The sequence below is a fragment of the Stylophora pistillata genome, chromosome 10 (assembly GCF_964205215.1).
Source record: "Stylophora pistillata chromosome 10, jaStyPist1.2, whole genome shotgun sequence".
Lineage (NCBI taxonomy): Eukaryota > Metazoa > Cnidaria > Anthozoa > Scleractinia > Pocilloporidae > Stylophora > Stylophora pistillata.
Window position 1 is genome coordinate 9,550,846 of NC_142528.1, and position 68,020 is coordinate 9,618,865.

Here is a 68,020-nt window from a genome sequence, read left to right on the forward strand (position 1 = left end):
ACAGTTTCTATAAAAATTTTATCAAGAGAATATTTTTTAAGTTTCTCATCGCATCTGTGACCTTTTCACAATTTGAACTTCAAGTCATTTGATTTTTTGTTAGCTTTGCGGTGGATTGTATATTCTGAAAATGAGCAAAGTATGGTCAAGACATTTCTTTACTTCTACTGTAGCTGGAGCTGATATTAAAGAGATGCAGAATTTAACATATCAGAAGTGCCTGTTGGGAGATTTTCTCGGTCACTGGACTCGAGTGGCTTGTTGTAAGAAGCCTGTCATTGCTGCAGTCAATGGATTTGCGGTGAGACTAAGACACTGAATTTGGTATGAGTGGGTGCCAGTGGTGTCATTTATTGTTGCAATTTAATCACCAGTTTTGACCTCACTAAGCAGAGTGCCCAGATTGTCCAGTAATCAAGATATTTTTAGCTGTCACAGTGTAGTGAAGGGTTACACATAGCATATTTTTGTGGGTAAATTGAAGTCTGCTGGAGAAAATTTCTTATTAATGGCTTTATTTATTCATTTCATTCTTTCCTTTGCTCATTTATTTACTAACATGAGTTTTTTATTTAACAAATGGTAAACACCACAGCGTACACTATTGAGTTATGGATGCACGCAGGAGGTTGCTAAGCATGAAAGAAGCATAAGAGTCACTCGAGGCGATAGCTGAGAGCGACTTTAGCTTCTTGAGTGCTAAGCAAACCTCCCAAGTGCATCCATAACTCAATAGTGTACGCTGTGGTGTTTACCATTTGTTTTATAACATAACATCGATACATTGTAGCCAAGGAGTTCCCTTTTATTTTACAAACCTTACGTGACCAGAAAAAAACAAGCGCATGTGGAAAAGATTAATAGTCTTTGCATGTGCTCATGTCAGCAGCGTACACCCATGGGCAAATGGGGGACGCTAAATTGACCAATCAGAGTATGCACTTTACTTTGGTTATGTTATAAATATTTTTTGGTCACTGTTTAATTTGTTTTGTAAAATGCTGCCTTCACAGCTTGGAGGAGGCTGTGAATTAGCCATGATGTGTGATATCATTTATGCTGGAAACAAAGCCAAGTTTGGTCAACCAGAGATTTTGCTTGGAACTCTTCCAGGTGTGACACACATATAACTCAACTGTAGAAACAGCTTTATCAGTTTGCATAATAAGAAAGTATATTCCGCAGATCTCGATTTAAAATGTTAGAGAGCAGAGTCTAACTACGGGATACCAGATGAAGAAAATGAAAATCAGGTCTTTTCCTTTACAAGACTTTTGAAATATTTTACTTTTTAAGCGTATTGATCACTAGCCCTTTACACTCCAACATCAGTATGCGTGTTCTCCATACTGTTTTCAACACATTTTGTAAGGTGCTGACAAGGAGAATTTGTTTAACAATCAAGAGTGTCTTTAGTTGGTGATCATTTCCTTTATTCTCCTGACCTTAATGTGTGATTCAGGGGTGATATTGTGAGGAGTAATTAGGTGCTAATCACTCTTGGGGGGTCACAGAGTTAAAGTGCCGTTATTGAGGGTGTTAAAGACTTCAAATCAGGAGAGATCATAGAAGAAAGAGTCCCTTTTAGTCTTCAAATGGGTATCCTTCCATTTTAGACTCTCTTGTGTTGCTGCTTTTATGTTCTTTTACTTTTTCGAACTTAGGTATGTACTCAAAACTGCAAAAAACTCAAAGATTGCTGTCGTTGTTAGGTGCTGGTGGTACACAGCGACTCCCAAGAGCTGTTGGGAAGTCTCTCGCTATGGAAATGATACTAACTGGAGATCCCATTTCAGCAGATGATGCACAGAAATCAGGTCCATGTTACTTTTAACTTAGCCCCTATTTTAACCAGTTATTCACCATTAACCTTTTACCTTCCAGAATTGATTAACTTGTAACTTCTCCTTGTAATACCCATACATTATTCAGCAAACAGGTAATGAGAATATTCAAACTTATCACTGAGGTAAAAGTTTTTATCTTCATCTAACACATCTTGGGAGAGTGATTTTTTGTGTCAAATAAGTCTAGTAGAGCATTGCACATTTATTTTTTAGAGGTTTCTTCTGCCTTGATTAAAATTAAAAGTACGTTAATCAACTGTTTCATTTCATTTTTTCTTAGGCCTGGTTAGTAAAGTCTTCCCTGCAGACGAGCTTGTAGATGAAGCCATCAAGACGGCTGCTAAAATATCATCCTTGTCGAAGATCGCTGTACAGATCGCCAAAGAAGCTGTCAACACAGGTATTTCCACGGCAGTAATAACCTATCAATCAGTGGCTGCTTTCCGCTCTGAATTATGCTACGATTATTCGAAAGATTTCATGTCAATTGCAATTGGCGTTAATCTTGTTCATAGTTAATTGGTTCTTGCTGGTTTACTCATTCTCGTGGGCTATTTCCCAATATCGAAGCAATTATCTGTTCTATTTAATTGTTGTATGTAATTGTTCTATTTAATTGTTCTTTTGTGAGACTGTCGTTTTTTCTGGTGACCGAAAAATCTCAAAACGTCATGACGTATTTCTTTTCACACGAGTTAAAAGAATGTTTCGAAGCCATCATTTTCACTGAAACAAACTGAGGAAAAGAGGTAGCCTTTTGCCAAAGTTAAGCAAAAACAGAACTTGAACTCGTGTAGGGTTTGGTTGCTTCAAGATATAAATCATTCTGACTTGCAAGCAAAAACAATTTACTGTTGTTGGAGAGTTTCGTAGACTGTTGAATTTCCCAAATGACTTTTTGCCATGTTTCAACGTCTCCAATCCTGTTAATCCTCTTTTATTTATAAGGTTACGAGATGTCACTGGCAGAGGGACTACATTTTGAGAAAAGAATGTTTCACTCAACTTTTTCAACAGTAAGTTAAATGATCGGTGTTTACACTTGAACGAATACGACATTTACAATACAAAGTGGTAAACCCAGTTAACCATTTCTCGAAGATATATTATCTACTCTCTCTGATTTCGAGCAATCCACTGAATGCTTCAAGTCTTCTACGCAACCGAGGAAAGTTTGGTCATTAACATGAAACACGTTCCCACGTTCCCACGTTCCCACGTTCCCACGTTTCCACGTTTCCACGTTCACACGTTCCCACGTTCCCACCAATAGCGTAGCTCCATCTCTCTATATAGAAACCACACACAATCCACAATTCCTCTCCGCTCTAACTATAATTCACACGCCATTGCTTATTTTATATCGGCTATTATTATATGGCTGTGTCTCACAAGGACTGGGAACTACCGAATTCACGAATTTGATTGACTGAAATCAATATTAAAAGCGGTCTAGATTTTCTAGGTACAAGGAATATAAAAAATCGGCGTATAAGACACAGCCATATAATAAACATCTTATTAACCGAGCTAGGTCGGTCTGTATGGGAGAATCTTGACCTCGGTCGCTGGTACAGACCTCGGTCAAGATTCTTCCATACAGACCGCCCGCTCGGTTAATAAGAACTAAATATTATGCCAATTAATATGCTTAACGTTAAACTCTCTTCTCTCTTAATGCATGATGTCCATAGCAATTTAACACCCCCCCCCCCCCCAATCTTTCTGGTTTGCTCACTCTTTTCCACCAAATACACAATCATAATACCCGATCTTCATCTGCTGGTAACTATTACATAAACTGTTCTAGGCTAAATCAACATAAAAACTCATTCTCAAGGATTGGTTGTAAAATTTGGAATAGCATCCCAGGAAACTTAAGGAAGCTTCCAAAACATATTTTCAAGAAAAAGATAACAACAATATTATTTCAAAATCTTCAAGTTCAGGATAGTTATGTCGACGTAGAACGAATAATCAATGATGTAACGAAAGTTAAATCCAGTTAATAGTAGTGTGTAACTTATGTATTCTTCTATTTATTGTCATGTGTTTCTGTTTCTGTATTTTTATCTCGTAATGTCATTTCTGCTTTACTGATTTAATATTTAAATTTCTGTTTCTTGTATATTTATTGAATCTTTTGTTGAGCCGAAATTTATTTAAGGTGTTTTAGCGTCCACACACTGGCCGCCGAGACTAGCTCTGCGATTTGTGGGTAGTGCGTCATTATGTTAAGTGTCATGTCATGTCTGATTACAATAGTTGTTGAGCTGAGTTATTGTTGTTGGCTAACGCCAGGAACGTTAGCCTCAAAAACTCTTTACCGAGGCCAATGTACTTTGTCAACCCAGTTGATAAAGCCGTATTATCTTTTAATACCCCTTCCCCACCCCCCCTCCCCACCACCGCAGCACCACAGTTTCTTTAGAAACTTAACTTCTTTATTTAATCATTACCATGGTGATAAATAAAATAACAATACACTGGATTTGTAAAGACTTGCGCTAAATCTTTCTCCAAGAAAAATTTTCTCCTTTTTCTTTCAATTCGCAGGACGATCGAAAGGAAGGGATGACAGCATTTGTGGAGAAACGAAAAGCCGACTTTACGGACAATTAGTCTGTTAGTTTTCGGGAAAATCGTAGCTTGCGAGAACTGTGGAATGTTGGGGGGGGGGAAGTTTAGACAGGTGAAAGAATAGTAACAGCTTATGCACAGTGACATGTGAAGCGCAACGAAAATATTTAGCGTGAATTTTCTAAAAAAAAACAAAAAGACGATATTAAATAAAATTGAACGAAAAAATAAAATAAATAAAGTGGTATCATGGTCATTTTTAGTTCGTTCGCTCATGTAATACACGGATACCGCGGAGTACGGGAAGAGGATAATTAAGTGACGCACTCTAATTGAGAGCTCTCCAGTAATTATTAACCCAATGCAAACCAAGTTTTTTGGTAGTCATTCTATTTTTGAGTTTGAATGTAGCACAAAACATTTAATGACTTGCCCCACAGAAAACAGTACTTTTTGTTTCCTCTCAGTGCTGAATGGAAAGAAAACTCACTATTCCGCCAGGGGTCTTTCGTTAAGTGCTTATCATCTTAAACGTGTTAGGTTAATAAAAGATGAAACATTTTTGGAGCATTGAAACTTATATTACTTATTTTGTTTTCCTTCAATTATATTTTACTTACACAGATAAGAAATAGGAACATATACATGTACAGTAGAGCAGATAAACTTGCAAATTGTGACTCGTAAATGTATGAATTAGCGCGTCGGAAGAAATGCTGTTGGTTTACTTCTCTGAACAGAAAACACTAGAACTTTGGATATTTATATTTATGTTCTGAAAGTAGTTGAAGTTTTCTTTTGTTTGAGTAATCTGCTGCCACCTGCGCTTTGCTGGAATATTGTCAAAAAAACCGAGTCAATGTATTATTTCAATACGAGGCATTACTAATGTATGAGTTTCAAGCCGTTCCTATTCAGTATCTTAATTTTTTTCTTAAGTTCATTCATACTTTATGAAAAGTTGATAAAAGATGTTTGCATTATAAACAAATACGAGAAGAGCTTGTGGAAAAAATAATCGAAGATGAGAGTACCTTAGTCGTTTTAAAGAGTAGGCAAAGTTTCTCGATTTGGCGAAATTTGACTTAGTTACACTTCAAAAGAAGATTACCGCCTAACTTTGTTAAGAGTGGGTATAAATCTTGAATAGTTCCGCTCCGATAATAAGTTTGAGTAAAAGTCGTAAAAACAAAAGACCTTAATAGAAGAAAAGTCGAGAAAAAATCGGAAACTGAAGGTAAGCGTGAGTGAGAAGCTCGCTGTATTTACTTAAGGTACATACAAAAAATCGGAAACTGAAGGTAAGCGTGAGTGAGAAGCTCGCTGTATTTACTTAAGGTACATACACTGGCTTCACATAAGGTACTCTCGAGTGAGTACCTTATGTGAGCTAGTGGGCAAGTAGGGAATTAAGATCCCATTTTATGGTTCGGTAGTTTAAAAGCCGTTGTATTCTTTCGTCAGGTTTAGAAAAATGTTACTAAAAAATTGTAAGCTATTTGTTGCTTTAAGAAAAGGGCGTCATTTGTCAACGATGTTTTTTTTTTCTTTTATAAATTACAGGATGAGAGGGCATCTTGTTGGTTTCCTGTTCTGTCCTGTTCTGTTGAGTGGTGTTGCTGTATTTCTGGTGGCATTCAGTTCGTCGCTGAGCACTGACTTGAGCAAGGACGAGGTTTTCGAGAGAGTTGAAGGTAATGCGAGAATACGTTATAGTTCCCAACACAAAAATTAGGCTCTACAACATAAGGCTGTATAACATATTATGATGCCCCTCATTGACGATCAATTTTCTATACTTTCCTCGTTATACTCTGTTTTTGACGACTGTCCGCCTCTCCGTTCCCCTCAAAGACCATGTGATTCCTCCAAAATCCCCCCTCCTTCCCATCCCAGGTGATATATAACGACTGGTCTCTAATTCCTTAGGGTAATAACTACGGGAACTTTAGATTTATGCCCGGAACGTAAATTTGCAACTCTTATATCTTTTAAGGCTACTTCACCTTTTTACAGTATCAGAAATCAAGATAGCTTCTCAGAACTGGTTAAACAACTACACACAAGCTGTTTCCGTACTTTATCGCCGTCCTTTTCACTTTGTTCTCGATTAAAGTATTTACAAATGAATACTCTGTATGAAGATAACTGATGAAACTAACTGAACTTCTAGCTTTCACGATTTTTGTTGTTTTACCAGGATTTGAGCTCATTGGTCACATCACCAAGACATTATACACTGACGAAATTAACTGTGGATTAAAATGCCTTCAGGATAAAAAATGCCGATCATACAACAGCAAATCCGATGCTAATGATGCAATGAAGGAATGTCAAATGAGTAACCAAACCAAACAATCAAGTCCGGAAAACCTGAGGCAAAACCCACGTTCTACTTATTATGGAACAGGTACTGTTAAGTAAGGTACTTAGGGCTATTTTAACATATGGGTTACCAACCAAGCGCGAGGCCAAGAGGCTGGATATTGGCCGAGTTTGTTTTTTCGCATTGCTATGGACCGAGACGAAGTTGAGTTCCACAAAAATGCGAAAAAAGAACAAGGCTAATATCCGCCCGTCTTGGCCGAACAAGGTTAGTTAATTAAGTATTTTTATATCGCAAAAAGAATTCGCTTTAAAGAATTGAGAATGACTTGTTTATTTCGAGAGCTGGGAAAGAAAGCCAACTGTGTTTGCAGCACAACAAACTCACGAGTGTCGTTTCTGTTTTCTTTGTTTTGACTATCTTCTGCCGCTTTTTGCGTTTCCATCGCCGACATTATTCAAGAATTACAAACGTAGTTCTAATTCTATTGTATTTCATGCGCGGGATCAATGCGGGCAATCCCGACCGGGCAAGATGGGCTCAGGTTGAACACAGGATTCGTTTCATCTTACTCACGAGCGCTATGAGCGATGTAACAAATTATTATATTACTTGGGTGGAGGTTGGGGGGGGAGAGAAGAGAGAATTTTGGGGGGAGGAGAAGAGAGGATTTTGGGGGGGGGGGAAGAGAAGAGAGGATTTTGGGGGGGGGAGAGAGGATTTTGGTTGTGTCAAAAAAAAAAATTAACCTATCCCCGAATTCCCCCTCATTGGTATTCAATTTCTTTGGTCTTCCGTTCAACCGTCTCTGTTAGCGACGAATGATCCCCTATCCGTTCCCCTTGAATACTATGTGATTCCCCCAAAGATCCTTTCATGCCCCTCCCCCCCCCCCTCCGGTAAATGATGACTGACTCTTATGGTCAGAGCTTTCCGAAGCTCTCTCGTGTTACGTGTTAATTTTTCCTTCAGTTTTCTTTGAGATTGAAGGGTGCAGTGGATCCTACAAAGATTTTCAAAATCTAGAGTGATCTAATAATTAAGCAAAATGAATCACCAGTGGAATAAGACCACATGGGGTGTTTTGTTTCTAAGTTTGATCCTCGTCTGGTTCCAAAGATTATTCTTTCCTCTTCTAATACAGATCAACGAGGTCTTGATTCTGCTTATCCGGCTCATTCCTGCAAGGAAATTCGGGACTCTGGACACTCCGAAGGTGACGGGGAGTACTGGATCGACCCTGAGAAGAATGGAAACCCTTTGAAGGTCTATTGTGACATGTCAACATATGGTGGTGGGTGGATAAATTTTTGTTTTTGAGACACGAGGACTTTAACTGGAGTGCACTGAACTTTGAGCAGTTTTTATTGAAACATTCTGTGGTCTGGGGTGTTAGTGATTTCTCTACAAAGGTGTTTGTTGTGGTTTTCTAATATGTCACAAATTCTAGTTACATGGGGAGCACTAGATCATTTAGAGTTTGTTTTATCTTAGGGGGTTGGCTTCTGGTATCAAACGTTGAGTTCGGAAGCCCCTCTCCTAAAGTGTCAGTTGAGACAACGTACCGCGGAATCAGCAGTTCACATATGGTTCTGCAGAAAGGTGCCATGAAAGAGCTCAGAAAACACTTGTTATTCACCCACCTGAGATTTCACTGCCGTAAGAAACTGGGGCGCACGTTCCACGTGGTCACAGCTTCCAATGGCTCTGGTGAAGCTGTGGTCCAGTACTTTAGCGGTCAGACAGATGAGCAGCCTGACGCGTGTGGTTCGTTTGTGAGATTAAAGTGGGATGACAGTTCCAATTTAGCTGGCATTTGCAAAGACTGGGGTCGACTGAAAAATGGAACTTACTTTGTTGGAAAGTGGGGACATGGTGAAGATCAAAACAAGTTATATCGGTACCCTGCCTTCAGAAAAAATAAGTATCACTTGAAGATCTCTTTGAATGACGGTGGTAACCTCACCTCCCTGCAATGCGATGATAGCGGTCAGGTCGCCACCTCAAATGGAGATTTTTGGAGAGCCTTTGTCCGATAATGCCAAATATCTTTTAAAACCTTAGAGGTTTCTGTTCATAGAGCGACCCTTGGTTCTGCGAAAAACAATCATGACCACCAATAGTCCATTTTACAGCTGTATGCTTGGTTCCCAAGCCTTTGAACAGGAGTGATGCTAAGGGTGATCTTGTTATGATACAGATGTTGTTGCTTTTCAAATGTAAAATACTTTGTACTGAGTAATCATGCTAACTAGATACTGGTCTCTATCACAACAAGGTCACCTTCAGCCTCACTCTAAATCAAAGACTTGGGAACTAAGTACACAACTGTAACATGGCTTATTAGACAAGGCAAATCAAATACTAATGCAATATTTATATGCCCTTACCGGGTTTTAAAGCTGTTATATGTAAGACACCCCTTTCCCTTGTAGTAGGCTGATTAATGCTGCTCCACTGTTGTTACTATGAAGTTGTAATGTTACATACACCGCACATTGAAGTATTCAATGAGACAACCCGCGGTAGAAGTTCAGCTATGCTTATTTCCAAGGACAATAAAAGCTCGAAGGGTAAGTTTTTCCCTTTAATTGGCGACAAAATTTGTAAATATAAGAAATATACTATAAAAAGGATTGAAGAAAAGGCACTCATAACCAATAAGTTGAAAAAGTAAGGGAATAAAACACATTGTTGAATTATTCACTTCATGGGTAGACTTCTAAATAAAAGTAATGTGGGTGATCACGTAAATTTTTCTCAGAAACTTGTCTCGAAAAAGGAGCGCTTTAAGCGGGTTATAGGGGACAAAAAATTTTGTCTTCTTCGCAAAGTTTTTCTGAATAGGCTAGTAACTCATTGAAGGAAATCCCCAGGACTAAATAATTATGTTACTAATACTCCAGTAATGTAGTAAATCTCCTGAAAGGCACATTTGCATCTGCCAGCTTCATTGCAACTGTGCTAACTTAAAGGCAGGTTTGTGCTATGGATACTATACACCGCTTGTTTTTCACATGTATCAAATGCAAAACATGGCAGAGAAATAACGCTGAATACTTAACGAATAATATGTTTCTGTTATGCCTCCTGTTTTCCTCCTCAAATCAATTTTTCAAAACTAAACTAGTCCTCAGAACTCTGCTAACAGTATATATAGTTGTAAAACTTCTCTTTATCAGTCGGACGCGTTTCAGCTCGTTTCGTCTAAAATATTGTAGGCATGCAAGATACATATCTTATTAGCCGTTTTGTTGTGTAGTATCGCTGAGTATTTTTACGAGTTTTATCGTATTTTGACTCGCCCTACGGGCTCGTCAAAATACGGTAAAACTCGTAAAAATATTAGTCTAGGTGTAGTTGGATAATAAGAGTAAAAATACTCAGCGATACTACACAACAAAACGTCTAAAAAGTTATTTATTATCCAACACGCCAAACTGTTATTTCAGTGCGGGCGAATTTCGCGGATATTTATTTTCGGGGAGTGCGTGACAGAAGTACGCGAAGCGGAACGGAATTGGCGCGTTGTCAATAATAATAATAATAAGTAAGATCTTTTGACAGGGAGCCCACGTCACAAAGTGTGGTTTTCAGTGAGGCCCTGCATAAATCTAACGTAAGGATAACAGAAAATATAAATATGGTTATCAAGAAAAGGATAAAAAGGCATAATCAATAGAAGAGACTACATATTTTTAACAAGACGTCTAAAAACTGAAAAATCGGAAATGTTCCTAATGCCGTCTGGGAGAGCGTTCCAGTCATCTACTGCATGACAAACAAACCGATGCTGACCCCATGTACGCTTTGATTGTGGTTTACAAATGTTGTTATTAAAACGAGTGTTATAATCATGCATGTCTTTAAAATGATTAAAATTAAAATTCCAATCAATTAGTTCATTCAAGGACTTAAAAACCAAAAATAGACGATGAGATCTTCGTCTTTTTTCCAATGTATCCCAACCAAGTAGATCAAGAGCTTCTGTTGCTGATGAATGCTTTGGCATATCTAAAATTAATTTAGCTGCTTTATTCTGGAGTAATTGGATCTTGTTCATCAGAGTGGTGTTGGATTTATCCCCCCAAGTCACATTAGCATAGTCAAGGATTGGCAGCACCATGGCTTTTACAAAGAGTTCCCTTGTATTTCTTGGCATAAGATGTTTTATTCTCTGTAAAACGCCAAGCCTCTGAGACACTTTGGTCTTAATGTAATCCACGTGATCAGTCCAAGTCAGATTCTCATTGATAATTACGCCCAGATACTTGAACGAATTGACCCTGTCTAACTCCTTCTCCTTGATTATTAATGTGAATTCTCCGATCGATCTGTTGTGTTGCTGTTTCTGTTGTGTTGCTGTTTCTATTTTCTTCATTAAATGAAGAAATTTTCTGGTCGTCAAGCTGTTTTTCTTCGTTCGATTCATCTAATGAAATTGGATCTATATTTGCCAGCCATTCTGACTCTTCGTGGTCCGCCATTTTTTTTTTCCTAACTACAATCCAATTCTTCGCTTGCGCGATGCGAGAAAACCTGTTTAACCGGTACTCTAAAATGGACGAGTACAAATACAGCGTGATATTTGTACTCGTCTATGGCGTTATTTGTACTCGTCTAGGTGTAGTTGGATAATAAGAGGAAAATATTTTGGGACCGAGCATTTTATTCACCTTGCCTAAAAAATTTTTCAAATAATGTAGTAAATCTATTATTAAGCATAACTCTAGGGTTCTTTGTAGCTGTGTTAGATGTGTTGTAGTCCAATTTTATCCTTGGTTCAAATTTTATTTTCCTTTGTTTCAAACTCACTATCATACATTAACATGACCGAGAACAAAGGAAAATAAAATTTGAACCAAGTATAAAATTGAACTACAGCAGATTTATAAGAATAACATGATTAGAGTACAGAAGAGAAAAAGGATCGATCAACTGATGCATGGTTGAAAGATCTGTACTACTTTAAACAGCTAGATATTTCCATGGCTTTGATAAGAAGTTCCCATTATAATTTTTTCGCTCAGCAGCAACGCTGAATTCTTAATGAACTATTGTATTTCTGTTACACGCCTCTTGTTTTTACCCTAACAAGTAAGGATTATAACAAATTAAAGGTTGCATAACTTAATCCGCTCTTAAGACCGTTCTTAATTATTTTGATCCGTTAAACCTCCAAGCCATGTAAAGCAGTCAGTTTCTCATAAGTAGCTCTGGAGCTTTCAACTCCTTTAAAGTACTACGGCAAGTTTCAGGATTTTTTCTCGCGGTGGCTTTACCAAATTTTTGCATGTCAGAACAAATATTTCTCCAGGCCCTTTTTCTTTCCGTAGCGCTTGGGTTGTTTAAAGTCACTCAAGGAAGCGGTAAGCTATTTATTTCATATTTTACATTTATATTCCTTCAAGAGAGGATGAAAAACATCATCCCTTCTTGGTTCCCTTATTTGATCCTCTCATAAATCCCTCTACGGCTTAAAACCCTGAAACAGTGTGTTAGTGAGAATATCTCTTTGACGATGTATGTAGACCAGGCCATATGTAAAGTTAAGCTCTCGTGCATGCGGTGAGACAAATCTGACATATTTTCGTGGTTCTGTAAATGAAAAAGTAAGCGTAAACTACTATAATAGTCACAAATATCATTAACTCTGACTACTCTCAAAATGTATGTTTTTTTTGATGGCAGCCAAAAATTGGTCTGTACTGACTATAGTTTGAAAGCCGTTCGTGAAAGCTTGGATTGGGTTTTAGGAATTTCTCAAAGTTTCCGTGTTTCCATTTTACTTTCGTCTAATTTATTGCCGCTTTTAGTTAATTAGGTAAAGCCGAATTATCCGTGTTTAGGGATCGAATGTGACAAGGGATCTTGAGATCAAAGATTGCGAAGAATGAAAAAAATCAGCGTAAATCTTGGGTATTTTTATGATGAATCAGAGATCGAGGATATCATTTAATAAAAATCACGTTTGTAAGCACAGGACACGGGGGATGAGAATGACGAAAGTCGACCAATGAATGTTTCATTTGACACTATTTGGAGTAACACGCAGAAAAGTAACATATCGTTGAAATAATTAGGGTTTAAGGCTTAACATTTTAACTTCGTTTCTTTCATATTTATTATCACTAGATGAATGTCGCACGCTATTGTTTGAATCCTCAATCGAAGGAGGCTCCTTGTCTATTGATCACGTGATCAGCTTTCATACGACGGAATCGTCTGAGGATTGTGAATTGAAGTGTTACTTTGAGGACGATTGTATGTCAATCAACATTAGAGCCCTGGGTGATGGAACATATTATTGTGAATTAAATGACTCAGACCATGTCATACATCCTCGAGATCTCGAAAATAAGACAGGCATTATTTACAGATCAGTAAAGGTATGAATTTCTCGATTCAAATTGATGGCGAATCAGTGTTAGGCTGCGTTCAAGCTTGGTGCTCGAGCACGAGGCCCGAGTACGATTCTTGGTGGGCACTTCTATGAAAGCACCCTTTTTTTCAAGGGCATGCGACAGAATTTTTGCACCGTGCCTGTGCCCGAGTACAAGGTCGGTTACCCAGTGTCTGAACATAGCACCCATTTTGTGCCGAAGTCTGGGTAGTAATGCTCGTTTATCAAGTGTGAACGCACCCTTAGAGTTTGAGTACACAATTAGGCCCTTATTCCATAAGGGGAGGCATTCAACCTAGTAATAGACTGCTATTCTGTTGTGGAAGATCCCATAAGTATTAAGTTAAACAGCGAAAAAAAAAAAAAAAAACGTAACTTTCGTGTGATTTTTTTTTCTATTCTATTCTTCCCTGCCTTTAGTTTACTTCCTTCGCGCGCGCGGGGCTCCGACATCTCGTCTCATTTTCTATGCTTTTTTTGCCTTCCTCCCCTTTCATTTTAGTGTAGTCGTCATCCATCCAGTTCTTGTAGTGACAGTATGTTCATCAACAGAACGTTTGCATCAACCATCCTTGCACACCGAACGGCCGCTGCCAAACAGGATTTGGCGCTAAAGGATACCGCTGTAAATGTTCTGCGGGATTTAAAGGAGAACATTGCTCTAATGGTAAAGGAAAAAAATATTATAAAATATCTATAGGTTATGGATCATTGAAATATCAACCATTACTAATTTCTCTCGATCGGGTGTAGAATCGAAGCATGCGGATCTTCTGAAACACAATTTAGTGTCGATTGGTTATTACAAGAGAAAATAATAGTTCTATTATTTCCTCTTGGTGATTATCAATCAAAAAAGTATGAGCGATGCAAGTCAAGACATTGTGTTGACGAAATGGGGTACTTTGCGATGGATTAGCCTTCTAGAGGAGAGATAGCTGTGGTAACATTATGTTTTAATGAGCAGGACCAAACCCTCAGAACTATGCGAGTCAGTCTCACACGTAACTTTTCTCCTTCTCTTCTTCATAGCCTCGGAATCCGACGACTCTTCTTATTTCAAAGTTATTTCTGTTTTCATTAAAATGTAGAGATCATTGGTCACGATAAATTGAAACCTGGAATTTCTTGTGGACACATACTGAACAGTGGGTCATCTGAAGGTGACGGGGAGTACTGGATCGACCCTGAGAACAGCGGTGTTCCCATTAGGGTTTATTGTGATATGACAACTGCTGGGGGTAAGGCTACTTTAATATTTATTTTTGGTAAATTGTTCTCGACGGGCGATAATACCATAGAGGTATTAACAATTGAGCTCAATTGGTTAGAGCGCCGGATTGTGTTGTGCGGGAGGTCGAGGGTTCGAGTCCCAGCCGGACCAATATTCATGGTCTTAAAATAACTGAGGAGAATTTGCTACCTTTCTATAATAACAAGAAATTGATAGATTTCTAGTCTTCTCGGATAAGGCCCCGTCTCTTGCAGGGTTAGGGGTAGGAGACATTAATTTCTCACGCACGAGATTACTGTGTGGTGGATGTCCTCCCCTGGGGTGGGATGGGTGGGGTTACTGGGCTCGCAGTAATTCGCCTTTCGGCGAAGCGAATAAACTAAAGCTGCGCGCACTCTCATTAGTCGACGATGAAGTCGTATCGTTTTAGTCACCCCCAAAGAGATGATTTTAATGCTAAACATTAATTTTGAATCTGGCCATCGATCGGTTTTACTTCTTATTAACTAACATTTTGATTGGTCGAGAGCATTCAGTTATTAAATAATAGCGTGTGAAGGTAACATATCTGCAGCAGTTATTAGATTATCATGTCGAGTTCAAAGTCTGTCTAGTTTCCGAGCCCCTCACCCGTTAAGCGTTCTCAAACTTTAGCAAATACACAGAGAAAATTGTTTAAACATGTATAATAAAACAGTTATTGTATTCGAATTATTTCATGATATCATGAGTTATTAACCCTCCGTATCTGTGTTATCAGCCTCAGCGTTCGGCTACGGTAGATACCTCAGACCTTGGCAGTGATAATTGATGATATGAAGCTCAAAGCTCAACCTCATCCTAAAATTGCTTATCGTTGGAAGAAGTGACTGGCGTTTTGATAACCTGAGAGGAAGTCATCATCACTTGAAAAATTGATATATATAATACGTTAAAAGGCCTCGAGCCAACAGTGATGAAGGTCTCGGACCGAAACGTTTTTTATTAAACTTTGTAGACTTTTTATTGAGTATATGTCTTCCTTCGCTCGAAGTTGTCCGTCCTCGTGTGCCACACTACTTCTATATATATATATATATAAGCGAAATAGGCAACGTAGGATCCATGACAGTGCTCGGCAATGAAGGAGCGATTACAGTAACAAATGGACTACTCAAGTTACGCACATATGGATTTTAATACAGCCTGTTTCGTAGACCAACAAAAGTTGATCCACTCATCAGTTAAACTCCATAGACACTGAGGCATCGTGACGGTTAACTCTTATATATATCGGAGTTTATTCGAGACGCTAAAAATGTCTAAAAAGGGTTGAAATAACGGATTAGTCCCGTCAAAGGGTTGTTCTTAAATAATTCCATCATTACTTGGTTTGAAGAATCCCAGTCTATTAATTACATAGAGCCGAGCTTTACATGTTTGTTAATTACTTCCGTGGGGATGATCAGTAAGATTTGCTTCATTTCAGGAGGCTGGGTGTTGGTCACAAACATTGAGATCTCTAGCTCGACCTTAATTGCTGGTTTAACCGTCCACAATTCGTACCGAGGAATAGAGAACTACAAGAACAACGTCATGGCTCTGACAAATAGCGCCATAAATGAACTGTGCAAGATTCTTCTTGTTACTGAATTCAGATTCCACTGCAGAAAACAAATGAAACGAACCTTCCACGTGACCACGGCCTTCAACAAAACTGGCCAGGCTGTAGTCCAATACTTTTGTGGCCAGACCGACGAACTTCCCTTATCGTGCGACTCTTTCAAAGTAATGAGAGATGATAATTCAATTTTAGCAAGACGTTGCAATGACTGGGGAGATGACGGTGCGCAGACACAAGTCGGGACGTGGGGGCATTACCTCACCGCCACTGACCCTGACGATGGAAGGTTGTACAGTTTCGCGGCATTTATTGGGAACACCTCTTATTGGCACTTAAACCCGATCGAACAACTGTTATTATGTGATGATAACGGATTAGAATTACCCGGGCTATATTCTGGCGATTTCTGGAAAATATATGCGCGCTAAGCTATGCTTTAAAGATACTTTGGCGTCTTTTTCATTTGACAAATAGATTCCATTTTGACGAGTGTCTGTTCAGTAGATCACAGTGTTAAAATTGTTTGGTATCGCCACTACAGTTGAATCTCGATTATTCGGACCTCGGTTATCCGGATTTCTCGATTGTCCGGACTTTTTCTCTGGTCCCATTTTTTTCATGAATATTCAATAATATTAGTCGTGTTCAAGATCCGTAGCCATATTATTTTCAAAACTACAACGTTGAAAAGTGAAGTAAAGGCGATGTTCTTCTTTAAGGCAAACTGACTTACTTCAACATTTTAGGCCGATGTATAAATATTTCATTGATTTTAATTATTAATACATACGTTTAGAGGTATTCACTTAGGACAGTAAAGATGTAGACCACGTCTCAGTTTTAAAACGATTCGTAGATTTTTTGTTTCAGGATTAAATTTCGCTTTCTTATTTAATCAGTTTTTTGTTCCTCATTAATATTCATATTCTCGATTATCCAGACTATTTCGTCCAGTCCAAATAAGTTCGGACAATCAAAGTTCGACTGTATCAACATCACATATCATTTATTATTAATCCTTCCATTTTGAGTGTTTTAATCATTTTAGAGAGCTAGAACCCCTCAATTACTTGGAAAATGTTTTGGATATGATAAAGTGTGTGTCAGTCTTTGTATCAGTCGGAGCGGCTGTTGGTAGCTTGAGCGTTTCGCAGCAAACCTGAAACAACTGCGAACCGACTTAGAAATTGACTGTGATGATAGATAGTGCAAGGAACGAGATTTCAGTTTATTTAACTAAAGACTCACAGCACGAGTTGTAAAAATTATAATGCAATACCCACTGTAATCAGGGACGATGCACAATGGAAAAAATTAAACAGTGATAATAAGCGCCTAAAATATTAAAGTTGACGACACTATTTGTCGAGACATGAGCGTGCGTTGTAGGCGTTCTGACTGCCTTACATTGGGGGTGGGCATAGATTTCACTTCGTCCATGTGATCTCGTCGCAGCCTCCAACATAACACGGCTTAACTGTTAACTTTCATGCACTAATATACATGCTCTGGTTTATGCAGTCCACAATGACCTATCAACAGCTAGAGGTACATGTACCAAGTATAATCTCGTTCCCATGGACTTTTTTCCCTCCCACCCCACCCCCAAGTAAGGGAAAAGGCCATGGGAACGAGGTTGGTGCTGAGTAAACTGTTTATAATTAACACTCGTGGATAAGAGTAAAAATTCTCCGACTCATAAACTTACTCTTAAAAAAAGAGTACTCAAACAGTTGTAATGTATCAAGGAGGTGCAGATTCTGTTTCTTTGAATTTAAATCAACCCTCTCAAGTAATTCTTGATAGTCACGAATAAAACAGATACTGATCCAGAGATCAAACACGAGTGTACGAATACTATTTCTGAAAATTAATGAAAATAATTTTTAAGCGTAAAAATCATATACAAGTTCACGAATAAGATGAGCCGAGATGATATGCCGGGGGCTCGGTGTGTGAGATATGAAACACTTTTTTTTCGAAACTTACCTTTTTTAGTCTCGTTCTTGCTCTGAATATGCTTTACTCAGGACTAGAAGAATTAGGTCTGCAAATTTCTGCTAATGTTGAATGTTTCGCTAGGAACCAGTTGCAAGGTACTCTGGAACTAGCTATAAATTAATGTTAGATATCTTCCAATTACGTTTAGTAACTTCATTTCGTCACAGAAAGACAACGCAGATCTGAAAAATTACTCATCACTCAAATAAACACACACACGCAAAACAAAACAAACAGAAAAAAAGGTTAACATTTATTTCAAATTATAGAAAACTATCTTGCCTATAAACGTCCACGGTCAAAGGCTGTCGGCATTCTGAAGCCAACTCGACATTTCTATCCCCTAAGTAAACAAAAATGAAATTCTGGAACTAGAACCCGGTGCAGCTGGATTTACTAAAAATTATTATTATTTGTAACATTTTTATCAGGCACCTCAGAATGTTTTATTATTAATGGAGTCACCCTTACGTGTTTGCAAATTTAATTCTTCTGTTTAGACTTTACGTCTTTCGAGTAATTAATATTTTCCGTTCTCGAAGCGTCACTCAGTTAAGTGCTCCTTGTGGTGTGGTGTCGTTAGTTATTCTCCAACGACCAGGTGTCGAACTTTGATCTGATGGCTCAGTCAAAGCTGTATTTCAAGTTCAAGCAAACGACTCTTTTTCCTTTCATGGTTCTCATTCTGTCTGAAATCGTACAAGGAAACAGTGAGTCATAAATCATTTGATAATCCTAGGGTTTACGGTCAATTTACCATCACAACAAACTCTTCACCACAAACCTCGCCACCACTTAAAGTGAAATCGCCACAGGTGGCGATTGACTAAAACTTTATGTGGGAAAGTTACATCAAATGAAAGCTGATGAAGATGTAGTAGTATATTGCGAAAAGGGAAAGGTGTACTGTCTTAGACTAGGTTTACACTAGAGGAAATTGTTCCGGATTCATGATGAATCCGAAACGTTTTAGTACCGGATTCATTCTGCCGTTTACACGAAAGTGGACGAATCCGAAATAAAAACTTCCCGGTTTGGCCGTGTCTCCGGAGATTTTGAATCCGGAATTTAAAGTGGGAACTTTGAATCCGATAACTTTTGAATCCGGAAAGTTTTGTCGTGTAACCGCTTTTTTTCTCGAATCCGGATATTATTTCCACCTGCAATCTTTTGAGTTTGCGGTGAAACCAAAATGGATCTGGTGCTAACATTGCTGGCGGTCTCCGGTTGCCTAATCTTGTAGCAGGTTCAGGCCATAAATTTTATCATGTGTACCGCAGTATTTCTAAAGAAACGCAAATTATTATTACAAGGAAGTTTAACGTCAGCCACACTTAATCGCCGACGACGTAGACTGCTTGGCATCTGTCCAACTCAAATTTGCCTCAGTGGCATCTGCATCTACTCTAGCCTTTTTTGGGGGAGGCATTTTCACTTTGTCGATCGAACGACGAAACAACACTGGGCTTGGTAACCATTCCATTTCGAATGTTCCCGGAGTTGTCGTTGTGTGTAGACGGTCAGGAATCCGAATATCCTTTCAGTGTAAACGCCTACGAATCCGAATACTCCAAAACTGATGAATTCGGAAACATTTACGAATCCGGAAAACTCTCCTCTAGTGTAAACCTAGTCTGAATATTGGAACGTTAGACGAAATAAAACATGTTGATATCACGAACTGATTATGATCAGTTAGCCAAAAGCGAAACCAATTTGTTTGGTAAACCCTTTGTTTCGGTGAGTTACTTTCTGCAGAATCTTGCCGTGTTTGCCAGCACTCTGAATTTCGCATCATAAAAACTAAAAGATAAATAAACTTCAAGATCTAACCTTTCGTATGATATAAGTTTCATTAGATTTGATTGCGAATCGTGTTTATAAGAACGAAACACGTGTTAGAACTTATGTCGACATTCTCTGTGCTTGAAACAAGAGTTTACCAAACAAAGAAAGGACGCCAAAGTCTGTTGGAGTAAACTTCTTTGTATTTGTACGTGCTTTTAATGTCGCAATATACTACGACTTCTTAGCATTTATGTGATGTAAGTTTCATACGATTTCATTCATTTCGGCGAAAATCACTTATATCACTCGGCGGATATCACTCTGGTTTCGCTGTTCGCTAATTGATCATAATCTTCCTGATCTCAATATGCTTCATTTCGTTTAACGTTCCATTTATTCAGACGCTACACCTAACTTCCGAGTCCCTTTCCTTATTCGTAGTATACTACTACATCTTAGCTTTCATTTGATGTGAGTTTCACACGAGAGGCTACACATAACGTTTTAAGTCAAATCGCTACCGGTGGCGATTTTACGTTGATTGGTGGCAAGTTTTGTGGTGGCGAGTTTGTTGGGGTAGCGAATAGACCGGATGCCAATCCAAGCCCTTCAATGACCACGTAAAGAAAATTCCAAACTTATTTTTTTAGCAGTTTTTCCTTTTTTTGTTTGTTTGTATGTTTGTTTCAGTTGTTTTGGCCTCTTTTTTTCTTTAACGTGACCTAAAAGAAGACGGTTGAAGCCTATTTTATAAAAGAGAAGAACTTATTTACATTTAAGCTGATGATTTTCTTGATCCTAGATCAGTAGGACTCGAGTTCGCACCTGCGCTGGACGGAAATAGAAGTTAGCATACAATGCGCATAAGTAATTGAAACGATATATCAAAACAATAAAATTGCTTTTACCATAAGAGCATCATCGCTGACACTAAGATCAAAGGAGGTACTGAAAAGCAGATGTTAGTATAAACAACTAGGCTATGCTAAGAAAATCACTAGCATTCCTTTCCATATTTAAAGACTGGTGCAAAAACACTCGCGACTCCATTTGAAACGATCGATAGCATACAAGAACACACTTCTACCCCCTTCTCACTCAATTTTCAAGTGTATTTCTTTGACACTTTCCAAACATTTAGTTTATTCAGGTGACAAAGCAAATCCGGGATAATAATGTTATTGCTTTTTAAAAATACGTTCTGTAAGGGAGTTATCAGTTATCGCCTAGGTATCCCTTAGTTTTCAGGAGGAACGGATTCGTGATTAATCGTCGTCAACAGAATATAAAGGGGGGACTGTGGACAATTGACTGCCAGTTAATTGCTAATGTAGGGGGGAGGGGGAGGGGGAAGGGGAATCATTAGAATATTTTAGAGCCTTATGAGAGGGGGTCAGGTACATTTTATCGCGACAAAATCAAAATCCTTCCCCCCTCCCCACGGGTGAAAATGACTGGTCCCTATTTGGCCAAGGAAAAGCCGGCCACAATCTCAGCTGCTCATGTCCAAGCCTTTTGAATATTTAAAACAATCGCCATTCAGTCACTAGTCTGTTCTGTACTTTAGACAGGTTAAAATTGTTTTCAAGTTGGCACCTTGTGGTATGAACTGATTATTCTAAATTGAAGATCTGGTTGATTAAACTCTTTTTTCTCTGCTACTTCTTTTTACAGACGATTGTCGCATTGTAAAGTATGAGCCCCAAATGGTTGGGAGATCTCTGTTGAATCACATGATAATTTCGCTCGTCATAGACTCGATGGACATTTGTGAATTAAGGTGCTATCTTGAACACGACTGTGTGTCGATCAACTTTGGAGCTGAACATGACGGAGGGAATTTATGTGAACTAAGTGACTCAGATCACTTTGTTCCTTCTGGAGATCTTAAAAATCGAGAGGGATTTATCTACAGATCAGTTGAGGTATCATTGTATTGGTCTTTCAATTCCATGAAGGTCTTACACCATGAAATTAGGACCGCAAAATTAGCTATGCAAAAAGAAAGACATTGCACATATTTCTCAACTTTGCGCCAAGACGTTGCTGGGTTGTTTCCCTTCAGGCGCACTGTGTTCTTCTGACCCTGTTAAAAAACACTTATCCTGGGTTTTCCGGTTCAAACCGAGCTAACGAAAGAAATTGTGGCGCCCCTACGTGTTACACATTGTTTATTTCCTCTCTGCTTCCATCTCTCCTTACTTTTACGACAAGCATTTCCTTTTCAATCTCTTTTCCTCTTATTCTCTGCTATTTTCACAAATTTTTTATTTTCTCTTGTCTAATATCTCCCTTCTACAGTAGAACTCTAGTGACTGAAACTTGGTTAACTTGAACTCCCTGGTACCTTGAGAAGGATCCGATATCCTTAAACCCATTCTTTGTTCCTTTGGAGTTCGAGTTAGCGAGGTTCTCTTATATTTTCTAGCAATTTCTTGCCTCTTCTGGCATGAAATGAATAATTAAGTATGCAATCGAATTTATTTTTGCCTCAACAGAATTTTTGCACCAGCAATCCTTGTTCATCGAATGGCCGCTGTCAAACAGGATTTGGAGATAAAGGATACGGCTGTATATGTTCTACAGGATACACAGGGGAACACTGTTCTACTGGTAAAACTTTTTGTGACGATCTTTTGAATTTCTGACTTCTTGACCGACAACTGATAAGATGTAACCCTTCCACTCGCAAGAGCTGATAAGAAATTCCTCTTACTGTCTGCCATACAATTCACATGACGTTACTTCGGGAATTTGCAATTGGATCCACTTATGATTCCCTAATTGATATTTTTTTCTCATCCCTTGTCCGCTTGATATTGTATTGATAATGCAAAAAGAAACTCTGACTTGGTCACCCATGGTAGTGAAAGGGTTTTATCATCATTGTTATAGCCAACCATCTATAATTTTCATCACTTTGTATTGTTAAGCGATTACTTTTCAGAATTTTTGAGAACATCAATCAAATTTAGGCGTAACGCACGCCTGACACATAAATTTCCGTTGTGATTCGTTGCATCTAGCGATCCTCGGTCACGTTAAAGAAAACCCTGGGAATTCTTGTAAACATATCTTGGATAATGGGACATCGAAAGGAAACGGGGGGTACTGGATCGACCCCGGAAACAGCGAAGACCCTCTAAAAGTTTACTGTGACATGACAACTGATGGAGGTATGAAGGATTCTCGAAATATTGATAAACCAATCGTGTAGCAACCTCCAGCCTTAGTGCACCTCCCCGCATGAACCCAGCCGTGTGATAGAAGCTCAACTTACTTAATCATTTCACTCCCAGGATCTGATTAGCAATTCTCCTTACTGTCTGCCATACAGTTCTTATGATGTTAGTTTGCAGAAGTTGATATTGGATCAACTGACAATCCCCTGATTTTCTTTTTTCCTTATTCTCGTTACTTGTCTGCTTGATATTGTATTGATATCATTAGGAGAAATTCTGTCTTGATCACTCATGGCAGTTAAAGGGTTAAAGGTATCATGGAGAGAGGATTAGCTGCATTTATAACTCGTGCTTTTATGCACGAGCAAGCATAGATGATCCCATCAATGTACACATTTTTGTTAAGCTTGATAATCATGGAAACAACTATAACTTTGAAGTTTCTTAAAAGGTAATTTCTGCCCGCAGAATTTATATTCGCGAGATTCGCGTACTCTCAAAGCTACCAGCCGACCGTTGTTAATCCTTTTTAATTAAGACTCGAAAACTCTGTAAGCCTGAAAAATTGATTTTCCGATTTGTGAAGAGTTCGCAGTTCCGTCTCATATTTATTCATAAATTAATATTTTCTATGCGTTTTGTAATCTTTGCGTCGTTCTCTTTCAATAATTTTTAAATTTGCCCGATCCTCCCTCCGTTCCTCCTGAAACCCTGTGTCCCCCCCTAAAATCTTCCGACTCCATTCAGGCGATAAATGATGACACAATTAAGTTGGCTTGATTTCAGGAGGTTGGCTGCTGGTCGCAAACATTGTGGCTGAGGATTCCATCCCTAAGAGTATGACGTCTATGGGATCATACCTTAGAATACAAGACTACCACAATTCAAAAATGTTCCTTTCCGATACTGCCATGACCGAACTGCGGAAGCGTTTGTCTTTCACTCAGCCGAGATTCCACTGCAGCAAACAACTGGGACGCACGTTCCACGTGACCACTGTTGCTAACAGCTCTGGTGAAGCCTTGGTCATGTACTTCAGCGGTCAGACGAATGAGCGACCTTCTTCATGCAACTCTTTCCGGAGAGTAGAGGGGGATAATTCTTCCCTTTCTGTGGCATGTCATGAGTGGGGAACCAAGTATGACGGGAAATGGGGTCACGAGCACGGAAGTAACAAACTAGTCAATCACTTGGCGTACGTTTCACATACGTATCACTGGCATATTGACCAGGGAGACTGGTTGTGCGATGACAAAGGATACGAAAACAACCTATCACGTGGAGATTTTTGGAAAATATATGCGCGATAAGCTATCTTAAGAACTACCCACACTCTTCACCGTGACGATTTTAAGAGTGAAATTGTGACTGTTAGATTTTTCGGTACTCTTTCCCCATCACATGCTGTAGTTAAATTTTCACCGGAGTATAATTGAACGAGACAATACGGTTGATTAAAAAAGAGAGAAAGTTCTAACATTATTTGAACATCGTAAAATGTTGCACTCAACCTTTTTTATCTTAAAAATGCACGCCAACTAGATCAAGAACAAAGGTTAAAAAGGTGAGTTCTCATCAAGTATAACCTACCATGATATGCCGGGTATAATAGTTTTCTCATCGTATATGTTAAAAAGACTTTGATTACTAAAATCTTTGCGGAAGGTGTTCAAGAACTTGTAAAACGAAGACAATGACGTAAATAACTTTCATTGTTGTCTCATAACGTATGCGACCTGGTGACACTCTGTGGAATAATCTTGTTCACAATTCAGTTGTTGTACAGATCAGCTTTTGCCCAGTAATTAGTAAGGACTAAGCTTAAGTTGATTTCGATGCATATTAGGTACGCTAGCGGTTTTTTGATGATCAAAATCATTGTCCCATATTCGATTTGAATGAAAATGAGAACGAACAAGATGTCAATATGACAATTTCTTTCTCCGATTAGTTTGTGTCTTCATGACTGATGATTCAAACACATAATCAAGTAACATACGATAATGACGATCAAGATTCAAACCGTTCCTTGATTCTGAAGGTTTCTTTTTTCCTTTCCTAAGAGGAACTCTATCATAACTTATCCCGCCAGGGGGGGCATGAAGTGCAAGCCCTGATGAAGCGGACGTTGTTTCTCGGAATGACAGAGCAGGGCACGTCCAGTTGTCAAAATGCTGCGTGGTTGCTCTCAAAGAAGCACACGGCACATGCTTAGCGAAGCCACTCTGTGACATTCAATAGACCGTTCAGTTGTGTCCTTCGCCGTACCATGAGGATGGAACACGGATACGCCACACAATTATATTATTTTCGCCGCTATAACATGTATAGATTCTAAGGTTGAGAAAAACACTCGACCACAAGAGCCCCAAACTAACATACCATATGTCACAGACGATAAGATAACCTTAAAATGGAAATCAGTTCTCGCATGTTTAGGCAGGAAATACAAGGATTTAACTAAATGAAACTTCTGCGTAAATGACTTCGCTAATTCCGATACACGATGATCCCATTTAAGAGCATTGTCTATCTGAACACCTAGGCATCTTGTAGAAACAACCTCCTCGATAACATAATCACCCATCTTATAGCTTATTTAGGCCCAGTCAATTGTCTGCGTCCACCAAGCAGCATATATTCCGTCTTGGTGGGATGTGGATTGAGACAGTTCTCACAACACCATGTATATAGCCTTGCTAGGACTTCATTCAACTTGGAAGCCACCAGATCATCGGTCGGAGCCGAGACATAGACGGTGGTATCGTCTGCGTGCATGTGAAGGTGTGGGTCACCATCTGTTCCCTCAGTGATATTGGGCAGATCATTACAAAAGATGGAAAACAGGTTAGGGCCCAGCACCGACCCTTGAGGTACACCAAAAGTAACTAGCACAGATTGAGATTGACATTCATTAATCGTCGTTACTTGCGTTCTTCCAGAGAGGTAACCCTTATCCAACACCATAAGTCCCCAGCTACACCAAGACTGAAGTTTTCGGAGCAGAATGGAGTGGGGAATCGCGTCAAATGCCTTACGAAAGTCTACAAAAACCATGCCTACAACATGTTTCTTGTCGATCGCTTGTCTCCAGTCATCCGTTATCTTCACTAACAACAGCTCGGTGGAATGACTTTGTGTATACGCCCACTGGTTAGGATTCCCAAGTCCTTGTTCAGTAACATGCATGGTAGTAGTTGACGCCACCATAGACTCCATCAGTTTTCCTGGCAGACTTAATAGCAAAATAGGCCTGTAATTAAAATGACAGTTTCATCGTCACTTTTTTAGAGAGCTGAGATGTTTGCAGCCTTCCAAGTAGCCGGAACACTGTTGCAGATGGCGCTTATTTGAAACACAGACGACAAAGATGGAACAATTGAGTCACCAGCAAACTTTAAAAGTTTTGGAGCAACTCTGTCGGGCCCAGAGGCTTTATCGGCTCTCAACTTGGCCATCGAACTAACAATAATCTCATGCGATAAATTTATGTTCATAACACAAGACGCGACAGTAAATACATGAACGTTACCTTGAGTCAAGTTGGCATTCGGCAATTCGTTGGCCAGTTTTTTGCCTATAGTTGAGAAATGTTCATTAAGTATGTTCGCTTTGTCCAGATCGGAGGTGACAACTTTTCCATCCGCATTCCTGATCCCTAACATCGGGGAAATCGCTTTTCCGTTTGTCGCATTTTTTACCAGTTCCAGTAGGATTTACAATCCTTCACTTCATTGAACAATTCCAAGTAGTATCTGCTCTTAGAGAGCCTCACTTCTCTTGTCACTCTATTCCGCAACTCCCGATACTCAGCCCACAGATTTGGATCACCCAGACGTTGTGCCATTTTAAGCATTTTAAAACGTTTATTCATCAAGTGCTGTATTTGCGGTGTTATCCAAGGTACCGAGACGCTTCTAATTTTAACTTCCCTGTAAGGCGCATGCACCTGACAGATATCTTTGAATATGCGTAACCACGCCCAATAGCAATCGTCTGGATCGTTAAACACTGAACATACTGACCACGGGGCACTCTCGATATCCTTCACAAAAGCAGCTTGATCAAATCTTTTGAAGGTGCGGGCTCTAAATATGTTTGGAGGCGGCCTTTTTATTTTGGACCATATTGTAGCAAGAACCAGCTTATGATCTGAGATTCCTAATTCAGTTGTTTTAATAGCTCCCTTGATAATCTCCGGCTTGCTGGTAATAACCAAGTCAATCAGTGTTTTTGTGTCACTTTTAACTCTTGTTGGCTGGTTCCTATCGTTCATTACGCTATAGCTAAGTTGCTGCAGTATATATCTTGTAATCTTCTACCGGCGTATGATGTAACACCCACGTAGCTACGAAAATAGTCCGAATTGAAATCACTGACAAGCACCACATTCCTGTGCCTAAGCCACACTTTCTCCAGACACTCACAAAATCGTTCGTAGAACTGGAAGTCACAAGGAGGTCGATAACAATTTCCTAAGATCAACGCAGACGAATTATACATAATTTTGATCCACATTAATTCAACATCAGGAGGCTCTAGGGATTTGAGCCTTGAATAACAAATATGGCTCGCAATGTAAATCAAGCAGCCACCTCCATCCTGTCCCGTATTTCTGTCCCTTCTAACAATCTTATAGTTATCTACATGTAATTGCTTGTTCGATATTCTCGCGTCTAAAAAGGTTTCGGTAATTGTTAAAATGTCGAAACGACACAATTTAAGTAATAGCTTGATTTCATCCATCTTATTCCTCAAGCTTCGAACATTCAATTAGCCATTTTACAGTTGTGTACTTAGTTGCCAAGCCTTTGAATCAGAGTGAGGCTGAAGGTGACCTTGTTGTGAGAGAGACCTGTATCTAGTTAGCATGATAACAAAGTGATTTACATTTGAAAGGCAGCAAGGTTTGTATCATAACCAGGTCACTCCTAGCCTCACTCCCGTTCAAAGGCTTGGCAACCAAGCACACAACTGTAAAATGGACTATTGTGCTATACTGAAATTAAAAGAGCCACGGTTGATTTCACTCGCAAAGTTCAGTAAATAATCTTAACCTTCCGTAGATATGCCTTGCCATCCAGGATTTAGCTCAACATCACCAGAAAGTAAAAGTATTTGTGTAGTAGCCACAGAGTTTGCATAGTACGAAGCTCTGCCTGAACTCCAGGAACCCTTGAGTTTACAAAAACCGCCAAAAGTCGCCGGCTTGAAGTTGTAGTCGCCGGCAGAAGTCCGAAGACAAATAACGCCCTCAATTGCAGTATTTAGTGTTTCTGGTACAAACAAGGTAATGTGCATGCTGATAAAGAGGATACTTAGCTGCATTATGGATGACATTTAGATGCATTAAAACAAAGCCTAAAAGTAGAAAACCTCTTTGAACCTTGGAACTACGGCAAAGAGTGACCGCCATTATGCTAATTTTCTCAGCCATGAAAGTAAATAAATAAAATTCAATAATCGAAAAACGCATCAAATCGATAATAATAATTACTTATGAGAAACTTTCTCGAGGAGTGCGTACCTGAATGATTTGTGATGCAATAGCCATGACTCCTAACTTCAACTGTGACTTCATATCGTTCGTAGCTGCCAAAGAGCTGAATGCCCAGTAGGTAGATGGCCCTATCGACGGAGAAAGCTATCTCTCCCATCTTATCTCCATACTTCCACTTCCACGGAGGAAGGAAATTGTCAAATCTAGTACATGGATGAAAATCGACTCTTCGGGCTGGTGAAAACTGCAACACAGTCCTCAACTCATCCAGGTAATAACTCAACATGTGAGAAACTTCCTCGTCTTTCAGAATGTTATTAGTTTCTCTAGATATCGTCACGGATCCAAACTCTTCGTACGACATCAGCGGAAATCGAATCGCTTTCACGATGTCGTCTCTCTAATAATTCTTGATAGTCACGAATAAAACAGATACAGACGCAGAGATCAAGCTTGAGTGTGGGAATACTATTTCTGAAAATTTCTTTTAAGGTCGATATCTCTAGAATAAAAATCACATATAAGTTCACGAGTAAGGTGAACAGAGATGATACGCGGGTGCTCTGTCTGTGAGATATGAATCATTTCTGCGTTTTTCGAAACATACTTCTTTTAGTATCGTTTGTGCTCTGAATATGCTATGCTCAAGCCTAGAAAAATTAGGTTTGCAAAGTTGTGCTAATGCTTATGTTGAAATGTTTGAATAGATAGGAACCAATCGCAAGGTGCTTTTTGGAACTAACTATAAATTAATGTTAGATATCTTCCAATTACGTTTAGTGACTTCATTTCGTCATAGAAAGACAACGCAGATCTGAGAATCCCTCATCACTCAATTAAAAAAAAAAAAAGAACTTAATATTAATTTCAAATTATAGAAAAATATCTTTCCTATAAACAATGCCTGTACCTTAGTGCTAACAGTTTTTCAATTGCGTAGGAAAATGAAAATGAAATATCATTTTCGTTTTTTCGTTTTTGTTTTTTTCGGTTTTTGGGTTTTTGGTTTTTTCGGTTTTTGGGTTTTTGGTTTTTGGTTTTTGGTTTTTGGTTTTTGGTTTTTGGTTTTTGGTTTTTGGTTTTTTTATTTTTGGTTTTGGTTTTTAGTTTTTCGCTGCGCTGTAAAAAAACGAAATTTGAGTTCAAATTCTGTTTTCCGTTTTTCACTTTTGTATGGAATTTGGAAAACGGATTGCAAGTCAAGTCAAGTCGTTTTTCGTTTTCCACCAATGGCACTGAAACTGACATGCCGTGGGAAAATTAATTCTACCTAAAATAACAACCAATCATGTTACGAGAGATCCCCGCGAAATAAGGGTAGACACGGCAAAAAGAAAAAGACTCACGGGAAAAGAGAAAACCTCACTGCAAAAAGAAAACGACTTACGGCAAAAGAAACAACAATATTCTCACTGCATAAAAGAGAGCGAGGGGGCTGGGAGGTTCTTTCTTTTGCCTTGAGGCTTTTTCTTTTAATTTTGCCTTGAGGTTTTTTTCTTTTGCCGTGAGGCTTTTTCTTTTGCCGTGAGTTTATTTCTTTTACCGCATATACAACAAAAAATTGTCATTCAAGAACACATTTTCTTTGCAAGACTCACAGCAAAGTATAATTTCGTCACCCGCCTTCTCAAATACAGTGTCATGAGCAATCAGTATTTGACCCTCAAATGAATTTTAAAAGACTCGACAAACAGAGGCGTTTGTTGAAATACTTAGGTTATTCGTAATCCGCCGTATTTAAATACACTGCCGTTCATACGCAATACGCAGTCAGTATTTGAACGATATTAGCCGCTGACCCTCAAATGAATTTTAAATTTTGCCGTTTTTGCCGTGAGTTGATTTTGTTTTGCCCTGAGTTATTTTATTTTGCCGTTAGTTATTTTATCTTGCCAGTGCCATTGGAGGAAAACGATAAACGACTTGACTTGCAATCCGTTTTCCAAATTCCATACGAAAACAACAACGAAAATTGGAGTCCAATTTGGTTTTTTTACAGCGCAGCGAAAACGAATAACAAAAATGATATTTGATTTTTATTTTCCTCTGCGATTGAAAAACGGTTGGCACTAAGGTCTACGCATTATAAACATCCACTGTCACAGGCTGCCGGAATTGTGATGCCAACTCGTCATTTCTATCCCTTAAGTAAACGAAAATGAAACTCCGGAACTAGAACCCGGTTTCAGAGCAGCTGCACGGCACTTACTAAAACAATACTATTGGTAAAATTGACCTCGGCATGTAGACTATTAATGTAAACAGTGATCACGGGCGCCTTAGAATGTTTTATTATTAATGAAGTCACCCTTACGTGTTTGCAAAGTTAGTTCCTCCGTTTAGACTGTACGTCTTTCGAGAAGTTAATCTTCCGTTCTCGAAGCGTCCATCAGTTAAGTGCTCCTTGTGATCCGTAGGTGTCGTTAGTTATATCTATTCTCCAACGACTAGTTATCGAACTTGGATTTGATGGCTCAGTCAAAGCTATATTTCAAGCTCAAGCAAACAATTATTTTTCCATTCATGGTTCTCGTGCTGACTGAAATCGTACAAGGAAAGGGTGAGTAATAAATCATTTAGAATCTCGAGTCTCTTCATGCTCAGTAAGACAGAAATCAGATAATCCTAGGGTTTACGGTCAATTCGCCATCACAACAAACTCTTCACCACAAAACTCGCCACCACTCAAAGTGAAATCGCCACATGTGGCGATTGACTAAAACGTTATAAGTGAAACTTACATAAAATGAAAGCTAATGAAGATGTAGTACTATATTACGAAAAGGGAAAGGTGTAATGACTGAATAATGGAACGTTAAACGAACTGAAAACATGTTGATATCACGAAGATTATGATCAGTTAGCGAACAGCGAAACCATTCCTTTCTTTTTTTGGAAAACTCTTTGTTTTAATGAGTTAACAAATGCAGCCATCAAAGAGAAAATCGCTGACATGCTACTTATTATTCTAATAATTATAGTTTGATCCGTTTGCCCTTCTGGAACTCCTTGAGGGTTTCAAGTCGCTTTCTGAAGAATTTTGCCGTGTTTGTTGGCACTCTTAATTTCGCATCATAAAAACTAAAAGATAAATAAACTTCAAGATCTAACCTTTCGTATGATATAAGTTTCATTAGATTTGAGAGCGAATCATTTTCATAAGAAGGAAACTAAATTGGACTTGAGTTTGCACCTGCACTAGACGAAAATAGAAGTTAGCATACAATGCATATCAGTAATTGAAACGATATATCAAAACGATAAAATAGCTTTTATTGTACATGTAAGAGCCTCATCACTGACACTAAGATTAAATGGGGATACTGTAAAGCAGATGTTAATATAGACAACAAGGCTACGTTAAGAAAATCAGTAGCATACCTTTCCATCGTTTTCCAAGACTGGTGCAAAAACACTCGCGACTCCATTTGAAACAATCGATAGCACGCAAGAACAAACTTCTACCCCGTTCTCAATATTTTTCCAAGTATTTTTCTTTGACACTTTCCAAGCATTTGGTTTATTCAGGTGACAAAGCAAATCTCGGGTAATAATGTTTTTGCTTTTTAAAAATACGTTCTGTAAGGGAGTCATCAGTCATCGCCTAGGGTATCCAACTTAGTTTTCAGGAGGAACGGATTGGGGATTAATAGTCGTCAACAGAATATAAAGAGGAGACTATGGATAATTGGCTGCCAATTAATTGCTAATGCGAGGGGAAAAGAGGGGGGAGGGGAATCATAAGAATATTTTAGAGCCTTATGAGGGGGTCAGGTACATTTTATCGTGACAAAACCAAAATCCTCCGTCTCCCCTTCCCGCAGGTGATAATGACTGGTCCCTATTTGGCCTGGGAAAAGCCGGCCACAATCTCAGCCGCTCATGTCCAAGCCTTTTGAATATTAAAAACAATCGCCTTTCAGTCACTAGTCTGTTCTGTACTTTAGAGAGGTTAAAATCGTTTTCAAGTTGGCACCTTGTGGTATGAACTGATTATTCTAAATTGAAGATCTGGTTGATTAAACTCTTTTTGCTCTGCTACTTCTTTTTACAGACGATTGTCGCATTGTAAAGTATGAGCCCCAAATGGTTGGGAGATCTCTGTTGAATCACACGATCATTTCGGTCGTCATAGACTCGATGGAAATTTGTGAATTGAGGTGCTATCTTGAACACGACTGTGTGTCGATCAACTTTGGAGCTGAAGATGACGGAGCGAATAGATGTGAACTAAGTGACTCAGATCACATTGTTCATCCTGGAGATCTTAAAAATCGAGAGGGATTTATCTACAGATCAGTTGAGGTATCATTGTATTGGTCTTTCAATTCCATGGAAGTCCTACACCATGAATTGAGATCACAAAATTAGCTGAGTAAAACGAAAGACATCGCACATACTTCTCAACTTTGCGCCAAGACGTTGATGAGTTGGTTTCCCTTCAGGCGCACTGTGTCCTTCTAACCCAGTTTAAAAATCACTTATCCTGGGTATTCCGGCTCAAACCAAACTAACGAAAGGAATCGTGGCGCCCTTATGTGTTACGCCCTGTTTATTTCCTCTCTGCCTCCATCTCTCCTTCCTTTTACGACAAGCATTTCCTTTTTAATCTCTTTTCCTCTTATTCTCTGCTATTTTCGCAAATTTTTTATTTTCTCTTGTATAATATCTCCCTTCTACCTTAGAACTCCAGTAACTCGAACTCGGTTAACTCGAACTCCCTGAGTAAGGTCCGATTTCCTTTGACCCATTATTTTTTCCTTTTGGAGTTCTAATTAGCTGGGTTCTACTGTATTTTCTAACAATTTCTTGCACTCTTCTGGCATAAAATGAATAATTAAGTACGTAAGAGAATTATTTTTGCGTCAACAGAATTTTTGCACCAGCAATCCTTGTTCATCGAATGGCCGCTGTCAAACAGGATTTGGGGATAAAGGATACCGCTGTATATGTTCTACAGGATACACAGGGGAACACTGTTCTACTGGTAAAACTTTTTGTGACAATTTTCTTAATTTCTGCCTTCCTTACCGACAACTGATAAGATTCAACCCTTCCACTCTCAAGATCTAATAAGAAATTCTTCCTACTGTCTGCCATACAATTCACACGACATTACTTCAGAGAATTTGTAATGGGATCCACTTATAATCCCCTAATTGATATTTTTCTCATCACTTGTCTGCTTGATATTGTATTGATAATGCAAGACGAAAATCTGTTTTGGTCGCCCATGGGAGTAAAAGGGTTTTATCTTTATTGTTATAGCCAACCATCTATAATTTTCATCACTTTGTATTGTTAAGCGATTACTTTTCAGAGTTTTTGAGGAAAACAATGAAATTTAGACGCAGCTCACGCCTGACTCATAAATTTCCGTTATGATTCGTTGCATCTAGCGATCCTCGGTCACGTTAAAGAAAAACCCGGAAATTCTTGTAAACATATCTTGGATAATGGGTCATCGAAAAAAAACGGGGAGTACTGGATCGACCTCGGAGACAGCGGAGACCCTCTAAAAGTTTACTGCGACATGACAACTGATGGAGGTATGAAGGATTCTCAAAATATTGACAGACAAATCGTGAAGCAACCTCCAGCCTTAATGCACCTCCCCGCATGAACCCAGCCACGTGATAGAAGCTCAACTTACTTAATCATTTCACTCCCAGGATCTGATTAGCAATTCTCCTTACTGTCTGCCACATAGTTCTTATGATGTTAGTTTGGAGAAGTTGATATTGGATCAACTGATAATCCCATGATTTTCTTTTTTCCTTATTCTCCTTACTTGTCTGTTTGATATTGTATTGATATTATAAGGAGAAATTCTATTTAACTGTTCTTTTGTGAGACTGTCGTCTTTTCTGGTGACCGAAAAATCTCAAAACATCATGACGTATTTCTTTTCACTCGAGTTAAATGAATGTTTCGAAGCCATCATTTTCACTGAAACAAAATGAAGAAAAGAGGTAGCCTTTGCCAAAGTTAAGCAAAAACAGAACTTGAACTCGCGTAGGGTTTGGTTGCTTCAAGATATAAATCATTCTGACTTGCAAGCAAAAACAATTTACTGTTGTTGGAGAGTTTAGCAGACTATTGAATTTCCCAAATGACTTTTTGCCATGTTTGAGCGTCTCAAATCCTGTTAATCCTCTTTGATTTATAAGGTTAGGAGATGTCACTGGCAGAGGGACTATATTTTGAGAAAAGAATGTTTCACTCAACTTTTTCAACAATAAGTTAAATGATCGGTGTTTACACTTGAACCAATACGACATTTACAATACAAAGTGGTAAACCCAGTTAACCATTTCTGGAATAGATATTATCTACTCTCTCTGATTTCGAGCAATCCACTGAATGCTTCAAGTCCTCTACGCAACCGAGGAAAGTTTGGTCATTAACATGAAACGCGTTCCCACGTTCCCACGTTCCCACGTTCTCACGTTCCCACGTTCCCACGTTCTCACGTTCCCACGTTCCCACGTTCCCACCAATAGCGTAGCTCCATCTCTCTGTATGGAAACCACACACAATCCACAATTTCTCTCCGCTCTAACTATAATTCACACGCCATTCCTTATTTTATATCGGCTGTTATTATATGGCTGTGTCTCACAAGGACTGGGAACTACCGAATTCACGAATTTGATTGGCTGAAATCAATATTGAAAGCGGTCTAGATTTTCCCATCTAGACCGGCATCTAGACCGGTCTAGGAAAAAAAGGTACAAAGAATATAAAAAATTGGCATATAAGACACAGCCATGTAATAAACATCTTATTAACCGAGCTAGGTCGGTTTGTACGGGAGAATCTTGACCTCGGTCGCTGGTACAGACCTCGGCCAAGATTCTTCCATACAGACCTCCCGCTCGGTTAATAAGAACTAACTATTATGCCAATTAATATGCTTTACGTTAAACTCTCTACTCTCTTAATGCATGATGTCCATAACAATTTAACCCCCCCTAATCTTTCTGGTTTGCTCACTCTTCTCCACCAAATACACAATCATAATACCCGATCTTCATCTGCCGGTAACTATTACAGAAACTGTTCTAGGCTAAATCAACATAAAAACACATTCTCAAGGATTGGTTGTAAAATTTGGAATAGCATCCCAGGAAACTTAAGGAAGCTTCCAAAACATATTTTCAAGAAAAAGATAACAACAATATCATTTCAAAATCTTCAAGTTCAGGATAGTTATGTTGACGTAGAACGAATAATCAATGATGTGTCGAAAGTTAAATCCAGTTAATAGTGGTGTATAACTTAAGTATTCTTCTATTTATTGTCATGTGTTTCTGTTTCTGTATTTTTATCTCATACTGTCATTTCTGCTTTACTGATTTAATATTTAACTTCTGTTTCTTTTATATTTATTGAATCTTTTGTTGAGCCAAAATTTATTTAAGGTGTTTTAGCGTCCACACACCGGCCACCGAGACTAGCTCTGCGATTTGTGGGTAGTGCGTCATTATGTTAAGTGTCATGTCATGTCTCATTACATTAAAGTTGTTGAGTTGAGTTGTTGTTGTTGGCTAACGCCAGGAACGTTAGCGTTAATAACTCTTTACGGAGGCCAATGTACTTTGTCAACCCAGTTGATAAAGCCAAATTATCTTGTAATACCCCTTCCCCACCCCCCACCGTCGCAGCACCACAGTTTCTTTAGAAACTTAACTTCTTTATTTAATCCTTACCGTGGTGATAAATAACAATACACTGGATTTGTAAAGACGCGCTCAATCTTTCCCCAAGGAAAATTTTCTCCTTTTTCTTTCAATTCGCAGGACGATCGAAAGGATGGGATGACAGCATTTGTGGAGAAACGAAAAGCCGACTATACGGACAATTAGTCTGTTAGTTTTCGGGAAAATCGTAGGTTGCGAGAACTGTGGAATGTTGGGTGGGAAAGTTTAGACAGGTGAAAGAATAGTAACAGCTTATGCACAGTGACGTGTGAAGCGCAACGAAAACATCTAGCATGAATTTTCTAAAAAACAAGAAGACTTAATCAATAAAATTGAACGAAAAAATAAAATAAGTAAAGTGGTATCATGATCATTTTTCGTTCGTTCGCTCATGTTTTGTATGGATACCGCGCAGTACACATTGCGTCTGGGAGAAGTATAGATTTCAGTTCCGTTTAGTTCTATATGCTAATTAAGACTCAAGCCAGGATAATTAAGTGATGCACTCTCCAGTAATTGTTAACCCACTGCAAACCAAGTTTTTTTGTACTCATTCTATTTTTTAGTTTAAGTGTATAACAAAACATTTAATGACTTGCCCCACAGGAAACAGCGCTTTCTATTTCCTCTCAGTGCTGAATGGAAAGAAAACTCACTCTTCCGCTAGGGGGTCAGTCATTAAATGCTTATCATCTTAAACGTGTTAGGTGCCTGTATTAGAATAAACTCTATTGTTAGGGTAGCTAGAGGGAAAAAGATGAAACGTTTTTAGAGCATCGAAACTTACATTTCTTATTTTGTTTTCCTTCAATTAGATTTTACGTACGCAGATCAGAAATAGAAACATATACATGTACAGTAGAGCACATAAACCTGCTAATTGTGACTCGTAAATGTATGCCGGACTCAGCGCGTTGGAAGAAATGCTGTTAGTTTACTTCTCTGCACAGAAAACACTAGAACTTTGGATGTTTACATTTATGTTCTGAAAGTAGTTGAAGTTTTTGTTTTTGTGTCCGAGTAACCTGCCGCCTACGCTTTGCTATTGACAAAAAACCGAGTCATTACACCATTTCAATATGAGGCATTACTAATGTAGGAGTATCAAGCCGTTTCTATTCAGTTCATTCATATTTTATGAAACGTTGATCAAAGATATTTGCAATATAAACAAACACGCAAAGAGCTTGTGGAAAAAATAATCGAAGGTGAGAGTAACTGAGTCGTTTTGAGGAGGAGGCAAGTTTTTCGATTTGGTAAAAATTGACTTAGTTACACTTCAAAAGAAGATTACCGCCTAACTTTGTTAAGAGTGGATATAAATCTTGAATAATTCTGCTCCGATAATAAGTGTAAGTAAGACTTGTAAAAACAAAAGACCCGTAATAGAAGACAAGTCGAGAAAAAGTCGGAAACTGACAGGTAAGTGTGAGTGAGGAGCTTGCTGTATTTACTTGTTATCGAGTGAGTACCTTATGCGAGCCAGTGGACAAGTAGGGAAGATCCCATTTTATGGCTTAGTAGTTTAAAAGGCCTTTGTATTCTTTCGTCTGGTTTAGAAAAAATGTTATAAAAAAACTTCGAATTTGTAAGCTATTTGTTGCTTTAAAAAAGGTCGTCATCTGTCAACGATACTTTTTTTTCTTTTATAAAAATTACAGGATGAGGGAGCATTTTGTTGGTTTCCTTTTCTGTCCTGTTCTGTTGAGTGGTGTCGCTGTATTTCTAGAGGCATTCAGTTCGTCGCTGAGCACTGACTTGAGCAAGGACGAGGTTTTCGAGAGAGTTGAAGGTAATGCGAGAATGTGTTATAGTTCCCAACAGAAACATTAGGTTTTACAACATAAGGCTCTATAACATATTATGATGCCCCTCACTGGCAGTCAATTTTCTATACTTTCCTCGTTATACTCTCTTTGTGACGACGGCTCCCCTCTCCGTTCCCCTTAAAGACCATGTGATTCCAAAATCCCCCCTCCTCCCCATCCCAGGTGATATATAACGACTGGTCTCTAACTCCTTATAACTCTAAAGGCTACTTCACCTTTATACAGTATCGGCAATCAAGATGGCTTCTCAGAACTGATTAAACAACTACACACAAACTGTTTCCGTACTTTATCGCTCTCCTTTTCACTTTGTTCTTGATTAAAGTATTTACGATACACTGTATGAAGATAACTGATGAAACTAACTGAACTTGTAGCTTTCACGACTTTTGTTGCTTTTCCAGGATTTGAGCTCGTTGGTCACATCACCAAGACATTATACGCTGACGAAATTAGCTGTGGATTAAGATGCCTTCAGGATAAAAAATGCCGATCATACAACAGCAAATCCGATACTAATGATGCAGGGAAGGAATGTCAGCTGAGTAACCAAACCAGACAATCAATTCCGGAAAACCTGAGGCAAAACCCACGTTCTACTTATTATGGAACAGGTATTGTTGAGTAAGGTACTTAAGGCTATTTTAACATCTACGCTATTAACCAAGCGTGAGGTCAAGATGGCTGGATATTGGCCGTGGTCTTTTTTTGTATTTCTGTGGACCGAGACGAAGTCGAGGTCCATAACCATGCGAAAAAGGAACGAGGCTAATATCCAGCCATCTTGACCGAACAGGCTTGGTTAATAAAGGATTTAATATAACGCAAAAAGATTTCGTTTTATTAAGAATTGAGAATGACTTGTTTATTTCGAGAGCTGGGAAAGAAAGCCAACTGTGTCAAGCACAACAAACTCAAGAGTATCGTTTCTGTTTTCTTTGTTTTGACTATCTTCTGCCGCTTTTTGCGTTTCCATCCCCCGTAATTGTCCAAGAATTAAAAACGTAGTTCTAATTCTATTTTATTTCATGCGCAGGATCAATGCGGGCAATCCCGGGCGGGTAAGATGGGCCCATCATGCCCGCTCAGGTAGCCAATCAGAACACAGGATTCGCTTCATCTCGCCCACGGGCACTGCGAGCGATGTAATAAATTATTACTGATGGTTTCAGTTCAAACGTCTGTTAATAATCAAGACCAAACTTCTAGAAAAAGATTTTAAAAATTCCCCATACTATTATATTACTCGGATGGAGGGGGGGGGGGAGAGGGGGGCTTCGGAGGATTTTGGTTGTGTCAAAAAAAAAAAAAATCAACCTTATCCCCCAAGTTCCTCCTCATTGGTAATCAATTTTCTTTGGTCTTACATTCAACCGTCTCTGTTAGCGACGACTGATCCCCTATCTGTTTCCTTTGAATACTATGTGATTTCCCTAAAGATCCCCCCGCGCACTTCCCCTCTGGTAAATGATGACTGACTCTTACTTATAGTTATGGTCAGAGGTTTTCAAAGCTAGCTCGTGTTATGTGTTACTTTTCCTTCAGTTTTCTTTGAGATTGAAGGGCGCTATCGATCCTACACAGATTTTCAAAATCTAGAGTGATCTAATAATTAAGGGAAAAGAATTACCAATGGAATAAGACCTACATGGGGTGTTTTGTTTCTGAGTTTGATCCTCGTCTGGTTTCAAAGATTATTCTTTCCTCTTCTAATACAGATCAACGAGGTCTTGATTCTGCTTATCCGGCTCATTCCTGCAAGGAAATTCGGGACTCTGGACACTCCGAAGGTGACGGGGAGTACTGGATCGACCCTGAGAAGAATGGAAACCCTTTGAAGGTCTATTGTGACATGTCAACATATGGTGGTGGGTGAATACGTTTTTGTTTTTGAGACACGAGGACTTTAACCGGAGTGCATTGGACTTTGGGCTGGTTATTAATGGCACATTCTGTGGTCTGGGGTGTTAGTGCTTTCTCTACTGAGGTGTTTGTTATGGTTTTTTAAAGGGAAAGTACGGTCTAGATAAAGTTTATCTTAATTAGAAGACTTTTTCCTCAGGAGTTCGAAAATAACTGCCATTTTGTCTAGTTTGCTTTGTATTAGCGACAATAGCGCTTCGAAGTTGCCCATTTTTACAACTTTCGTGGTTAGAAAAACGCCATCTTGGATATTACGTCATTGTGACGTAGCAATAGTCAAACTTAGTTCGGCACTTTGTCCTTGTTGACTAGTTCGACTTTCTGTGAAAACAATTTCTAATACTCCCAACAGAGGAAATGAGGTGAACTGTCGTGTTGTTGAATGTCAAAATACATACTAAAATTCAAAAGGAAAAGATGTAAGCCTCTACAAGCTACCGGAAAGTGAAATACTAAGGAAAAGTTAGCCGGCAAAAAATGACCCGCGACGACGACTTGCCGAACCCTGTAAAACCCCACAACTTCCAGAACGAAGACTTCCAGCGAGATATACAGGCATGTAAGTTTTCCTTGTTGACCTTCGCTTCGAACTGAAAGGTATGCTTACCTTTTCCATATTCAACACAGCTCCCAGTTATTTATTCTACGGGTTTTTTCAAACCATTTTATTGTAAGCGAATAAATTGAAGCTCGTAATGGTGGTACACCGTGTGTGGTAAATTTTCAGTCACCACCCTTGACCAAAGCTGATTTACAACATCATGCGCTTTTCCAAGCGGTGTACAAATATATCTTGTCTTTCCTAAGTCTGATAAATGTCCATCGAGTCAATTTTCTTTACCCCAACAGTCACATTCTCCTGTGGAGAAAAAACTACATGACATTAATACATCGCTAGCAAATTATTAAGACAAACACGTTTGCGACTAATACAAATTATTAAAAACTGGATCATTGGATAATACAATTCAAGACTTTTTATTGGTTTAGCCATTATGGTATATGAGCCAAAATACCATAGATCTACAAATCTGGTAAGCGTACGCGTCAGCTTAAAATTAAAAGGGAGCTAAAAAAATAAGATTGGTAAGATTTGTCTAATATCTTGGAGGCGTTTTTAATAAAACAATTATTCCACGCGCGCTTGTTGGACATGAGATGATTATGGCCAACTCGGCACTACGGGCCTCGTTGGCTATCTATCATCTCATATCCAAAGCGCGCTCGTGGAATAATTGTTAATTATCCTTCGTCAGGCAGGCGCCCATATTTCACTGTATCATATCGATTGGACACGATAAAAATAATATGAAAATATTTATGTCTAATATGAAAATATTTATGTCTAATATGAAAATATTTATGTCTAATACGAAAATATTTATGTCTTCGGACCAACTATTTGACGTAATTATGCAGTGCTTATGCTTTCAAAAGAAATCGAAAGTTTCAATTTAACTTCAATTTCTAATGTAAACACTGTATGACAGAGGCGATTTTCCGGCGCGCGTCGAAAATAACAAAGCTCTACTTCTCACAAGTCGCGACATTTCAAACGTTTTAGAACGAAAAAAACTGCGTTGAAGCTAATTCTAAGCAAAAAGATGTAAAAAACTTTGCAAATTAAAGGTAAATGCTGAAACAAACAAAATTTAATTCGTAACAATTAACTTCTGCCTTTTGTCAGCTAAGTGTTTGTAATAGATTTTGTCAGTGTTTACGCATACGAAGAATGATCTTCAAGTCTATCATTTCTAACTTGTTGCATGCCAACTGGGGCTGATCTTAGTTTCAAATGGCTCGTGTTCCGTTCATGATACACCGAAGCTGGGTTCCTGTAACTGCAAAGATAGTTCGTCTCATTCCGAGGTAGCAGTGTAAAATGAGTCCGTAGCGGGCACAGCGGTCTTCTTTAGCAAAGTAACTATCACTCCACAGCTAGGATTTGTTTGAGGAAAAAACCTTTGCCTTTCGAATTGAGTCGGTGTCCTAGTACATTTAATTCTTATGTGAAGGTGTAGTCTGATCGTCCGGGTGAGTGTAGTCCTGAGTGAGTGAGTGTAGTTGTTGACATCTGTTTAGGGGAGTCTGTTCTAAGTTAGTAAACCAGCTTTCCAGAGTCAGTCGTTGAAAATAGTCAGTGCTGTAGGTTAGGCACTGCGCAGAGTCCCAGTCAATGTTGTGGTTGGTAAGTCGTTGGTAAGACGACACGACGAAATTGACGCATTCCACCGCCACCTTAATGAACAAAACACTGACATACAGTTTACCAGAGAAGTCGAAGAAAATGGCAAACTTCCTTTTCTAGACTGCCTGGTAAGCCACAACGACAACTCATTACGGACGACAGTTTACAGGAAACCGACACACACCGACAGATTACTAGACGAGTCATCCTACAACCCTACATCACACAAAGCCACAACTATCAGAACTCTAACACGACGCGCACAACTAGTATGCGACTCGACAGACAGCTTATCCGACGAGAACAAATACCTTCACCGTGTTTTTACGAAGAACAACTACAACAACGACTTCATCCGACGAAACACTCACCGACCCACTACCACTACCGAAACAAAAGACACCGCAACCCCTACGACTACAGCAACCATGCCGTACATAAAAGGCATGTCTGAAAACATCTCGCATATCTTACTACCCTTCAATATCCGCGTCGCCCACAAACCCATCACCACACTACGTCAGTTACGAACCAACGTTAAAGACAAAGACGAACCGAGGAACAGACAGGGAACGATTTATAAGATCAATTGTTCCGACTGCTAAGCCTCCTACATCGGTGAGACTGGCAGAAACCTCACAACAAGACTGACTGAACACAGACGGGCGACGAGGAAAGGTGATGTCAGCAATCACATTGCTGAACACCAACGACTTACCAACCACAACATTGACTGGAACTCTGCGCAATGCCTAACCTACAGCACTGACTATTTTCAACGACTGACTCTGGAAAGCTGGTTTACTAACTTAGAACAGACTCCCCTAAACAGATGTCAACAACTACCCGCTCCATACAAACGACTCATTCACGACATAAACATCACAAACGACCGAAAAAGAACGACCTAACTTTACCGACAGATCGAAACAGACCAATCACGACTGACTTACGTCACTTAAGTCTTACAGCCGATAACATCACGGCAAAACCAACCGATCATTTCACACGAACTGTAATAAGAACATTCTACTGACAACAATCATTCACTTGACTCTGATGATGACTTCCGCACAGGTTGTCGAAACGTCAGTCACTACCACCGACAACAGTCCTTTTCAGGACTACACTCACCCGGACGATCAGACTACACCTTCACATGTTACCCCCGGGTTCAAACCATTTACTGCATTTAATTCTTAGGCGGATACATTCTCGTTTTCCGTAGGTTTCTCTTGACAGTTGCCGCAAGAGGAACACTCACGATTTCCAAGACGTGAGCGACTGAGCATGTCGACGTTTCTTCTTGAAATTCATTTTCTTGACTTTTTCTCTCTCTTTCTCCCCTACAGAAGTATCTCCTTCCCCTGAAGACCAGCCATGTTTCGTTTGAAACATAAATGGATGTACTACATCCTCTCGCTAGATTAAAATCCAAGTCGAGAATTCAATAGGTGGCGCCCCCATAGCCGCACTTTTCCTTGTTTACATCCACTTCAGCAAGGGATAGAATTTAGCATGTTTGACTATTGCCACGTCATAACAAAGATGGCGGATTTCAATTTAAAAATGCCGATTTTTGGAACGTAATTGTTCGCAACTTAAAAACGCTTTTAGCTCAAATGAATAGCCAGTTAGAACAATTCAAGCAATCGAACTTTTGATCTAAGTAAACTTTTTCTAGACCGTACTTTTCCTTTAATATGTAACAAATTCTAGTTACATGGATAGCAATGAATCATTTAGAGTTTGTTTTATCTTAGGAGGTTGGCTTCTGGTGTCAAACGTTGAGTTCGGTAGTCCCTCTCCTAAAGTGTCAGTTGAGACAATGTACCGCGGAATCAGTAATTCACATATGGTTCTGCAGAAAGGTGCCATGAAAGAGCTCAGAAAATACTTGTTCTTCACCCACTTGAGATTTCACTGCCGTAAGAAACTGGGGCGCACGTTCCACGTGGTCACAGCTTCCAACAGCTCTGGTGAAGCTGTGGTCCAGTACTTCAGTGGTCAGACGGATGAGCAGCCTGACGCCTGTGGTTCGTTTGTGAGATTGAAGTGGGATGACAGTTCCAATTTAGCTGGCATTTGCAAAGACTGGGGTCGACTAAAAAATGGAACTTACTTTGTTGGAAAGTGGGGACATGGTGAAGATCAAAACAGGTTATATCGGTACCCTGCCTTCGGACAATATAGGTATCACTTGATGATCTCTTTGAATGACGGTGGTGACCTTATCTCCCTGCAATGCGATGATGGCGGTCAGGGCGCCACATCAATTGGAGATTTTTGGAAAGTCTTTGTCCGATAGTGCCAAATATCTTTTAAAACCAAAGAGGTTTCTGTTCATAGAGCGACCCTTGATTCTGCACAAAAAAAAAAAAAAAAATCAGGACCACCAATAGTCCATTTTACATCTGCGTGCTTCGTTCCAAAGGCTTTGAACAGGAGTAAGGCTAAGTGGGATCTTGTTATGATACAGACGTTGCTGCTTTTCATGATCAAATGTAAATTATTTTGTATAGTAATCATGCTAGCTAGATACTTGTCTCTATCACAACAAGGCCACCCTCAGCCTTACTCCAAATCGAAGGCTTGGCAACTAAGTACACAACTATAACAAGGCTTATTAGACAAGGAAAATCAAATACTAATACAATACTTATATGCTCTTACCAGGTTTTAAAGCGCTTATATGTAAGACACCCCTTTCTCTTGTGGTAGACTGATTGACACTGCGCCACTGTCGTTACTATTAAGTTGTAGTTTTACATACACCGCACATTAAAGTATTCAATGAAACAACCCGCGGTAGAAGTTCAGCTATGTTTATTTCCAAGAACAATAAAAGTTCGAAGGGTAAGCTTTTCCCTTTAATTGGCGACAGAATTTGTAAATATGAGAAAGATAATATAAAAGGGATTGAAATAAAAGGCACTCATAACCAATAAGTTGAAAAAGTAAGGGAATAAAACACAAAGTTGAATTATTCACTTTATGGGTAGACTTCTAAATAAAAGTAATGTGGGTGATCACGTAAATTTTTCTCAGACACTCGTCTTAAAAAAGGAGCGCTTTAAGCGGGTTATAGGGCACAGAAATTTTGGTCTTGTTCGCAATGTTCTTCTGAATAGGCTGGTAACTCATAGAAGGAAATACCCAGGACTAAATAATTATGTTACTAATACTCCAGTAATGTTGTAAATCTCCTGAAAGGCACATTTGCATCTGCCAGCTTCATTGCAACTGTGCTAAGTTAAAGGAAGATTTGTGCTACGGATACTATACACCGCTTGTTTTTCACATGTATCAAATGCAAAACATGGAATAGAAATAACGCTGAATACTTAATGATCAATAATATTTCTTTTATACCTCCTGTTTTCCTCTTCAAATCAATTTTTTAAAACTAAACTAGTCAGCAGAACTCTGCTAGCAGTATATATAGTTGTAAAACTTCTCTTTATTTTCGGACGCGTTTCAGCTCGTTTCGTCTAAAATATTGTAGGCATACAAGGTGAGGAAAATATTTTGGGGTCGAGTATTTTATTCAACTTGCCTTAAAATTTTTTCAAATAATGTAGTAAATCTATTAGTAAGCATAACTGTAGGGTTCTTTGTAGCTGTGTTAGATATATAACTTATGATAACATGATTAGAATACAGAAGAGAAAAAGGATCGACCAACTGATGCATGGTTGAAACATCTGTGCTACTTAAAACAGCTAGATATTTCCATGGCTTTGATAAGAAGTTCCTATCATAATTCTTTCGCTCAGCAGTAACGCTGAATTCTTAATGAACGAATCATATTTCTATTATACGCCTCTTGTTTTTACCTTAACAAGTAAGGATTATAACAAATTAAAGGTTGCACAACTTGATCCGCTCTTAAGATAGTTCTTAATTATTTTGATCCGTTAAACCTCCAAGCCATGTAAAGCGGTCAGTCTCTCATAAGTAGCTCTGGAGCTTTCAACTCCTTTAAAGTACTACGGCAAGTTTAAGGATTTTTTTCTCGCGGTGGCTTTACCAAATTATTGCATGTCAGAACGAATATTTCTCCAGGCCCTTTTTCTTTCCGTAGCGCTTGGGTTGTTTAAAGTCACTCAAGGAAGCGGTAAGCTATTCATTTCCTATTTTACACTTAAATTCCTTCAAGAGAGGATGAGGAACATCATCCCTCCTTGGTTCCCTCATTTGATCCTCTCATAAATCCCTCTACTTCTTAAAACCCTGAAATAGTAGTGTGTTAGTGAGAATATCTCTTTGACGCTGTAGATCAAGCCATATGTAAATTTAAGCTCTCATCCATGTGGTAAGGCAAATCTGACATATATTTTCGTAGTTCTGTAAATGAAAAGGTAAGCGTAAACTCTAATAGTCACAAATATCAGTAACTCTGACTACTCTCAAAATGTATGTTTCTTTTGATGGCAGCCAAAAATTGGTCTGTACTGACTATAGTTTGAAAGCCTTTCGTGAAAGCTTGGATTGTGTTTTAGGAATTTCTCAAAGTTTCCGTGTTTCCTTTCTACTTTCGTCTAATTTATTGCCGCTATTATCCGTGTTTAGGGATCGAATGTGACAAGGGATCTTGAGATCAAAGATTGCGAAGAATGAAAAACATCAGCGTAATCCTTGGGTATTTTTATGATGAATCAGAGATCGAGGATGTCATTTAATAAAAGTCAGGTTTGTAAGCACAGGACGCGGGTGATGAGAGTGACGAAAGTCGACCAATGAATGTTTCATTTAACACTATTTGGAGTAACACGCAGAAAAGTAACTTTTCGTTGAAATAATTCGGGTTTAAGGCTTAACATCTTAACTTCGTTTCTTTCATATTTATTATCACTAGATGAATGTCGCACGCTATTGTTTGAATCCTCAATCGAAGGAGGCTCCTTGTCTATTGATCACGTGATCAGCTTTCATACGACGGAATCGTCTGAGGATTGTGAATTGAAGTGTTACTTTGAGGACGATTGTATGTCAATCAACATTAGAGCCCTGGGTGATGGAACATGTTATTGTGAATTAAATGACTCAGACCATGTCATACATCCTCGAGATCTCGAAAATAAGACGGGCATTATTTACAGATAAGTAAAGGTATGAATTTCTCGATTCAAATTGATGGCGAATCAGTGTTAGGCTGCTTTCACGCTTGGTGCTCGATCACGGGGCCCAAGTACGATTCTTGGTGGGCACTTATATGAAAGCACCTTTTTTTCAAGTGCATGCGACAGAAGTTTTGCCTGTGTCCGAATACAAGGTCGGTTAACCAGTGTCTGAACATAGCACCCATTTTGTGCCGATGTCCGGGTACTAATGCTCGTGCATCAAGTGTGAACGCACCCTTAGAGTTTGAGTACACAATTAAGCCCTTATTCCATAAGGGGATGCCTTCAACCTAGTAATAGACTGCTCTTCTGTTGTGCAAGATCCCATAAGTATTAAGTTAAACAGCGAAAAAAAAAAAACGTAACTTTGGTGTGATTTTTTTTTTCTATTCTATTCTTCCCTGCCTTTAGTTTACTTCCTTCACGAGGCTCCGACATCTCGTCTCATTTTCTATGCTTTTTTTGCCTTCCTTCCCTTTCATTTTATTGTAGTCGTCATCCATCCAGTTCTTGTAGTGACAGTATGTTCATCAACAGAACGTTTGCATCAACCATCCTTGCACACCGAACGGCCGCTGCCAAACAGGATTTGGCGCTAAAGGATACCGCTGTAAATGTTCTGCGGGATTTAAAGGAGAACATTGCTCTAATGGTAAAGGAAAAAAATATTATAAAATATCTATAGGTTATGGATCATTGAAATATCAACCATTACTAATTTCTCTCGATCGGGTGTAGAATCGAAGCATGCGGATCTTCTGAAACACAATTTAGTGTCGATTGGTTATTACAAGAGAAAATAATAGTTCTATTATTTTCTCTTGGTGATTATCAATCAAAAAAGTATGAGCGATGCAAGTCAAGACATTGTGTTGAGGAAATGGGGTACTTTGCGATGGATTAGCCTTCTAGAGGAGAGATACCTGTTGTAACATTATGTTTTAATGAGCAGGACCAAACCCTCAGAACTAGGCGAGTCAGTCTCACACGTAACTTTTCTCCTTCTCTTCTTCATAGCCTCGGAATCCGACGACTCTTCTTATTTCAAAGTTATTTCTGTTTTCATTAAAATGTAGAGATCATTGGTCGCGATAAATTGAAACCTGGAATTTCTTGTGGACACATACTGAACAGTGGGTCATCTGAAGGTGACGGGGAGTACTGGATCGACCCTGAGAACAGCGGTGTTCCCATTAGGGTTTATTGTGATATGACAACTGCTGGGGGTAAGGCTACTTTAATATTTATTTTTGGTAAATTGTTCTCGACGGGCGATAATACCATAGAGGTATTAACCAATTGAGCTAACGGCCTCCCGGTTAGCTCAATTGGTTAGAGCGCCGGATTGTGTTGTGCGGGAGGTCGAGGGTTCGAGTCCCGGCCGGACCAATATTCATGGTCTTAAAATAACTGAGGAGAATTTGCTACCTTTCCATAATAACAAGAAATGGATAGGTATTCTAGTCTTCTCGGATAACGCCCCGTCTCTTGCAGGGTTAGGGGTAAGAGACATTAATTTCTCACGCACGAGATTACTGTGTGGTGGATGTCCTCCCCTGGGGGTGGGATGGGTGGGTTTACTAGGTCCGCAGTAATTGGCGCAAGCTGTTGCGGTGTGCATGCCTGTCGACGAAGCTAATAAACTAAAGGTGCGCGCACTCTTACTAGTCGACGATGAAGTCGTATCTTTTTAGTCACCCCCAAAGAGATGATTTTAATGCTAAACATTAATTTTGAATCTGGCCATCGATCGGTTTTACTTCTTATTAACTAAAATTTTGATTGGTCGAGAGCATTCAGTTATTAAACAATAGCGTGTGAAGGTGACATATCTGCAGCAGTTATTAGATTATCATGTCGAGTTCAAAGTCTGTCTAGTTTCCGAGCCCCTCACCCGTTAAGCGTTCTCAAACTTTTGCAAATACACAGAGAAAACTGTTTAAAAATGTATAATAAAACAGTTATTGTATTCGAATTATTTCATGATATCATGAATTATCAACCCTTCGTATCTGTGTTATCAGCCTCAGCGTTCGGCTACGATAGATACCTCAGACCTTGGCAGTGATAATTCATGACATGAAGCTCAACCTAATCCTAAAATTGCTTGTTGTTGGAAGAAGTGACTGGCGTTTTGACAACCTGAGAGGAAGTCATCATCACTTGAAAAATTAAAATATATATATATATATATCGGAGTTTATTCGAGACGCTAAAAATGTCTAAAAAGGGTTGAAATAACGGATTAGTCCCTTCAAAGGGTTGTTCTTAAATAATTCCATCATTACTTGGTTTGAAGAATCCCGGTCTCTTAATTACATGGAGCCGAACTTTACATGTTTGTTAATTACTTTCGTGGAGGTGATCAGTGAGATTTGCTTCATTTCAGGAGACTGGGTGTTGGTCACAAACATTGAGATCTCTAGCTCGACCTTAATTGCTGGTTTAACCGTCCAAAATTCGTACCGAGGAATAGAGAACTACAAAAACAACGTCATGGCTCTGACAAATAGCGCCATGAATGAACTGTGCAAGATTCTTCTTGTTACAGAGCTCAGATTCCACTGCAGAAAACAAAGGAAACGAACCTTCCACGTGACCACGGCCTTCAACAAAACTGGCCAGGCTGTAGTCCAATACTTTTGTGGCCAGACCGACGAACTTCCCTTATCGTGCGACTCTTTCAAAGTAATGAGAGATGATAATTCAATTTTAGCAAGACGTTGCAATGACTGGGGAGATGACGCTGCGCAGACACAAATCGGGACGTGGGGGCATTACCTCACCGCCACTGACCCCGACGATGGAAGGTTGCACAGTTTCGCGGCATTTATTGGGAACACCTCTTATTGGCACTTAAGCCCGATCGAACGACTGTTATTATGTGATGATAACGCATTAGAATTACCCGGGCTATATGCTGGCGATTTCTGGAAAATATATGCGCGCTAAGCTATGCTTTAAAGATACTTTGGCGTCTTTTTCATTTAACAAAAAGATTCCATTTTGACGAGTGTCTGTTCAGTAGATCACAGTGTTAAAATTGTTTTGTACCGCCACTACAGTTGAATCTCGATTATCCGGACCTCGGTTATCCGGATTTCTCGATTGTCCGGACTTTTTCTCTGTTCCCATTTTTTTCATGAATATTTAGTAATATTAGTCGTGTTCAAGATCCGTAGCCATATTATTTTCAAAACTACAACGTTGAAAAGTGTAGTAAAGGCGATGTTCTTCTTTAAGGCAAACTGACTTACTTCAACATTTTAGGCCGATGTAAAAATATTTCATTGATTTTAATTGTTAATACATACGTTTAGAGGTATTCACTTAGGACAGTAAAGATGTAGACCACATCTTTTTTTTAAAACGATTCGTAAATTTTTTGTTTCAGGATTAAATTTCGCTTTCTTATTTAATCAGCTTTTTGTTCCTCATTAATATTCATATTCTCGATTATCCAGACTATTTCGTCCAGTCCAAACGAGTTCGGATAATCAAGGTTCGACTGTATCAACATCACATATCATTTATTATTAATCCTTCCATTTTGAGTGTTTTAATCATTTTAGGGAGCTAGAACCCCTCAATTACTTGGAAAATGTTTTGGATATGATAAAGTGTGTGTCAGTCTTTGTATCAGTCGGAGCGGCTGTTGGTAGCTTGAGCGTTTCGCAGCAAACCTGAAACAACTGCAAACCGACTTAGAAATTGACTGTGATGATAGATGGTGCAAGGAACGAGATTTCAGTTTATTTAACTAAAGGCTCACAGCACGAGTTGTAAAAATTATAATGCAATACCCACTGTAATCAGGGACGATGCACAATGGAAAAAATTAAACAGTGATAATAAGCGCCTAAAATATTAAAGTTGACGACACTATTTGTCGAGACATGAGCGTGCGTTGTAGGCGTTCTGCCTGCCTTACATTGGGGGTGGGCATAGATTTCACTTCGTCCATGTGATCTGGTCGCAGCCTCCAACATAACACGGCTTAACTGTTAACTTTCATGCACTAATATACATGCTCTGGTTTATGTAGTCCACAATGACCTATCAACAGCTAGAGGTACATGTACCAAGTATAATCTCGTTCCCATGGACTTTTTTCCCTCCCACCCCACCCCCAAGTAAGGGAAAAGGCCATGGGAACGAGGTTGGTGCTGAGTAAACTGTTTATAATTAACACTCTTGGATAAGAGTAAAAATTCTCCGACTCATAAACTTACTCTTAAAAAAAGAGTACTCAAACAGTTGTAATGTATCAAGGAGGTGCAGATTCTGTTTCTTTGAATTTAAATTAACCCTCTCAAGTAATTCTTGATAGTCACGAATAAAACAGATACTGATCCAGAGATCAAACACGAGTGTACGAATACTATTTCTGAAAATTAATGAAAATAATTTTTAAGCGTAAAAATCATATATAAGTTCACGAATAAGATGAGCCGAGATGATATGCCGGGGGCTCGGTGTATGAGATATGAAACACTTTTTTTTCGAAACTTACCTTTTTTAGTCTCGTTCTTGCTCTGAATATGCTTTACTCAGGACTAGAAGAATTAGGTCTGCAAATTTCTGCTAATGTTGAATGTTTCGCTAGGAACCAGTTGCAAGGTACTCTGGAACTAGCTATAAATTAATGTTAGATATCTTCCAATTACGTTAGTAACTTCATTTCGTCACAGAAAGACAACGCAGATCTGAAAAATTACTCATCACTCAAATAAACACACACATGCAAAACAAAACAAACAGAAAAAAAATCAACATTTATTTCAAATTATAGAAAACTATCTTGCCTATAAACGTCCACGGTCAAAGGCTGTCGGCATTCTGAAGCCAACTCGACATTTCTATCCCCTAAGTAAACAAAAATGAAATTCTGGAACTAGAACCCGGTGCAGCTGGATTTACTAAAAATTATTATTATTTGTAATATTTTTATCAGGCACCTCAGAATGTTTTATTATTAATGGAGTCACCCTTACGTGTTTACAAATTTAATTCTTCTGTTTAGACTGTACGTCTTTCGAGTAATTAATATTTTCCGTTCTCGAAGCGTCACTCAGTTAAGTGCTCCTTATGGTGTGGTATCGTTAGTTATTCTCCAACGACCAGGTGCCGAACTTTGATTTGATGGCTCAGTCAAAGCTGTATTTCAAGTTCAAGCAAACGGCTCTTTTTCCTTTCATGGTTCTCATTCTGACTGAAATCGTACAAGGAAATGGTGAGTCATAAATCATTTGATAATCCTAGGGTTTACGGTCAATTCACCATCACAACAAACTCTTCACCACAAAACTCGTCACCACTTAAAGTGAAATCGCCACAGGTGGCGATTGACTAAAACTTTATATGGGAAAGTTACATCAAATGAAAGCTGATGAAGATGTAGTTGTATATTGCGAAAAGGGAAAGGTGTACTGTCTGAATATTGGAACGTTAGACGAAATAAAACATGTTGATATCACGAACTGATTATGATCAGTTAGCGAACAGCGAAATCAATTTGTTTGGTAAACCCTTTGTTTCAGTGAGTTACTTTCTGCAGAATCTTGCCGTGTTTGCAAGCACTCTGAATTTCGCATCATAAAAACTAAAAGATAAATAGACTTCAAGATCTAACCTTTTGTATGATATAAGTTTCATTAGATTTAATTGCGAATCGTGTTTATAAGAACGAAACACGTGTTAGAACTTATGTCGACATTCTTTGTGCTTGAAACAAGAGTTTACCGTGAAACAAAGAAAGGACGCCAAAGTCTGTTGGAGTAAACTTCTTTGTATTTGTACGCGCTTTAAATTTCGCAGTATACTTCGACTTCTTAGCATTTATGTGATGTAAGTTTCATACGATTTCATTCATTTTGGCGAAAATCATTTATATCACTCGGCGGATATCACTCTGGTTTCGCTGTTCGCTAATTGATCATAATCTTCCTGATCTCATTGTGTTTTATTGCGTTTAACGTTCCATTTATTGAGACGTTACACCTAACTTCCGAGTCCCTTTCCTTATTCGTAGTATACTACTACATCTTAGCTCTCATTTGATGTGAGTTTCACACGAGAGGCTACACATAACGTTTTAAGTCAAATCGCCACCGGTGGCGATTTCACGTTGAGTGGTGGCAAGTTTTGTAGTGGCGAGTTTGTAGGGGTAGCGAATAGACCGAATACCAATCCTAGCCCTTCAATGACCACGTAAAAAAATTGCAAACTTACTTTTTTAGCAGTTTTTCCTTTTTTTGTTTGTTTGTATGTTTGTTTCAGTTGTTTTGGCCTCTTTTTTCTTTTACGTGACCTAAAAGAAGACGATTGAAGCCTATTTAATAAAAGAGAAGAACTTATTTACATTTAAGCTGATGATTTTCTTGATCCTAGATCAGTAGGACTCGAGTTCGCACCTGCGCTGGACGGAAGTAGAAGTTAGCATACAATGCGCATAAGTAATTGAAACGATATATCAAAACAATAAAATTGCTTTTACTATAAGAGCATCATCGCTGACACTAAGATCAAAGAGGGTAATGAAAAGCAGATGTTAGTATAAACAACTAGGCTACGCTAAGAAAATCAGTAGCATCCCTTTCCATCGTTTTAAGACTGGTGCAAAAACACTCGCGACTCCATTTGAAACGATCGATAGCATGCAAGAACACACTTCTACCCCCTTCTCACTCAATTTTCAAGTGTATTTCTTTGACACTTTCCAAACAATTAGTTTATTCAGGTGACAAAGCAAATCCGGGATAATAATGTTATTGCTTTTTAAAAATACGTTCTGTAAGGGAGTTATCAGTTATCGCCTAGGGTATCCCTTAGTTTTCAGGAGGAACGGATTCGAGATTAATCGTCGTCAACACAATATATAGACAGAGGGGACTGTGGAGAATTGACTGCCAGTTAATTGCTAATGTAGGGGGGAGGGGGAGGGGGAAGGGGAAACATTAGAATATTTTAAAGCCTTATGAGGTGGGTCAGATATATTTTATCGCGACAAAACCAAAATCCTCCCACTCCCCCACAGGTGATAATGACTGGTCCCTATTTGGCCTAGGAAAAGCCGGCCACAATCTCAGCTGCTCATGTCCAAGCCTTTTGAATATTAAGAAAAATCGCCATTCAGTCACTAGTCTGTTCTGTACTTTAGATAGGTTAAAATCGTTTTCAAGTTGGCACCTTGTGGTATGAACTGATTATTCTAAATTGAAGATCTGGTTGATTAAACTGTTTTTTTCTCTGCTATTTCCTTTTACAGATGATTGTCGCATTCTAAAGTATGAGTCCCAAATGGTTGGGAGATCTCTGTTGAATCACACGATCATTTCGCTCGTCATAGACTCGATGGACATTTGTGAATTGAGGTGCTATCTTGAACACGACTGTGTGTCGATCAACTTTGGAGCTGAAAATGACGGAGCGAATAGATGTGAACTAAGTGACTCAGATCACATTGTTCATCCTGGAGATCTTAAATATCGAGAGGGATTTATCTACAGATCAGTTGAGGTATCATTGTATTGGTCTTTCATTTCGATGGAGGTCTTACACAATGAAATTAGGACCGCAAAATTAGCTATGCAAAAAGATAGACACTGCACATACTTCTCAACTTTGCGCCAAGACGTTGATGGATTGTTTTCCCTTAAGGCGCACTGTGTTCTTCTGACCCGGTTAAAAAACACTTATCCTAGGTTCTCCGGTTCAAACCAAGCTAAGGAAAGAAATTGTGGCGCTCCTATGTGTTACGCATTGTTTATTTCCTCTCTGCCTTCATCTCTCCTTACTTTTACGACAAGCATTTCCTTTTCAATCTCTTTTCCTTTTATTCTCTGCTATTTTCACAATTTTTTTATTTTCTCTTGTCTAATATCTCCCTTCTACAGTAGAACTCTAGTAACTGAAACTTGGTTAACTCGAACTCCCTGGTACCTTGAGAAAGATCCGATTTCCTTTAACCCATTCTTTGTTCCTTTTGGAGTTAGAGTTAGCGGGGTTCTATTGTATTTTCTAGCAATTTCTTGCCTCTTCTGGCATGAAATGAATAATTAAGTATGTAATCGAATTTCTTTTTGCCTCAACAGAATTTTTGCACCAGCAATCCTTGTTCATCGAATGGCCGCTGTCAAACAGGATTTGGAGATAAAGGATACCGCTGTATATGTTCTACAGGATACACCGGGGAACACTGTTCTATTGGTAAAACTTTTTGTGACGATATTCTGAATTTCTGACTTCTTGACCGACAACTGATAAGATGTGACCCTTCCTCTCGCAAGATCTGATAAGAAATTTTTCGTACTGTCTGCCATACAATTCACATGACGTTACTTCTGGGAATTTGCAATTGGATCCACTTATGATCCCCGAATTAATATTTTATTCTCATCCCTTGTCTGCTTGATATTGTATTGATAATGCAAAAAGAAACTCTAACTTGGTCACCCATGGTAGTGAAAGGGTTTTATCATTATTGTTATAGCCAACCATTTATAATTTTCATCACCTTGTATTGTTAAGCGCTTACTTTTCAAAGTTTTTGAGGACACCAATCAAATTTAGGCGCAACTCACGCTTGACACATAAACTTCCGTTATGATTCGTTGCATCTAGGGATTATCGGTCACGTTAAAGAAAAACCCGGAAATTCTTGTAAACATATCTTGGATACTGGGTCATCGAAAGGAAACGGGGAGTACTGGATCGACCCCGGGAAAAGCGGAGACCCTTTAAAAGTTTACTGCGACTTGACAACTGATGGAGGTATGAAGGATTCTTGAAATATTGATAAACCAATCGGGTAGCAACCTCCAGCCTTAATGCACCTCCCCGCATGAACCCAGCCGCGTGATAGAAGCTCAACTTACTCTGCCATACAGTTCTTACAATGTTACTTTGGAGAGTTTGATATTGGATCAACTGATAATCCCCTGATTTTCTTTTTTCCTTATTCTCATACCTCGTCGGCTTGATATTTTATTGATATTGTATGGAGAAATTCTGTCTTGATCACTTAAGGGAGTTAAAGGGTTAAAGGTATCACGGAGAGAGGATTAGTGGCATTTATAATTCGTGCTTTTACGCACGAGCAAGCATAGATAATCCCATCAATGTACACATTTTTTGAAAGCTTGATAATCATGGAAACAACCAGAACTTTAAAGTTTCTTAAAAGGTAATTTCTGCCAGAATTTATATTTGCGAGATTCGCGTGCTTTCAAAGCAACCATCCGACGGCTGTGGAATCCTTTTTTAAGACTCGAAAACTCTGTAAGCCTGAAAAATTGATTTTCCGATTTGTGAAGGGTTCGCAGATCCGTCTCAAATTTATTTATAAATTAATATTTTGCATGCTTTTTGTAATCCTCGTGTCGTTCTCTTTCAATAATATTTAAACTTGCCTGATCCTCCCTCCGTTCTTCTTGAAACCATGTGCCCCCCCCCCTAAAATCCTCCGACTCTATTCAGGCGATAAATGATGACACAATTAAGTTTGCTTGATTCCAGGAGGTTGGCTGCTGGTCGCAAACATTGTGGCTGAGGATTCCATCCCTCAGAAGATGACGTCTATGGGATCATACCTTAGAATACAAGACTACAACAATTCAAAAATGTTCCTTTCCGATACCGCCATGAACGAACTGAGGAAGCGTTTGTCTTTCACTCAGCTGAGATTCTACTGCAGCAAACAATTGGGACGCACATTCCACGTGACCACTGTTGCTAACAGCTCTGGTGAAGTCGTGGTCAAATACTTCAGCGGTCAGACGGATGAGCTACCTTCTTCATGCAACTCTTTCCAGAGAGTAGAGGGGGATAATTCTTTCCTTTCTGTGATGTGTCATAGGTGGGGAGCCAGTTATGGCGGGAATTGGGGTCACTTGCGCCGGAATAACAGGCTAGTCGATCACTTGGCGTACGTTTCACTCAAGTATCACTGGTATGTCAGCGAGTTGGTTTGGTCGTGCGATGACAAAGACAACGAAAACAAGCTATCACGAGGAGATTTTTGGAAAATATACGCGCGATAAGCTGTCTTAAGAACTATCCACACTCCACATATGACCATGATTAAAACGAGTAAATTTCTGACTGTTAGATTTTTACCAGTAGTATGACATTAATTCAACAAGACAATGTGGTTAATGAAAAAAGAAAAAAAGAAAAAAAGAAAAAGAAAATTATAACATTATTTAATCATCATAAAAAGTTGCACCAGCCTTTTTTATCTTAGAAAGCACACCAATTAGATCAAGAACAGATTAAAAAGGTGAGTTATCATCATGTATAGCCTACCTTACTTACTATATGCCGGTTGTAATAGTTTTCTCATTGTGTATGATAAAAAGACTTCAATTACAAAAACCTGTGCGGAAGGTGTTCAAGAACTTGTAAGAACAAAGATAATTGTGTAGTAACTTTTGTTGTTTTCCCATAACGTATGCGATCTGGTGACACTCTTTGTGGAATATTCTTGTCCACAAGTCAGTTGTCATTGTATAGTGTTATACCTCAGAGTAGAGTGTTTTAGCGAACCGTTATGGAGGACCTCGAGGTTAGATTACGTTTAGAGCTGTTCCGAAAGACATCGATATTAGTGTAGTGTTTTTTTTTTGTTTTGGTGTTTCCTCCAATCAGTCTACGAAACACGAAACAACTTAAACATTTTCACCACAAAGAGTAAGAAAAAAAAGTGAATTTCCCTTTACAGTATCAGCATATTTTCCAGCAGGAAGTCGATGAGAGGAAAGAAAAATCTTATCTATGGGGGTTATTGACTGATCGAGCTTCGAACTCTCAGACTATGAGCAATGTATGACAAACAGAGTGGTGAAGTTTTCTATGGATCCTCGACCTCAAACTCATAATATCTGATCCATAATTCTCCATTCTAGCCTCTTTACTATTGAGTTTGTAAATAAGTTGTAAGCCTGGTGTGGAATCGCTGAAAAATACCACTTAGTCTCTTAGTTGATCAGTTTGAGTTTCTCATCGCCTGTTTGCTGGATAAACGCTTTGATATCGTAAGGAGATATTAAATATCAATCACTTCTAAGAGCGCAAATTCGAGTATTTCCCTTGGAAGTGAAGGAACAAGCCGACCACTCCTAAATGTGATCTTAATGCGTTTTAAAACCTATTGTATCCAAGGAAACAACAGGACCCAAATATTGTATTGTTCATGAGAAAAGTTTGAAACTTGTCCATTTTGATAGCCGCAAATACCTGCAAATTGTAGAGGAAAAGCATTGTAATATCAACATTAATTTGTGACTTGAAGTGCTTATTAAGTGTCACATAACACCTCTGCTTGCAGAATTACATTGGTCACCAGTGCGCGCTAGAATACATCATAAGTTATTTTTAACAAATTATAAAATTTTGCACGGTCTTGCGCCTAAGTACCTCTCAGACCCCATTTGCATTCAACAGCCTTCGTGCTATAGCTTAAGACGTAATGACAATGGTCCCTTGCTTGAAAGAGCAATTGCGAAAACAAAGAAAACAATGGGGACAGAGCACTTCAGATAGCTGCTCCCCTTTTATGGAACAAGTTACCTAGGTCTGCACTGAAAGCAAGGAACTTAGAATCTTTTAAGACTATGATGAAAACATTTTGATACAAGGAATCATTTCGCTTATCTTAGTAATTTTCTTTTATCCATTAGTATCTTAGAAGTTCTTCTACAGTTGTTTTTATTCTATATTAGATTTTTAAATGTAAATAGTTTGTAAGCTTTATTGAAAGATTTGTAAAATTTATAATAGAGGTGTAAGTTTAGTTATTAAGTTATATCATTGTGATGCACTTTTGAATATTGTATAGAGAAGGCGCAGTAGAAGTAATATTATTATAAATATTATTATTATTATTGTTGTTATATCAGCATCTAAATTATGCTGAGGAAAAAGCTGTTGGTAGTGATACAACTGAAATATGCGTAGTGCGAATAAATGTTTAACCCTACTGCTTCCAAGATATCATTGATGATTCTCCTAAGTATCTGCCATACAATTCTTATGTTGTTAGCTAGGATAATTTCACTCAGTCAGTCAGTAACTTTATTATCGTGTTAGTAACTTTATTATCGTGTCAAATCTTCTAGCTGAGCACAAGTGGTATTCTAATCGGGGACACTTAAAATTGACTAAAATCTAAAAATCACACTAAGATATTTAGTACAGGTGTATAAATATATAGCGGGTGTACAAATATCTAGGTTTCAATGAAATTTTTACAATAAGCTAAATTGCCTATACTTATGACTAAATTTAATTGGTACTTGACAATTACAATAAGTTAACAATTAAGCTCCCGTTAATTAAGAATTACAAATGCAACAGTTTATGCAGCCGCCATCAGTAATAAATGTAGCAAGATTCTCCCTCATAATATTTGCTTTAAATGTTGATAAAGAAGTTATGGCCCTGTTCTTACTCGATACTTTCGACCAAATTTGGTATCGGATCAACTAATAATCCCCGAATTGAAATGTTTACTCTATTCTCTTTACTTGTCTGCTTGACTTCGTATTGATATTGTAAGGAGAAATTCTGCCACATTCTGTCACGTACACACTTGAAGAGCCTCGGACTCGATCGAATGACAATACTTCGCCCTAATAACCTAAAATCATTGCTCAATGGCCCAGTGAGTGTCTTAATTAACTCTGACCGAGACAGAACTAATATCCCCTAACAATATCAATACAATATCAAGCAGGAAAGTGATGAGGATAAAAAAAATATCAACTAAGGGATTATTAGTTGATAAAATTCAAAATTCTCCATAGTAACCAAAATCATCAGATAGGTCTATATTTTTCGACAACAGCGATCGGAGCTTTATGACACGCAACCACCATAACTCTGAACTTCAACCTGCGCTACTTTCCAAACCAAGAATGCTATTGAGCTGAAAATATGAAGACAGACACGAATTTAGACCCCCTACTACTACCCCCTGATGAGGATATATTTTTGGATTTTGGAATTTGATGATGTCACGTGAAAATCAGCATCATGATTCTTAAAAAAAGTCAGGTTGAGTAGAAATCAATGTTTGGCTCACGCTTAAGTTACAATTTCAACGGTCGAAGCGCCTCACCGCTACACAAGAAAGCACCGACTGAGCAAAGATGTACCTCCCTGGCCAAGTGGAGTTGTTGTCCAGATCAGCATTTACCCAGTAATTAGTAAGGACTAAGTTTAAGTTGATTTGCGTGATCAAAATCATTAAATACGTAAATTGAAGCTCCCCCTTAGGGGCTTAAGTGCTTAAAAATCCCCACTGGCTGGAGGCAGACTAGTGGGCTATTTACAGAGCGCAGCCGAGGAGTTGAACAAGGAGCAATCGAGAACAAATCCAGTGAGTGGCAGAAAACTAAGATAATGCTCGTAGGATCACAGCAGAAGCTCGCCAAAGTTACTGACTTTTGTATTACAGCACGTGATAAGACCGTGCCTAGAGTTTACGAGCTTAAGTATCTTGGTGTCATGCTTGATCCGTGCCTCTCTTGGAATGACCATATCGACCTTATTTCAACTAAAATTTCATCTCGGTTGGGCATGCTACTCAAAGCTCGTACGGTCATCTCTCGAGAGGCTTATATCACTTTTTACAAATGACACTATGATTTTTCCTCTGTTTGATTACTGTTCCGTTGTTTGGGATGGCTGTGGAAAAACAAACCGCGACTACTTGGACAAACCGCACACTACTTGCAAAATACAATACCATGAAATATATCGCACTCTTAGTTGGCCATCATTAGAATCACGTCGGAAGTATCAAATTTGCCTTCAGATATTCAAGCACCTTAATGGCCTTGCGCCTGCCTACCTGTTGAACGATTTTCACTATTCGCGCGACTTCCACGCATATAACATACAGAACAAGGACTTTTTCCGTTTTCCTTTAGCAAAGACCACTAAATACCAAAGTTCTTTTTGCTACAACACAGCTAAAGCATGGAATGATTTACCCTACAAGCTTAGGATAGAAACTTCTCTTTCGAAATTTAAGAAGGGTCTTAAACTGCATTTCTGCACCCCCAAATCTAGTAGCTTAAGACTTATATAGTTGATTTATATCATTCGTTTCTATGTCGTTTCACCTAGTTATTCATTCACTTAATTACCTAATTATCTCAGTTATATATATATAAGTATTTCTAAGTAAATCATTTAGTATACAGGCCTCCATTTAAACCAGGCTTAGCTGAATTGGACCTGCCTGTATAAATAAATAAATAAATAAATAAATAAATAGATAAATAGATAAATAGAGGATTTGAACCCGGGACACCGGATTACAAGGCCAGCACCCTGACCACTTGGCCACGCCGCCTCCTGTAAATAGGTTGTAAAACTGGTGTGGAATCACTGAAAAATACCACTTAGTCTCTTAGTTGATCAGTTTGATTTTCTAATCGTCTGTTTGCTGGACAATGCCCTGATATTCTAAGGAGACATTAAATATCAATCACTTCCAAAGGTGCAAATTCAAGTATTGCCCTTGGAAGTGAAAGACCAAGCCGACCACTCCTAACTGTGATCTTTATGTGTTCTAAAACGTAGTGTATTGAAATATAAAAATAAATATAAAAATAAAAAAGGAGGTGGCGGCGGGATCATTGCCCCATGTTCGATTTGAATGAAATTGACATCGAACAATATGTCAATATGACAATCTCTTTCTCCGATTAGTTTGCGTCTTCACGGACTGATGATTCAAACACGCATTCAAATAAAGGACGATAATCATGATCAAGATTCAAACCGTTCCTTGATTCTGAAAGTTTCCTCTTTCCTTTCTAAAGAGGAAACTCTGTCATAATTTATCACGCCAGGGGGGCATGAAGTGCAAGCCCTGATCAAGCGGACATAACAGTTTCTCGGAATAACAGAGCAGGGCACTTCCAGTTGTAAAAATGCTGCGTGGTTACGTTGCTCACAAAGATGCATACAGCACATGCCTAGTGAAGTTAAAAGGCACTGCGTGACATTCAATAGACTGTTCAGTTGTGTCCTTCGCCGTACCATGAGGATGGAACACGGATACGCCACACAATTTCATGAGATGCAACAGCCATGACTCCTAACTTTAACTGTGACTTCATATTGTTCGAAGCTTCCAAAGAGCTGAATGCCCAGTAGGTAGATGGCCTTATCGACAGAGAAAGGTATCTCTCCCATGTTATCTCCATACTTCCACTTGTCAACTCCAAACGGAGGAAGGAAATTGTCAAATCTAGTGCATAGATGATTGACTCTTCGAACTGGTGAAAACTGCAATGGAGTCCTCAATTTATCCAGGTAATAACTCAATATGCATGTGAGAGACTTCCTGTTTTCAGAATGTTATTAGTTTCTCTAGATATTGTCACGGATCTAAACTCTTCGTACGACATCAACGGAAATCGAATCGTTTTCACGATGTCGTCTCTCTAATAATTCTTGATAGTCACGAATAAAACAGATACAGATGCAGAGATCAAACATGAGTGTGCGAATACTATTTCTGAAAATTTCTGAAATTTTTTTTTAAGGTTGATATCTCCAGCGTAAAAATCACATATAAGTTCACGAATAAGGTGAACAGAGATGATACGCGGGTGCTCGGTCTATGAGATATGAATCATTTCTGCGTTTTTTGAAACATACTTTTTTTTAGTATCGTTTGTGTTCTGAATATGCTATGCTCAGGGCTAGGAGAATTAGGTTTGCAAAGTTCTGCTAATGTTGAATGTTTCATTAGGAACCAATCGCAAGGTACTCTTTTGAACTAACTATAAATTAATGTTAGATATCTTCCAATTACGTTTAGTAATTTCATTTCGTCAGAGAAAGACAACGTAGATCTGAAAATCCCTCATCACTCAAATAAACACACGAAAAAAGTTATAATTAATTTCAAATTATAGAAAAATATCTTTCCTATAAACAATGCGTGTACCTTAGTGCCAAGTGATTTTCGATTGCGTAGGAAAATGAAAATGAAATTTCATTTTGGTTTTTTCGTTTTTCGTTTTTCGTTTTTCTTTTTTTGGATTTTTCGTTTTTCGTGTCTTCGTTTTTCGTTTTCGTCATAGTTTTTCGCTGCGCTGTAAAAAAAACGAAATTGGACTTCAATTTTCGCTTTTCGTTTTTCACTTTCGTATGGAATTTGGAAAACGGATTGCAATTTAAGTCAAGTCGTTTTTCGTTTTTCGCCAATGGCACTGAAACTGACATTCCGTGGGAAAATAATTTCTACCTAACATAACAACCAATTATGTTACGACAGATCCCCGCGAAATAAGGGTAGACACGGCAAAAAGAAGAAGACTTACGGTAAAAGAGAAAACCTCACTGCAAAAAGAAAAGGACTCACGGCAAAAGAAATAACAATTTTCTCACGGCATAAAAGAGAGCGAGGGGGCTGGGAGGTTCTTTAATCTTCCATGAGGCTTTTTTTTTCTGCCTTCAGATTTTTTTCTTTTGCCGTGAGGCTTTTTCTTTTGCTGTGAGGCTTTTTCTTTTGCCGTGAGGCTTTTTCTTTTGCCATGAGTTTATTTCTTTTACAGCATATACAGCAAAAAATTATCATTCAAGAACAAATTTTCTTTTCAAGACTCACAGCAAAGGACAATTTTGTAACCCGCCTTCTGAAATACAATGTCATGAGCAATCAGTATTTGACCCTCAAATGAATTTCAAAAGACTCAACAAACACAAGCGTTTGTTGAAATACTAAGGTTATTCGTAATCCGCCATATTTAAATACATTGCCGTTCATATGCAATACGCAGTCAGTCTTTGAACGATCGATTTTTGCCGCTGACCCTCAAATGAATTTTAAATTTTGCCGTTTTTGCTGTGAGTTGATTTTGTTTTTACCCTGAGTTATTTTATTTTGCCGCCAGTTATTTTATCTTGCCAGTACCATTGGCGGAAAACGAAAAACGACTTGACTTGCAATCCGTTTTCCAAATTCTATACGAAAACAACAACGAAAAACGAAAATTGGGGTCCAATTTGTTTTTTCTACAGCGCAGCGAAAACGATAACGAAAATAAGATTTCATTTTCATTTTCCTCCGCGATTAAAAAAACGGTTGGCACTAAGGTCTACGCATTATAAACGTCCACCGTCACAGGCTGCCGGAATTGTGATGCCAACTCGACATTTCTATCCCTTAAGTAAACGAAAATGAAACTCCGGAACTAGAACCCGGTTTCAGAGCAGCTGCACGGCACTCACTAAAACAATACTATTGGTATTGTTGACCTCGGCATGTAGACTATTAATGCAAACAGTGATCAAGGGCGCCCTAGGATATTCTATTATTAATGAAGTCACCCTTACGTGTTTGCAAAGTTAGTTTCTCCGTTTACTGACTGTACGTCTTTCGAGAAATTAATCTTCCGTTCTCGAAGCGTCAATCAGTTAAGTGCTCCTTCTGATCCGTAGGTGTCGTTAGTTATTCTCCAATCACTAGTTGTCGAACGTGGATTTGATGGCTCAGTCAAAGCTGTATTTCAAGCTAAAGCAAACAATTATTTTTCCATTCATGGTTCTCATGCTGACTGAAATCGTACAAGGAAACGGTGAGTCATAAATCATTTGGAATCGCGAGTCATTTCATGCACAGTAAGACAGAAATGAGATAATGCTAGGGTTTACGGTGAATTCGCCATCACAACAAACTCTTCACCACAAAACTCCCCACCACTTAAAGTAAAATCACCACATGTGGCGATTGACTAAAACGTTATAAGTGAAACTTACATAAAATGAAAGCTCATGAAGATGTAGTACTATATTACGAAAAGGGTAAGGTGTAATGACTGAATAATGGAACGTTAAACGAAATAAAACATGTTGATATCACGAAGACTATGATCAGTTAGCGAACAGCGAAACCTTTCCTTTCTTTGTTTGGAAAACTCTTTGTTTTAATGAGTTAACAAATGCAGCCATCAGAGAGAAAATCAGTGACATGCTACTTATTATTCTAATAATTATAGTTTGATCAGTTTGCCCTTCAAGAACTCCTAGAGGGTGTCAAATCGCTTTCTGTAGAATTTTGCCGTGTTTGTATGCACTCTTAATTTCGCATCATAAAAACTAAAAGTTAAATAAACTTCAAGATCTAACCTTTCGTATGATATAAGTTTCATTAGATTTGAGAGCGAATCGTTTTCATAAGAAGGAAACTAAATTGGACTTGAGTTTGCACCTGCACTGGACGGAAATAGAAGTTAGCATACAATGGATATCAGTAATTGAAACGATATATCAAAACCATAAAATATTTTTTATTGTACTTGTAAGAGCCTCATCACTGACACTAAGATTAAATGGGGATACTGAAAAGCAGATATTAATATATACAACAAGGCTACGTTAAGAAAATCAGTAGCATACCTTTCCATCGTTTTTTCAAGACTGGTGCAAAAACACTCGCGACTCCATTTGAAACAATCGATAGCACGCAAGAACAAACTTCTACCCCGTTCTCAATCTTTTTCCAAGTATTTTTCTTTGACACTTTCCAAGCATTTGGTTTATTCAGGCGACAAAGCAAATCTGGGGTAATAATGTTATTGCTTTTTAAAAATACATTCTGTAAGGGAGTCATCAGTCATCGCCTAGGGTATCCCTTAGTTTTCAGGAGGAACGGATTCGGGATTAATAGTCGTCAACAGAATATAAAGAGGGGACTGTGGACAATTGAGTGCCAGTTAATTGCTAATGCAGGGGGGAAGGGGGAGGGGGAGGGGGAAGAGGAATTATTAGAATATTTTAGAGCCTTATGAGGGGGGTCAGGTACATTTTATCGCGACAAAATCAAAATCCTTCCCCCCTCCCCACAGGTGATAATGATTGGTCCCTATTTGGCCAAGGAAAAGTCGGCCACAATCTCAGCCGCTCATGTCCAAGCCTTTTGAATATTGAAAACAATCGCCATTCAGTCACTAGTCTGTTCTGTACTTTAGATAGGTTAAAATCGTTTTCAAGTTGGCACCTTGTGGTATAAACTGATTATTCTAAATCGAAGATCTGGTTGATTAAAGTCTTTTACTCTGCTACTTCTTTTTGTAGACGATTGTCGCATTGTAAAGTATGAGTCCCAAATGGTTGGGAGATCTCTGTTGAATCACATGATAATTTCGCTCGTCATAGACTCGATGGACATTTGTGAATTGAGGTGCTATCTTGAACACGACTGTGTGTCGATCAACTTTGGAGCTGAACATGACGGAGGGAATAGATGTGAACTAAGTGACTCAGATCATATTGTTCATCCTGGAGATCTTAAAAATCGAGAGGGATTTATCTACAGATCAGTTGAGGTATCATTGTACTGGTCTTTCAATTCCATGGAAGTCTTACACCATGAATCGAGACCTCAAAATTAGCTGAGTAAAACGAAAGACATCGCACATACTTCTCAACTTTGCGCTAAGACGTTGATGAGTTGTTTTCCCTTCAGGCGCACTCTAAACCAGTTTAAAAAACAGTTATCCTGGGTTTTCTTGCTCAAACCAAACTAAGGAAAGGAGTCGTGGGGCCCTTATGTGTTACGCACTGTTTATTTCCTCTCTGCTTCCATCTCTCTTTTCCTCTTATTCTCTGCTATTTTCGCAAATTTTTTATTTCCTCTTGTATAATATCTCCCTTCCACAGTAGAACTCCAGTAACTCGAACTCGGTTAGCTCGAACTCCCTGAGCAAGGTCCGATTTCCTTTAACCCATTATTTGTTTCCTTTTGAAGTTCTAATTAGCGGGGTTCTACTGTATTTTCTAGCAATTTCTTGCACTCTTCTGGCATAAAATGAATAATTAAGTATGTAAGAGAATTATTTTTGCCTCAACAGAATTTTTGCACCGGCAATCCTTGTTCATCGAATGGGCGCTGTCAAACAAGATTTGGAGATAAAGGATACCGCTGTATATGTTCTACAGGATACACAGGGGAACACTGTTGTACTGGTAAAAACTTTTGTGACAATTTTCTTAATTTCTGCCTTCCTTACCGACAACTGATAAGATTCAACCCTTCCACTCGCAAGATCTGATAAGAAATTCTTCTTACTGTCTGCCATACAATTCACACGATGTTTCTTCAGAGAATTTGCAATTGGATCCACTTAGGATCCTCTTATTGATATTTTTTTTCTCATCACTTGTCTACTTGATATTGTATTGATACTGTCTTGGGTACCCATGGGAGTGAAAGGGTTTTATCATTATTGTTATAGCCAACCATCTTTAATTTTTATCACTTTGTGTTGTTAAGCGATTACTTTTCAGAGTTTTTGAGGACACCAATAAAATTTAGGCGTAACTCACGCCTAAGACATGTATTTTCGTTATGATTCGTTGCATCTAGCGATCCTCGGTCACGTTAAAGAAAACCCTGGGAATTCTTGTAAACATATCTTGGATAATGGGACATCGAAAGGAAAGGGGGAGTACCGGATCGACCTCGGGAACAGCGGAGACCCTTCAAAAGTTTACTGCGACATGACAACTGATGGAGGTATGAAAGATTCTTGAAATATTGATAATCCAATCGTGTGACAACCTCCAGCCTTAATGCACCTCCCGGCATGAACCCAGCCGCGTGATAGAAGCTCAACTTACTTAACCATTTCATTCCCAGGATCTCATTAGCAATTCTCCTTACTGTCTGCAATACAGTTCTTACGATGTTAGTTTGGAGAAAGTTACCTAGGTCTGCACGGGAAGCAAGGAACTTAGAATCTTTTAATACTATGATTAAAACATTTT

At 38.7% G+C, this 68,020-nt stretch overlaps 7 protein-coding genes across 11 annotated transcripts in view; 6 read left to right on the top strand and 1 right to left on the bottom strand.

Annotated features, from left to right (window-relative positions):
* The window catches only part of LOC111340302 (enoyl-CoA hydratase, mitochondrial), a 7,308-nt gene extending 2,314 nt beyond the window's left edge, over window positions 1-4,994 (top strand). Inside the window, exons 3-8 of one of the 2 annotated variants that reach the window (XM_088737248.1) lie at window positions 174-301; window positions 1,014-1,113; window positions 1,665-1,817; window positions 2,128-2,247; window positions 2,796-2,863; window positions 4,404-4,994. In XM_088737248.1, the coding sequence (XP_088593374.1) occupies window positions 174-301; window positions 1,014-1,113; window positions 1,665-1,817; window positions 2,128-2,247; window positions 2,796-2,863; window positions 4,404-4,469 (635 nt within the window). In that variant the 3' untranslated portion in view covers window positions 4,470-4,994. The remainder of the gene's footprint in view (window positions 1-173; window positions 302-1,013; window positions 1,114-1,664; window positions 1,818-2,127; window positions 2,248-2,795; window positions 2,864-4,403) is intronic. The other variant, XM_022947126.2, reaches the window with a different exon arrangement.
* Window positions 4,995-5,144: 150 nt separating this feature from the next.
* LOC111340296 (uncharacterized) lies at window positions 5,145-11,885 on the top strand. 3 transcript variants are annotated; one of them, XM_088737235.1, is made up of 5 exons: window positions 5,145-5,728; window positions 5,991-6,121; window positions 6,628-6,837; window positions 7,898-8,047; window positions 8,248-11,885. In XM_088737235.1, the coding sequence occupies exons 2-5, from the start codon at window positions 5,992-5,994 to the stop codon at window positions 8,790-8,792; spliced, it is 1,035 nt and encodes a 344-aa protein (XP_088593361.1). In that variant the 5' UTR covers window positions 5,145-5,728; window position 5,991; the 3' UTR covers window positions 8,793-11,885. The 3 variants fall into 3 exon arrangements, with proteins under 3 accessions (XP_088593361.1, XP_088593360.1, XP_088593359.1); XM_088737234.1 differs by having other exon boundaries at window positions 5,145-5,664; XM_088737233.1 differs by having other exon boundaries at window positions 5,145-6,121.
* Window positions 11,886-12,006: 121 nt separating this feature from the next.
* Window positions 12,007-22,430, top strand: LOC148721724 (uncharacterized). Its single transcript, XM_088736951.1, has 7 exons — window positions 12,007-13,142; window positions 13,709-13,823; window positions 14,248-14,397; window positions 15,859-16,279; window positions 17,992-18,089; window positions 21,457-21,707; window positions 22,281-22,430. Exons 1-7 carry the CDS (start codon window positions 13,020-13,022, stop codon window positions 22,428-22,430), a joined length of 1,308 nt encoding a protein of 435 aa, XP_088593077.1. The 5' UTR covers window positions 12,007-13,019.
* Window positions 22,431-22,873: 443 nt separating this feature from the next.
* LOC148721725 (uncharacterized) lies at window positions 22,874-24,874 on the top strand. The gene is made up of 2 exons (XM_088737255.1): window positions 22,874-22,958; window positions 23,751-24,874. Exons 1-2 carry the CDS (start codon window positions 22,943-22,945, stop codon window positions 24,272-24,274), a joined length of 540 nt encoding a protein of 179 aa, XP_088593381.1. The 5' UTR covers window positions 22,874-22,942; the 3' UTR covers window positions 24,275-24,874.
* A 685-nt stretch (window positions 24,875-25,559) lies between these two features.
* Window positions 25,560-27,240, bottom strand: LOC148721726 (uncharacterized). The gene is made up of 2 exons (XM_088736952.1): window positions 26,666-27,240; window positions 25,560-26,217 (listed from the first exon to the last, which is right to left on the bottom strand). The coding sequence occupies exons 1-2, from the start codon at window positions 27,238-27,240 to the stop codon at window positions 25,560-25,562; spliced, it is 1,233 nt and encodes a 410-aa protein (XP_088593078.1).
* A 3,523-nt stretch (window positions 27,241-30,763) lies between these two features.
* Window positions 30,764-36,405, top strand: LOC111340319 (uncharacterized). Of its 2 annotated transcripts, none has more exons than XM_022947147.2 (5): window positions 30,764-31,024; window positions 32,519-32,769; window positions 33,337-33,451; window positions 33,864-34,013; window positions 36,267-36,405. In XM_022947147.2, the coding sequence occupies exons 1-5, from the start codon at window positions 30,934-30,936 to the stop codon at window positions 36,338-36,340; spliced, it is 681 nt and encodes a 226-aa protein (XP_022802882.1). In that variant the 5' UTR covers window positions 30,764-30,933; the 3' UTR covers window positions 36,341-36,405. The 2 variants fall into 2 exon arrangements, with proteins under 2 accessions (XP_022802882.1, XP_022802883.1); XM_022947148.2 differs by lacking the exon at window positions 36,267-36,405 and adding an exon at window positions 34,635-35,262.
* A 1,424-nt stretch (window positions 36,406-37,829) lies between these two features.
* Window positions 37,830-59,212, top strand: LOC148721727 (uncharacterized). Its single transcript, XM_088736953.1, has 10 exons — window positions 37,830-37,959; window positions 38,401-38,610; window positions 39,715-39,864; window positions 48,307-48,456; window positions 49,620-50,040; window positions 51,753-51,850; window positions 54,498-54,748; window positions 55,324-55,438; window positions 55,853-56,002; window positions 56,747-59,212. Exons 1-10 carry the CDS (start codon window positions 37,830-37,832, stop codon window positions 57,268-57,270), a joined length of 2,199 nt encoding a protein of 732 aa, XP_088593079.1. The 3' UTR covers window positions 57,271-59,212.
* The last annotated feature ends 8,808 nt before the right edge of the window (window positions 59,213-68,020 follow it).

Excerpts from the sequence above, each read along its gene's own strand:
- LOC111340296 (XM_088737233.1), top strand. The coding sequence starts at position 5,902 with ATGTTACTAAAAAATTGTAAGCTATTTGTTGCTTTAAGAAAAGGGCGT. Across the intron at positions 6,122-6,627 it reads GGTTTTCGAGAGAGTTGAAG|GATTTGAGCTCATTGGTCAC; the intron begins GTAATGCGAGAA and ends TTGTTTTACCAG. Across the intron at positions 6,838-7,897 it reads TTCTACTTATTATGGAACAG|ATCAACGAGGTCTTGATTCT; the intron begins GTACTGTTAAGT and ends CTTCTAATACAG.
- LOC148721724 (XM_088736951.1), top strand. The coding sequence starts at position 13,020 with ATGTCAATCAACATTAGAGCCCTGGGTGATGGAACATATTATTGTGAA. Across the intron at positions 14,398-15,858 it reads TGATATGACAACTGCTGGGG|GAGGCTGGGTGTTGGTCACA; the intron begins GTAAGGCTACTT and ends GCTTCATTTCAG. Across the intron at positions 16,280-17,991 it reads ACTGACCCTGACGATGGAAG|TCTCGTTCTTGCTCTGAATA; the intron begins GTTGTACAGTTT and ends TACCTTTTTTAG.
- LOC148721726 (XM_088736952.1), bottom strand. The coding sequence starts at position 27,240 with ATGAACGATAGGAACCAGCCAACAAGAGTTAAAAGTGACACAAAAACA. Across the intron at positions 26,218-26,665 it reads TGTAAATCCTACTGGAACTG|GCCTATTTTGCTATTAAGTC; the intron begins GTAAAAAATGCG and ends TTTTAATTACAG.
- LOC111340319 (XM_022947147.2), top strand. The coding sequence starts at position 30,934 with ATGGCTCAGTCAAAGCTATATTTCAAGCTCAAGCAAACAATTATTTTT. Across the intron at positions 32,770-33,336 it reads TTATCTACAGATCAGTTGAG|AATTTTTGCACCAGCAATCC; the intron begins GTATCATTGTAT and ends TTGCGTCAACAG. Across the intron at positions 33,452-33,863 it reads AGGGGAACACTGTTCTACTG|CGATCCTCGGTCACGTTAAA; the intron begins GTAAAACTTTTT and ends CGTTGCATCTAG.
- LOC148721727 (XM_088736953.1), top strand. The coding sequence starts at position 37,830 with ATGAGGGAGCATTTTGTTGGTTTCCTTTTCTGTCCTGTTCTGTTGAGT. Across the intron at positions 54,749-55,323 it reads TTATCTACAGATCAGTTGAG|AATTTTTGCACCAGCAATCC; the intron begins GTATCATTGTAT and ends TTGCCTCAACAG. Across the intron at positions 56,003-56,746 it reads CGACTTGACAACTGATGGAG|GAGGTTGGCTGCTGGTCGCA; the intron begins GTATGAAGGATT and ends GCTTGATTCCAG.